Source organism: Gopherus flavomarginatus, chromosome 22 (assembly GCF_025201925.1).
Source record: "Gopherus flavomarginatus isolate rGopFla2 chromosome 22, rGopFla2.mat.asm, whole genome shotgun sequence".
Classification (NCBI taxonomy): Eukaryota; Metazoa; Chordata; order Testudines; family Testudinidae; genus Gopherus; species Gopherus flavomarginatus.
Window position 1 is genome coordinate 14259995 of NC_066638.1, and position 71914 is coordinate 14331908.

A 71914-nucleotide genomic window follows, 5' to 3' on the forward strand; every position below is an offset into this window, starting at 1 on the left:
CTGGGATGCAGTGGAGTAGAGTGGGCCCACGTCCCCCTACCACCCTGCCCCGGGTGGCGGACCCCATACCTAGTGCAAGGAGGCTCTAGCCCAGAAGAGGAGCTCCTTCAGCATGCACCTGAAAGACTGTGTGTTTGCTGGCTGCCTGAGCTCCACTCCCACTAAAGCCAGCCCCTGAAAGACTATTTGCTCGGCCCAGCCAGCCCTGACAGACTGTAGGTGAGGGCTGACTACCTGAGGTGACCCGGTCCAGGTTAAAGCCCGGTATTAACTATTTGACTGTCTTACAGACTCTGGTCCTGACCCCATCAGACTAGCCTGAGCAGCCTCCCTCCAACTGGGAGTGGGAGGAAGCCTCACAGTAAGAGTTTGCAGGGCCGGCAATTAGTCTTTTTACTTGCAAATGATGCTGATCTGATCCGGAGTCAGTGAGTGAAAATAAACCTAAAACCCCACAATGGCATTTTCAACAGAGTCGCTTTTAAGAGGAAAGCTGCTCATTTGCTATATTCCTCCGCCTGCAAGGACAGCGCTCTACCGAAGCCACAGAGCCAGGGATTGACACCATTAGCTTTTTATTGAAACTCATTTTTTCAAATCACACACGAAAAGCAAAACCACAAAGACGAGGAGGTGCAAAACAGCAGGGCAATATTGTAAGGATCCCAGCACTTCCGACAGCCAGATCACACGCTCCTACTCACTAGCATAGACAGGTAGGCTGAGCGCCGCACTGCTGTTCACGTGGAATCATCTGCTTTTTGCTGGTCTTTCCCCCTTAGGACTTCATTAAAAGCTGCTGGGTAACCGAGCATATTTCAGAGTTGGGCTCGCTCAGCAAAAAGCTTTTTTGGGTTATATTTCCTACTCTGCGGGTCCTATTCTTCTCTCAGTGAGAGAGGTGTAAATCGGCAGTAGCTCCTTGGAAGCAAACAGAGTTGTGCTGGGATGAAACCAGCATGAGAGAAGAATCAGACCTGACACTTCTATTTTCACAGCAGAAACTGAAATCATTATGAACTCCAAGTCCAATGAACCAGAGCACGCTCTCCCCGGAACAGAGGCATTATTTAGGGAGGCTGAGCATCGGCCAGTTGAGGCACCAAAGCTAAGAGGCATTCACAGCAGCAGAGACGTTGTCCCATCTCAGTGGCTGGGGCTTAAACTCCTGAGTAGGGTGGTGGTGACTCCTTTGGGGGCAGTTCTACGGCTTCCTCATATGACGGCAGCATGACCTGGAAGGAAGAAATCATTAGAGCCCCGGCCTTGCTCTGGAAACAGGAAAATGTGTCAATTGGATTTTCCCTCATATGTGTTTCTTTCCCCAGGGCAAAGGAGTGGGAAGGGAGCGACATGGCTTATGAAGGAGGGAGGACTGGCAAATGAAAGCCTGTGGTAAAGCTTGAACACAGAACCTCTGAATCAAAAGACAGAAAATGCTACAGCCTAAGCCAGATGACCCAGCTTGCTAGTGCAACAACAGTAGCAAATTCATAAGCCTCTATATAGTCCAGCCACAAGAGTCAGACCCACAGTGTTTTGGCTCCACACTCTCCCGGCTGGACAGTTATTAGAATTGGTTGAAATTTCCGATTTGAGATACAAAAACAACAAAAAATGTTTCAATTCAATTTTTCACATCTGTTTTTTTGAGGGGTGTTTTTATTTGGGAGGGGGGGAGTTACTGCTTTTCAACCATCTTGATTATCAATCTATTTTTATGGGGTGTCCTTATGTTTTTTGGAATGGCCTTTCAGCAGCTACACGCACAATCGCAGAGCAGTTTCTGCTAAAATGGTCAGCAGTGAAATAGCTGAAAATATTCCAGCTGGGCTTCAGCATTAACACCCCATTGAAATGAATGAGGATGTATCGCAGCTCGCTTAGATGCCAGTCCAGCAAAGAACTAACCTTTGAATTTAAGCATAGTCCTATTGACTTCAGCGACCTGCTTAGATTCTCAAAGTTCAGCACTTGCTTAAGTGTTTTTCTAGGGCAAAGCCTTAGAACACCTGATTCAGGCTACCCGTATATTCAGCAAGACAGCTCTGCATTGGTTCACATTCAAGCATCCAAGGCCTGGCTTACACTGGGGGGGTGTCAATCTAAGTTACGCAACTTCAGCTACATAAATAATGTAGCTGAAGTCGACGTACTTAGACATCCTCAGCACAGTATCTTCACTGTGGTGAGTCGACTGCTGTCACTCCCTCGTCGACTCCGCCTGTGCCTCTCACGGTGGTGGAGTACAGGAGTTGATGGGAGAGTGCTCAGGGGTTGATTTATCACTTCTAGACTTGGTGCAATAAATCGACCCCTGCTGGATCGATCGCTGCTTGCCAGTTCAGCAGGTAATGTAGACAGACCCTAAGTATCATGCAAGAAATCTGATGTGGTTCAACAAGAACAAGTGCAGAGTCTGGCACTTAGGAAAGGAGAATCCCAGGCACTGCTACAGACTAGGGACCGAGTGGCTAGGCAGCAGTTCTGCAGAAAAGGACCCAGGGATTACAGTGGACGAGAAGCTAGATATGAGTCAGCAGTGTGCTCTTCTTGCCAAGAAGGCCAATGACATTTTGGGCTGCATTAGGAAAAGCATTGCCAACAGATCGAGAGCAGTGATTATTTCCCTCTATTCGGCACTGGTGAGGCCACACCTGGAGTATTGTGTCCAGCTTTGGTCCCCCAACTAAAGAAGGGATGTGGACAAATTGGAGAGAGTCCAGTGGACGGCAGGAAAATGATCAGGGGAGGGGGCTGGGGATCATGATTTACGAGGAGAGGCTGAGGGAACTGGGGTTATTTAGTCTGCAGAAAAGAAGAATGAGGGAGGATTTGATAGCTGCTTTCAACTACCTGAAAGGAGGTTCCAAAGAGGATGGAGCTAGACTGTTCTCAGTGGTGGCAAATGACAGAACAAGGAGTAATGGTCTCAAGTTGCAGTGGGGGAGGTCTAGGTTGGATATTAGGAAACACTATTTCACTGGGAGGGTGGTGAAGCACTGGAAGGGTTACGTAGGGAGGTGGTGGAATCTCCATCCTTAGAAGTTTCTAAGGCCCGGCTTGACAAAGCCCTGGCTGGGATGATTTAGTTGGGAATTGGTCCTGCTTTGAGCAGGGGGTTGGACTAGATGACCTCCTGAGGTCTCTTCCAACCCTGATATTCTATGATTCTATCTCCTGCAATAGAGAAGCCTTGATTCAGCACTACACTACTCCAGTTTTTCACGTATCCCAGTGTAACTCCACTAGTTTAAATCGTTTTACACCACATTAAAATTGGAGTAATGTGGGGGTGCATCAGACCTCTAATAGAGGTTAATGGAAGCTTCAATTCTGCATGAAGTAATCTGGGCCGGTGTGCCCCATTACCATCCACACCCTGCCCTTTTTGTGAGGGACACCAGGAGCTGGCGTTCAGGACTTCTCACCTTCTCAGCAAATTCTGGCAGGACTTTCACCTCCTCACTCTTGCTGGCTTTAATGTACTTGTAGCATCTCAAGACGCATTTGAACATGTAGGCCTGAAAATCAAAAGGGAAAAGGAGTCTGTCATTGTGTTACTGTTTTTGAGTCACTGCTACACTGTCCTAGATCTGCCATTGTACTGCTGCCATTCCTGTGAATTGGAGGCCCTTAAGTACTGTCCACCACACTCCCTGGGGCCCTGATGCAACTGTCTCACCATGGGTCCTTCACCTGGGACATAGAAGATCTGCCCTGTTGAATGCCCACCTCTGAGTGGCCCAAAGAGTGCCAGAAGTGCCCTAAAAGTGTTGGGGGGGCACTGGTGCCTGAACCATGGTCACGCCCCCTGCACTGCCCTTTCCCCTGAGGCCCCACCCCCACACCGCCCCTTCTCCCTGATCCCCGAGCCCCCACCATCACACCGTCCATACCCCTAAGGTCTCGCCCTCGCACCGCTCCTTGTCCCGGAGCCGTGCCCTTGCACTGCTCTATCCCTTCGGGCCCCGCCTCCACCCTACCTCTTCCTCCAAGGAGCCCATCCTCCATTCACTCCTCTCTGCCCCGTCCTCTGTCACTGGCCCTTACAGCCGGTGAAAAGTGATGGGACCATGGCCCCCTGGAACCACCTATTCTGGTGCCCCTGCCACAGAGGTCTTGATTTTGCAAGGTGATGTGGTTAAAGTTTAGCAAGTGCTTTCAGGCTTTGATGGATCAAGGACAAGATTGGCCAGCAGAACTGAGCCCAAAATTGGGTGGAAGGTGAATGTATTTTGCTTTGATTTTTTTTTTTTTCTGAGTGAGGCAATCGCCCAGAAAAAGCACCGTGGGCCATAACCTTTGCCTCTCAGCCCTCCAGGAGAAACACGAAGGATACTTTCCAACAGGAATGGACCTGAAAGTTTTGCCTATTCAATTTGTTATACTTTCATTAGTTCCACTTTTCTGGTAAAATAGCCTCTGGCCTTGGAGAGTTTTACAAGATGAAATAAATAGTTTTTCTAGGAAAATGGATCAATTGACAGACTGCGGCCCAAGACAACCTAACATATTACATAAACATTTGCTTTACTATGGGCAGCGAGGCGAAGTCATGCATCTCTTATTTTTATTGGCGTGTGCTTTAAAATGCACTTTGGAATGTGCTTTGAAATAAACCCCAAACAGAGTGTCAGCAAAAGACTAAGGATGGGATTTTCAAATGAGCCTAAGGGAGTTAGATGCCCAAATCATAAAAGACTGAGATAAATGCTCTTTTCTGGGACAACGCAGAACACAAAGCTGAGGCCAGGAGCGGCGACAGAATTTTTGGCGCCCTAGGCGGGGGTCCTTCAGTGCTCCCGGTCGTTGGCGGCAATTCTGCGGCGGGGGGTCCTTCCGTGGCTCCCAGTCCTTGGGGCACTTTGGCGGCGGGTCCCAGAGCAAGTGAAGGACCCGCCGCAGAATTGCCGCCGAAGACCCGGAGCGCAGAAGGATCCCCCACCGCCGAATTGCCACCAACGGTGGCAAAATGCCACCCCCCCAAATCCTAGCACCTTAGGCAACTGCCTAGGTCGCCTAAATGGAAGCACCGGCCCTGGCTGAGGCCAAAGCACATGGGAGCTGCGACCAAACATTCTCAGTCAAGGGGATCCAACTGCGGTACAAACTTCCAAAGGAGATCAGGTGAATCCAGAGCCTCAACTTATTTTGGAAACGCTGCAAAACCCTGTTCTTGGAAAGGCCTTTGTGCTATAACAATGACACTTCACAACCCTGTCCCTCCTCCTGCTCATAAACCCCAACACTGATACCCTTTCAACCCAATACGCCCGCCCAACCAACCAACCAAAACAATTACCCTGAAACAAATCAATCAACCACACACACACACACACAGATCCCACCCCAAGCAGAATTTTCACCCCAAAAAGAGAAATGTGCCAGACAGAAGCATAGAATCTCAGGGTTGGAAGGGACCTCAGGAGGTCATCTAGTCCAACCCCCTGCTCAAAGCAGGACCACAAATTCCATTAAGAACTTTGCTATTGATTTTACATAGAATGTGCCATGGTAGTGGGTGGAAATACAATACTCTGAAATAGAGAGGATGAGAGAGAGACTCCATTGAAATTCGGAGGGACTTGGGTGTCTAAATCTCTTAGATTCCGTTGCAAATCTCAGCCTATTGGACAGAGCCTGCCATCCATGATATTAGCCCCAGCTGGGATATCTGCACTGAAGGTGATGATGGAATTTGCCTGAATTTCAGCCAGTTTCAGTGACAGCAGAATCTTCCCCTAAAAAAGCTGACTGTGTCTGAAAAATATCAAGTATGCCCAGGTTAGGCTCTGAATTTGGGATCATCTGTTCTTAGGATCACTCAGGGGAATATCGGTTTGCAAATAAAGAAGGAAGCAAAATTCGAGGCCTGCCACTATGTCCTTGGAAATGGAGTCCGAAAAGGGGATCAACCAATATGGAGCCCAAATGCCAAGTGTGATCCTTTAAATTCAGGCCTGCAGCCACCTACCTCTTGTAATTGCAGGGTGGGAAAAGGCAAGTTTATTGCTTGTTAGAAACTCAGTTAAAATCATTTTTCAGCCTAACAGCAGGATGACTGAATATAAGCCATTCAGGCCAGGCCAAAGGGAGTTAGGCTCAAATTCAGTGGTACTTGGGCACCTAATTCTCTTAGGTGACTTATGAAATCCCAGTCTAAAAGCTCCTTTGCATTGTGGGTGAAGGTCCAACTGCAGGGTGCTGGTGGCTGTTGGGCAGTTTGGCTGAGGGTTGGGAAGCTTGTCCTAGGAGCTGTGGGACTCACGAGGTTGTGAGCGCTGGATGGGAGGAGGATGAACTGGATGGTGTGATGGGGTGTGCCCCCCCCAGCCCTGACAGGGTTAACGAGGGCCTGAGAGGCCAATTAGGTTACCTGGTATCACCTGTGAAAGGGAGGGCCAGTGTTAACTGAGAGTGAAGGCCAGCAGGGGAAGGGCTGGGGTACAAGATAAAGCCAGGACACTGAAAGGCGCAAGAGGCCTGCAAAGACAGGAGCCTGTAGCTACTCCCCGGGAGGAGGGAGGTCACCCAGAGCAAGCCTAGGCAGGAGAGGAAGCTCCAGGATCCTGCTCTGGAGTAAAGGGTCTGACACTAGGCTAGGAGGGAGTGACGGCACCATGGGAGTAGGGTAGGCTGCCATGGCAAACCCAGAAGCAGGCAAGAAAACATAGAGAAGGCTGAAAAGTAGGAAGGAGCCCAGGAAAAGATGGGGACTGAGGACCTGGATTGCTGGTCATAGGGTCTCTGAGCTGGAGCCTCTGGCTTAGTGGCAAAAGGGTTTGAGCTGTGGCTGAACACCAGCTGGAGCTGGTCCTGCTGGTCACCCCAAAGAAGCAGGGAAGGAGCCCATCAGATAGGTCAGAATTGCTTGAGAATCCTTCCAGAAGTGCTCTCGGAGAGTGCAGATCCCACTGATTTCAGCAGGAGCTGTGTGCGGGTGTCTCAGCGCAAGATTCCACTCTCGCTGTATGTATGGCCCAGTATTAGAGGCCTTACTCTTCCTTCAGGCAACTGAGTTCATCTGCAGTAGGACAAACAGTAACACCCTGTTGGGGTGCTGACGGTGCCTAGCACTGATAAGAGCAGGCCCTGAACCTGTGAAATCTCTACAGTCTAGGCCTCTAGAGCTTCAGAATCAAAGCAAATGTCCTCTCTCACCCAGACACACCAGAGGTTTTTCAGGTGGATTCCACAGGAGATGTGACACAAGCTCTCTGGTATCTCTCCCCTGGCTGTATCAAACACTGCTCATGACCTTACCGGGACGTTTAGAAGGCCCGAACACAGTCACTTCAGCACTTCATTCAGCTCTGACTCTTGCTAAAGTTGCAGGGAGTTACCTGCATTTAATCTTAAAACCCAGGCTGCATTCTAGGCATAGCTGTCTGCATCGTGTTTATAGACCCCTGCTCTGATTCGCAGACCCCCTGGGTGCCCAGAGCATGGATGCCAAAGAGAAATGGCTCTGCGACTCATTTCCTTCACTGCCACTTGTAGCTCTGCTAGGCAGTGAAATTAGCACCAAGCTGACAGTCCCGGTTGGTTACTCAGTCTCTTCGACCCATCCAGCTGCACGGCACTAGCCGCAGGGAGAAATAATACAGAGCAAGCACCGGGGTGGTTTGGGGCTGCCAAGGTGCCATTAGATGTAATGGGACATGGCCCTAGGCCACCATGCTCAGATCGCATTGGACTGAATTGAGGGGAAGACGTGCCAGGCACATGGCAATTGGAGTGAATGCCTGTCATGTCATTCTCATTGCTAGCAATCTGGCAATAGGCTCGTGGGGTGCTGAAGTGCCCAGGCCTGGTCTCATGCTAATAAAGAACTAATCGTCATAAGAAAATGACACTGACAATTGATTGCTAAAGTACGTTAAAAATCCTCACTTGCCTCCCATTCCCCACCATGCCTGCAGATTAGTTTCTGATAGCTCCTCTGCACTTTTTCCTGTGAGTGGTGGAGGGGAAGTTAGTTACCTTTACGATACAGCATATTTAAGTCTTCATCAGACCCGGGTACCTATTAGTGTACGTGGCTGGGGAGGAAACATACAGCTCTGGAAGGGTATGCTCTGCAATTCTGGCCCTCTGTTTTCCTCCTCTCCCGTACATCTGTAATCTCCAGAAAAGCTTGTATAGCATCACTTGAACAATAGGTAATAATTGCAATAATACTGATAACACTTTATATCTCTAAAGCTTTCTTCATCTGAGGATCTCAAAGCGCTTGATAACAATCGCCTCTCCCTGCCCCAAGGGATAGATGAGTATAACACCTAGCACTTTTCATCTGTAGATTGCAAAGCACTGCCCATCTTTAATATATTTAGCCTCCCATGCTCCATTTCACAGATGGGTAACTGAGGCACAGAGAGGCTATCTGACTGGCTCAACGTCACACAGGAAATCTACGACAGAGCAGGGAATTGCACCCACGTTGTTTACATTGTAGGCTAGTGCCCTCACCACTGGGCCGTCTAGCTCACTTTGCACATGGGAAACCCAAGGCACAGAGTGGTTAAGCAACTTGCTACAGGTCACCCAGGAAGTTAGTGACATACAGGGGACTAAAACCTATGTGTCATGACTAGGGCCCTACTAATTTCATGCCTGTGAAAAACGTGTCACAGACCATGAAATAAGCCCTTCCCCATCAAATCTGATCTCCTCCTTGCTGCTGGCGGCGCCCCATCCAGGGGGCTCCTAGCTGCAAGTCCCTGCCAGACTCAGGAGGGATAGGACTTGTCCTTCCCTTATATGGCAGTTGTGGGGGGAAAAGCGGGAGACCAGACCCACTTCTGGGTACCTTTGGGGTTGGGACCCCCGTCTTTACAACACTGTGAAATTTTAGATGTAAACAGTAGAAAATGTGCAATTGACCAATTTTAAAACCCTCTGGCCATGAAATTGATCAAATGGACTGTGAATTTGGCAGGGCCCCAGTCATGACCCCCTCTTCTCTCACCAATAGCTTGCCCTCCTGCACGCTGTGCTCTCTGTTTTGGAGTGGAGTGTAGAGGACAGCTATGGGGCAGTAATGTCAAGTTAGAAGGCGAACAGATGGCACCAGATATACAGGAACGATGATGTTGGAATGGAGAGACAATAAATGTTTGCAATGGGCCATTAGGCAAGGCAATTGAAGTAAAAAGATACCGGGTTGGCCCAGTGGGCCTTGAGATGCTCTCCTGGGAGGGGGCCGGGGGGAGGGACAGTGAACTGAAACTGATGAGCCTAAATGGACCAAATGGCCTTATAGATCTGTTTCCATTTGGAACCATGGTCCTCATCAAAACTCTATCGCTTGGAACTTGTCCCTTATTCGAATAGCCACAGCTGCCTCTGCATCCAGCCCTCAGTGTCATTATGCACCAGAGGAAAGTGAAGGGAATATCACAGCATCTGGCTCGTGGAGCTCTAGGTGATGTGTCTTTGTCAATTTCAGGGAGCAGAGTTGCATTCTGCTGTCAGTCAGGAGTAGCCGAGATTCACCTGTCATTGCTATGGCGACCAAGAGCCCCGTCAAAGGTGAATTTAATCTGAGAAGCAGGAGTTACTTCCTAACAGCGAGATCAGTCAGGCGGTGAGAGAACTTCACAGGGATGAGATAAAAGCCCCATCTCTTAGGTCCTTGTCGTCCCCCCTCTGTGCCCATCTGTCTTTTGTCTACGATTGTAAACTTTTGGGGCCAGGAACTATCTTTTGGTTCTTTATACAGCACCTAGCACAATGTACCCCTACATGCCACATGGTGGTGATGATGCCAGTCTTTCTCAACCTCTTACATGCAGTGACCCCATATTACAACAGACAAAAGTTTCAGGATTCCCCCTCATATGGCCATAAACAAAAGGCATTCCGGCACACATCGCTGAAACGTATTTGTGACCCTACCCCCCTTGTAGGCCCACGTCTCCTCTCACTAGCACCAGGGTAACTCTACAGACTCCACTGAAGTTAATCTTGATTTGCACCAGCTGAGGTTCAACCCCAGGGCGTTTCGACTCCTCTTGTGCACAATGCCTCGTGGAGCAAGTCACCATATTGAAGTCAGTTGCTACTATCACATCCCCCAGCAAAGAAATCAGCTACTCACTGGGCACCAGCCTGTTGTATCAAGCAGGCAAGGTATTAATAAGCTTCAACAGGACTTTATTTACAGTGGAAACCTCTTTACCAAGCTGCTGCTGCACCCTCTGTAACTCTCACTCAGCCTCCTTAACTCCTCCTCCCGCCTTCCTGTTTCCTCTCCTTTCAGACTCCCAACAATCAGTGCTCCCAGTTCTAATAATTACAAGCAACATCTGACGAAGTGGGTATTCACCCATGAAAGCTCATGCTCCAAAACGTCTGTTAGTCTATAAGGTGCCACAGGATTCTTTGCTGCTTAAGCAACATCTAAACACCACACAGCCCTAGCCTTGCACAACGTAAGAGTTATTCATGCCAATATGGGCCAGATCCTCACCTGGTGCAGACTGGCATAGCTCCATTGACGTCTGGATTTTACTGGTGTAACACACACACACACACTGGCATTATACTGCCCCGGCACATTTTCCATCTCAGAGGAGTTGAGTTACATTCACACACCCTTCTATCTATTGTCTCCAGCATATGAGGAGGAAAGCTTTGTGGTGAAAATCCATGATATGTTACATACCTATCTAGCTAAACATGTAGTAAATTCAAGCTGGGTTCTATTTGCCAGGGGTACTAAGCCCTCTCCTGGAATGCACCTAGTACTATGCCAGTCCTACCAGTCCGATTCTACGCTGCCCCCAGGCTCCACTCCCTGCTCTGCTAATATTGAAAGATATGATGAAGTCATGTCAGGAGTGCAATCAGATAAGACATTGTCCTTCATATTGGCTAGTCTGGCTGCCTGGGAAGAATCTTAATTTAAAAATAAATCTCCACTTGACAAATAGCATTTTCATTCAGGCAGCATCTGCTGAACTAGCTGGAGATGTCTGGGGTTTTCTGAAGTGGTCTGAAACTAGTCAATGAAAAACCTGTTATCTGAGCCATTAAGAGATGAATAGAAAACTCCATCACAAAAGGATTTTCTAAAAGATAAGGGGGAGTTAGGAGCTGGTGGGCTTTTAATTACATTTTAGGGGTAGCACCAGCCCCGCAGCGCAGCCGGTGTGAACTTAGGGTGACTAGACAGCAAATGTGAAAAATAGGGACGGGGTGGGAGGTAATAGGAGCCTATATAAGAAAAAGACCCCAAAATCAGGACTGTCTCTATAAAATCGGGACATCTGGTCACCCTACTGTGAACTGGAGTAAATTCCACTGGCGTCAGTGCAACTACACCGATTTTAACCAGCCAAGAATCTGACCCACTGTGTCCTGACCTGATTTATTTTGGCACACACCAACCGAACAGCCCCTTATCTTTTGTTCCCAACTCATGATGTTGATGCACCAGTGTCATCTATAAAGAGTGGGGAGAGAGGGAGCCTTGGAGAGATTTTGTTCCATGTTTGCAGTTTGCAGAGGTAGGGAACAGAATCATTTGAATCTCAGACCTCTCTCCTACACTTGTCTCCAGTATCTAAGCTCTGCTTTACATGCACAGCTCCTGTTGAGCTTAGTAAGTGCCTTTAACAGCAGGACCGGAGAGGAGGAGCAAATTCCTCATGTCTCAAGGGGCAGCAAACTTTTGCTCAATCTTCCTGGGACACTAGGCGATATGGCAGGTTACCTTTAGCAGGAGGACAGCGATGAATGTGATGGTGAAGGTGATCATCACTTTGGCATACTCCTCGGAAGACAATTTCTCCTGGCTGGGCAGGAAGCTCTGAAAGGAAAGGGAAGTGCCCATGATAGTCATATGTCTTTATTCCAACAACAAGGGCCAGATGAAATCAGTTGACAGTTTTGGTTTGATTCCTTGGAGACACATTCCTTGCTTTCCCTGTTACCAGGGAAAGCTTTCATGGCTTAAAGGACCAAGCATTCTGGTTCCGCTGAAGTGGGAGAGTAGTAATCCATAGGGAACAGTTTTTCATTTCCTGTTGATAACCAGGTGTCTGCCGATGCTTTGAGGCTTGTATCGGGGCTTTCATTAACCCTGGCTAGATCTAGCCCCCACCTTTAATTGCACCCACTCTGATAGGGGTATGTGTAATGGCAGGTCTATGGGCAAAATGCCTTGCTCTGATCAGCAAAGGCAGATCTCGAGCTGGTCAGAATGTCCCTCCCACCCCAAACAGAAAATATCAACAAAAATGAAAGAAAGAAACAAACAAAATCTACATTTTAAATGGAAAAATTCAAGTTTTTTTTGTGGGAGAGGGGATCAACCCTCAACATATTTAGGCAAAAAAATAAAATATTTTGGCCAAAAACAAATAGTTTGATTCTGAAATCCTGCTGCAGTGCCTCCTGGGAGCTATAGTTCAGGTGCCTCATGCTCCCATTCTCTTCAATAGGCCAGGCTCCCTGGTCAGACTACATCTCCCATGATGCACCATGCTGTCCTCTTTGTGCATCAGAAGTATTTCTGTTTTTGGCTGAAGTATTTCTCTTTTTGACAAAATGTCAGTTTTCAGATGTTCTATTTTTGAACAAAAACATTTCTGCAGAAAGCAGACACTTTTCATGAAAGTTCTAGTTTCACCAAGACCTCAATTTTCCACAGAAAAACAGTTCTGATGGAACTGGCCCAAATATTTACACTTAATATTAACTCATTGATTTGTTACCTAAAAGCCTGATCCCAACCCATTGAAGTTAATGGCACTTAAGCTTGTGGCTAAAGTTAAGCATGTTGAATTGGTTTGCTGAGCAGGCCTGGACTTGGTACATGCTTAGGTTAGGGCTGTCAGGTGTCTGGTTTTTGACTGAAACATCCAGTTGAAAAGGGACCCTGGTGGCTCTGGTCAGTATCGCTGACCAGACCATTAAAAGTTTGGTTGGCAGTGCAGCGGGGCTAAGGCAGGCTTCCTGCCTACCATGACTCCCTGCGGCTCCCGGAAGCAGTGGTCTGTCCCCGCTCTGGCTCCTACATGTAGGTTTAGCCAGGGGTCTAAGCACGCTGTCGCCACCTCAAGCACTGGCTCCGCAGCTCCCATTGGCTGGGAACCTCAGCCAATGGGAGCTGTGGGGGGAGCACCTGCAAATAGGGAAGCACGCAGAGCCACCTGGCCGCACCCCAAAGCCCTCATCTCCAGCCCCATCTCAGAGCCCACACCCCCATCTGGATCCCTCATCCCCCCTGAGCCTCAGGCTCCTGCCGCAGCCCTGATCCCCCTCCTGCCCTCTGAACCCCTTGGTTCCACCTGGATCCCCATCCTGTATCCCAAATCCCTTATCCCTGGTCCCACTCCAGATCGTGCACCCGCAGCTGGAGCCCAAACACCCCAAATACCTGAATTCCCTGCTCCAGTCCAGAGTCCCTTCATGCACCCTAAAACCCTCATTTCTGGACCCACCCTGGAATTCACACCCCCAGCCCAGAGTGCTTACCACTTCCCACTCCAACCCCCTGCCTCATCCCGGATCCCACTCCCATACTCCAAACTCCTTTGCCCCACCCCCAGCCCCCTCCCACACCCCAACCCCCTTTCCCAGCCCAGAACCCCCTCCCACACCCTGAACTCCTCATTTCTGGTCCCACCCTGGAGCCTGTCCCCTCAATCAGAGCCTTCACCCCCTCCCGCACCCCAACCCTCTGAGCCAGCCTAGTGACAATGAGCAAGTGAGTCAGGGTGGGGAAAGCAAGAGACAGGGGAGGGGGGAGTGGAGTGAGCAGGGACCATGGCCTCAGAGAATGGGCGGGGCAGGGGTGGAGCCTCAGAGAAGGGGCGGGGCAAGGGTGTTAGCTTTTGTGCAAGTAGAAAGTTGACAACCGTAGCTTTGGTGCTTTGCTGCATGAGAGCTATAGTCAAGCTATGTCCTCAGGGAGGCTGATTCCCAGCTTCCCAGTTTTGCCAATCTAATTTGCACCCACAACGTTTGCCGCAGCAAAATGAGTTGTGCTTTTAAGAAATGATGACTGCACAAGCAAACTGCCAGGGAAGGGCACAGTTATGTTGATTAGAAAGTCCTACAGACAGAGGTGAAAGTAAGCCGGTACGGCCCGGTATGGTATACCGGAAACAGACGGTACACAGCCAACCGTACCGGCAGGGGACAGCTTCCCCAGGGCCCGGCAATTTAAAAGGGCCCAGGGCTCGGGGCCACCACTAGCCCGGGCCCTTTAAATTGCTGACAGAGCCCCAGGGTAGTGGCAGCAGCCGGGAGCCCCAGGACTCTGGCAGCTATTTAATGGGCCCTGGGCTGCGGTCCTTTAAATCGCTGCTGGAGCCCCAGGGTAGCGCTGGCGGCAGTGGCTGGGAGCCCCAGGCCCTTTAAATCGCCACCGGGCTGCACAGAATGACTGACTGGAGGAGTCTGCTCCCAGCCCCGCCCCTCCCACCAGAGGCCCTGCCCTTCTGGTTGAGCCCCCCAGCTCAGGACCCTGGCTGTCCTGTGTACCGGTAAGTCCCTTAAGTTACTTTCACCCCTGCCTAGAGATGACCTTTGGCACTGAGTGGAGCAGAGCTGAGGGTGCTGCTCTAACAGCAAGTATTAAAGAAACGTTTTTCATAACAGGAAAAAAACAGGATGACGATTTTGCTGGTTTCCCTGACAGGCTAACGCACAACAGGACACTCCTTGTCCAGGCTCATGGTTGTCGTTCATTTATGACCTACCTCTTGGTTCGCCGAGTGGAAGTTGATGTAGGCTGGGGCCTCCATATAGGAACTACAAAGAGTTAAGATGCTCAGACAGAAATCCAGTAACTGCACGGCCAGGAAGGGAACCTTCGTGTGTGCTTTCTACAGAGACAAAAATGTCAGCGTGATCAAGGCTTTATTTTCTGGTTAAATGAAAGAACCAGATTTGTGGGTATTTCCTTAGCTACAAAGGGCCTGATTTTCCTTTGTCCTGCACTTGGGTCTTACTCTCTTTTATGCCATAGCCCCTTTAGGCCACTCTGACAGTGTAAATAGACCTTCAAATGGACTCCCATGCTAGATTTCATCTAGATATCTTGGGTAACAGCAGTGAAGCCACGGCAGCATGTGTGCAGGGCCATCCCTAGAGATTGTGGTGCCCTACTCAGCCCCCCCTGAGGGGGAGGTGCCCCTGGCCTCCGTGGGGGTGGGCTGCACCCATGGGCTTTGGGTGGCAGGAGTAGCCAATGCAGGAATGCAGCAGGGGTCGGGCCCACCCCCACACTCACACTCTGTTCCCCTGGCTCCCAGGCTTGGGGGAAGGGTGGGAACTGGGGTAGTGTAGCAGGCCAGGGCCAGGTTGCTCCACTTTCCACCTCCCGGTGAGTGCAGAGCGGGCCCAACCCTGACCCCTGCTGCAGTCCCCCAGGACGCATAGCTCAGGGGACAGGGTTTGGGGGGGAAGGGGCAGAGGGGAAGGAGTGGGGCAGGGGCAGAGGCAGCTTTCCTGGGCCCTACTGTGCGCAGCCCACGAGGGGCCGGCTCAGCCATCCGGGGGATCGAGCTGGCTGCTGGAGCTGGATGCAGCATGCAGCTGTGTAGGGCACCAGGAAATTTGGGGCAATTTGGCGCCCTAAATTTCCTGGTGCCCTACGCAGCTGCATAGTTTGCGTATGAGTAGGGACGGCCCTGCATGTGTGTCAGCATGGGCTGTACAACATCCTCCATCCCTGGGACCCTGGATAGCGAGCCCATGCTGCCGCAGCTTCCACAATATTTTTAGTGGAACTAGCTAGAACAAAGCTAGCTCAGGTATGTCTGCACATGTGTCTGTCACACCTCTGACTGCTGGTAAAACAGACTCTGACTGCCAATGAAAAGCAGGTCCCCTGCATGATTGTTAACCTCTGTGCAAAGTGGATGTAAAAGGTGAAGTTTTACCCTCATTTTGCACTAGGGCACCTGACGGCACGAGGGGAAAGGCAATGGTGAATCAGGCCTGTCATCCATAAAAGTTTTCCAAAAAACAGTCTAGAAAGTGTAGTATATACGCAGGCCAAAATGTTTCGGACTCAAGGAGTTGGGGATGGGAGTGGGAGGGGCTAATGTTAGGGCACCCAATAAACTGGCTGAGTTTCATGCAAAAACCCAATTTTCAGAGTTTCTGGGCTCCTGCTGATGGGAGCTGCTGGTTTTCAACGCCAGTTTCTGAAAATTGCTGCTGATTTTGATGCCTAAATATCATGTTTGATGCTTATTGTTTAGGAGAATTCATCACTATGGTTTCCCTTTAAAGTACTGGCTAGTTCCACCGTCAGACCTCTCAACGGTCCATCATCTTAGACACAAATGTTCCCCTGGCCAACCCTCAACCTGCTGTCACTTTGGTTTTATCACTGTAAATAAATTACATCAAGTATGATGAATCAGGCAAGTGAGGTTATAGGAAATGTGATGAATATTAAATGAATGATTCCTGCAGTGGGGCAGAGAGTCTAGTTACAGAGGGTTGTAAGACTAGCAGTGGACTTTGGGGGTGAAATCCTGGCCCCATTTAAATCAATAGCAAATCACCCATGGAGTTCAGTGGGGCCAGACATTCACCCCTCATTCATATAGCGCACCACGTATCTTGCTTGGGGTCCTATGTCAGCATAGATCACTGGCCTATCTGCCTTAGGTATTTATATAGCCCTATCACAGTATCATCGGAGCACTTCATCATGTAGTTATCCTGTGAGGGAAGGAAGTACGAGCAGCCCCATGGTACAGGTGGGGAGCTGAGGCGCAGAGAAACTAATTGACTTGCCCAAGGTGACAAAGGAAGTCTGTGGCAGAGCAGAGACTTGTACCTAAGTCTCCAAAGACCCTGGTGACAATCCTAACTACTGGATTAGCCTTCCAGCTTCTCTGGGGCCTTTGTCTAGTCCATCAAGTTCAGTATCCTGCCTTCAGGTATGGCCCATTGTGCGATGTCCAAGGAGGGCAAAACCACTCCATAAATGAAGCTAACCTTGTAGGATGCTTATGTCCAGAGTCTCCATCACGTATTGTGCTATATTTCTGCGCCCTGGGAGCCTGAAAAGTGGGCTCATGCTTCTTACTTACCACATGGCTAATGGATGCAAAAGACAGCATTTCAGGGACCTGAATGTAGGAACTGAAGACCGTGAAGAGGGTGAGGAGAAAATCCATGATTTGCAAAGCCAGGAATGGAATCAAGTGGCGTTCCCTGTTCTGTGTGTGTATGTGTGAGAGAGAGAGAGAGAGCAGGCAACTGATTATTTCTATTCAAGTGTGATTGATTACAAAGAGCTATTATGGTGCTATTGTGCTGTTATAACTAGAAAAATTTACACATACACACACCCCGGCAAGAAATTCCACACCTAACTCTAGATATTAGTGAGACAGGTGTGTTAGAAATCTACCTATAAGCATAAGAGCTGATCAAAAAATGGGTTTTGTTTTTTGTTTTTTTTGCCATGAAAAATTTAGATTTTTTTTATGGCAATTTGAAAACTGAAATATTTCAATTTTGAAATTCTGCCACTTTGCCTCATGGGAATTGTAGTTAGAGGGCCTCAAGCTGCTGTTCTCCTCTATAGGCTAAGCACCCTGATCAGACTATATCTCCCATGAACCCCCATGGTTTCTCTTATTGGAGAGGTGGGACAGTTGCATCATGGGAGTTGCTGACTATGGTGCATTATGGGAGACGTAGTCTGACCAGCCTATATAGGCAAACAACTGCCATTACACACCAGGAAAGCATTTCCAAATCAGGATAGTTTTGGTTTTGGCTAAAATATTTCAAAAAAATCTTAATTGTCAGACTCTCGGCATGAAAAAATCATTAATTGAAAACCCAATTTCCCTCAAAAATAATTTTGATGGAAAATTTCCCCCTAGCACTAGTAGGCACATCTAGACTTCGAGCAAGTTTGTGAGTGACCAGTTCAATGGGTTTGAAATTGTAAATAACCTTCCCCCCCCATCCCTACAAAAACAAGACTGAAAGTTATTTTAAAAGGGCATACCTTCATCACTCCATAGAGAAGGTAGAAGCTGATGATAAACAGCATGAAGATCAACAGGAAGCTGGTGGTGATGTCTGCTAATAAATAATAATAATATTAAGATCCCAGTGCAACACAGAAGCATTTCAAACCATGGGCCAAATCTACTTAGTCAATCGCTGCACAATGGAAAATTGAATTGAGTTAAGGAGTGGAGGATTTGGTCCCATAAGTCAAAGCTTTTACTTCAACATAATGACTTATCCTCTTGTGGAATTGAATGTAGAACCTTCACTGCTAAATCCAGTTGCCTGCATCCCATAAACTAAAAAAGCACTTCTGCTAGATGCAACCAGTAGTAGGCTCTTACCCTCTATAGGGAGCAGCTGCTAGCCAGGGACATGACACAGTTAACCAGGGAATTATACAAAGATATGTTGTCAGTGGAAGATAAATATTTTGCAAGGGCTATTAAGCTGGGCAAATTGTTTCCCAAAGGAAGTAGAAGAATTCCCATCATGTGGGACATTTACTTCTGGGGTGGATGAAGCACTGGAGAATAGACTATAAGGGAAAATCTTAATACAATCTTTCCATGTCCAACTTCTGTGATTCTATCGACTGAGACTCATTCTTGGGCATTGCTCTATCTGTTCTTCCCTAGACTCGCTCAGCACCCTGCACCTGTGGTTTGTATTGCAGGGGGCTTGAATGGATGGAGTCATGTCTCTTTTGCTCCCAAACACCCTCACATGAAGGATCAAATCTGGATCCACAGTGCCAGACCTGAATTCCAGACCTGAGTTGCTATCTGCAGAATTCTGCCTTCCACTCCCCAGGGCAGGGAGCACCACTGCAGGTGCTACAACAGCCCATGGTGTGCAACAGTAACAATAATGCCTCCCACCCCTTTTCCTTTATAGGGGTTTCGGCTTTTAGATCCTGCCTCCCACTCACATGGGGGAATTTGGCTGGTGTGTAGTCACAGAAGCAGTAGACATGCTTCCCACTAGACATGCTGCCCAATCCCAGCCCCAAACCCATGCTCTAAGCTGCCATAGAAGACCTCTGTGCTTATCTGAAGATGATATCCACCCCCCCCCACCCCAGCCTGTCCACTTCGCTTGGGGATTTCGCTGCTGCTGGAGAAAGCTTCCCCAAATTTGGGTGTGTATCTCATGAGATTTTCCCAGTCCGTGATTTATACAAACACACGTGCCAGCGAATGAATAAAAATGCTGTATGGGTCTCGCTCTCTCTGTTTCTATGTATCACTGCTTGCTCGAGTCTTCCAGAGATACCCAGGAATTTCATGAGCAGGGAGAAGTATGTTATGAAATAAAAGTCCTCTCTCATTGCAAATATGGTATAAACAGTGTACGCCATGGTGGTCCGATTAAGCCTACACTGGGCCTTTGCAACCATAGCGAGGGGACTAATAAAAAAACAGGTTTTATTTGCCAAATGTGTATTTTGATTAACTTCTGGCCACATCAGAGTTAGTGTGCTGAATGCAGCTAGAAGGGACTTTGAATGACTCCTAATGTTCCCCTTGAATGCAAAGAGGCCTGTTTCTGTTTTATGGCCCAATAAACTAGCCAGGGGAATGCAGGAAGGACTCATAAACTGTGGTTTTAATAGTCACATTTGCTGATTGCTCGGGATGGATATTTAGGTTGTTGGGCTGCTGATACACTGCAGAGTGCTGCTTCTGAATAGCTGGGTTCAAAGGCAGGGCAGGCTTGGCAAGAGAAATCAACCTAATGGTCCTTCAGGGGGGTTCTGCCTCCAGTGCAGGTGGTTTTGGTCCATATGACAAAAGCTGCATGCACACTGGTTTCCTGTATAGCTCTGCTACTTCCCCTGGATGATTCCATCAAGATTGTGATGACAACTCCCTGTCATTATTACCACAGTGATAAATGTTGATATATTAATTAAAACAAAAACAAAGGAAATTAACCACCACAAATTGAATTAAGATGTGTTAGAGATCTGGCCTTTCCAAGAGGCACAGAGGCCAAATAAGGATGCAACTCCCACTGAAAGTCAATGAGATTTGGACACCTAACGCCTTCGAAAATCTTCCCTGTACGGGTAAAGCTCTTCTCTTCCACTATTGTTTGTTTTACATTTCTGTAGTGCATGATTTCACACATTAGAAATGTACAAATTGTTGCTGCAGAGCTTTTGAGAACGATAATGAAATTAAAAATTTAAATACAGATGTGTGCACTTTTTGGGGTTAGCTCGTTAGTTAATTTGCATGAGAAAGCAAAAGTTGAAAAGGTGTGAAATTGACTCCCAGGAAATGGTAGAGTTTCACAACATTCTAGGGTATTGTTAACACACTCCACTCTGGTGCAATGTACGCACAGAACAGCAGGAGTTGAGGACAAGTGACAGAACTATTTTTGTGGGGGGAGGGACTGAATCTCCCAAATCTTCTTCCATTTCTGTATTTGAATTCGGGCTGAGCATTGTGCAGTGTTTAGACACATTGTTTTCACATATAGTTTCTGGAAATATAAAGATTGTTCTTTGTAGTATTTCCAGTCTGACCAGAAAAAGAAATGCCAGAAATTTCATGAGTAGAGCTCTGTGAAATATTTGTGATGCACCTTGAAATGCAAGTGTTTGAGATTTCATTGCAAATTACTGCAACTTTGGGAGAGGAGTGAGTGGAGGGAATATATGCCAAATGTGACCTTTTTTATTTCGTTTGGTTAAAAAATAGCAGTTTTCACACAAAATCATTCTGTTTTAAAGCAGAAATCTCAAGGTTTGTGAAACTCAATGTCTAGCTTGGATAACAATTTCTTTCTGTATGGAAGCTTCATGAAAATTTGATATCTCAGTCTCCCCTGCTAAAACTGGCCATTTAATTCAGGGTTTGTAAACTGTGAAATGTATTGTTACTGAATGAATTAAAACAAAAAAAATTTTGGAAACAAACTATCATTTTTATACATCACTATTTGTGGGAACATTTTATATTCCATTTGACAGTGGTTCAAACAATTTTGTTCAGCAGAATATACATTTATGTGTACAACAATGCCTATAGACATGACAGGTAGCACTAGTTGAAAAAAAATAAAAACAAAATTGTAGGAGTTTTCTATTAGTTTTTCAAATTTCATTCCCCTCCCCGAAATGTTAACATTACAAATTTTGAAAAAAAAACATTTTGATAATTGAAAAATTTCAATCAGCTCTGTAGCTAATAAAAAACTCATAAAAAATCAGCAAAAATTGGTCTTGTTTTGGTCAAAAATTGCATTTTTACAGAAAAAACATCATTGAAAACTTGAAATTCAGAAAAATTTCAACCACCTTAGGGCTGTTATGAGATTTAATCAATTAATATTAGCCAGGGGCTTTGAGATTTGTGGTTGGAAAGCTTTCTCCCAATACACAAACAAAAGTATGGGATTATTACAAGAACAGAACAAGGAGTTATGTTTTCAAGTTGCGGTGGGAGAGGTCTAGGTTGGCTATTAGGAAACACTGTTTCACTGGGAGGGTGGTGAAGCACTGAAATGGGTTCCCTAGGGAGGTGGTGGAATCTCCTTCCTTAGAGGTTTTTAAGGTCAAGCTTGATTACTATTTACTCCCTAATTTATGTATCTGTATTAGGTCGGATCTGGGTCTGAAGTTTTCAGCTCATGATCCTCAGTTCTAAGCTCCACCATCTGACAACTGGTTTGAAGAAGATTTGGAGAAGAAACAACTTCGGATTGAATGCACTCTCTCAAATGCAGCCCTCTCAGCTTCTCCTCTGGCTTCTCTTCCAGCTACTGAACCTACCAATAATGTAGTAATCCTTGTCCAGGACTTTGCAGTAGCCTTTCCCAGTAGCCACCTCCATCGAGTACTCAATCAAGAGCAGTACGCTCATGACCTACAAGGGCAAAAACAGAGGAGATGGTTATGCAGGCTGCCTGCCAATTTCTTATCAACCAGTTTCCAGAGATCACTACTGCTTGGAATGCCTACTGCACAACCCACCTCAGAGTCTCCAAGTGCCATGCAAACATGAATGGTTTGAAACTGCTCTGTGAGAGACTGAGGGGAAACCAAGGCACTGAGTGAATTTGTGATCACAGATAGAATTTGCGGGAGAGGGAAGGAAAAAACTCAGTCAGCTCCAGTCCTGGGCTTTCACCATAACACTCTGCTTTTTCCTCAATTCCTTTGTAGGCTCTGTGGTGAGGAATTTATTTCAAACATCAAAGGTTGTTGATGTTCAAAAGAGCTTGGGGCTCATGTAGGCCTAAAGAGAAGTGGGTGGATTTTCCAAAGAGCTCAGCTCAATTTAGGGTTACCACCTTTGAAATGCAAAAAACCCAACACATCCCCATCCCACACCCCCAGGCAACTCTTCAACCCCCACCCCTTCTACAGCCACTTACAGTATCTAGAGAGATAACACATATACCTAAGACTGACAACATCGCACGTCTCCACATTGTCCTGTGACTCACACACGGGTGCATGGTGCTGGACAGACAGCTGCTGTATTTTCAACAGTTTTGATCTGTTATCGCTTAAACTGCGTTAGTGGGAACACTGGACACGGACACTTTTAACATTAGATAACAACACTGTGATAACAATGCAAATCTTTAGACCCACGTAAAAAAATTTTTCCAGCGACTGGCAAATCTATACAAAAAAAAACCCAGCCAGGCTGGTCAAATACTGACCAGGTAGTAACCCTAATCACTATGGGAGTGGCTGGAGGTGGAGAACTTTTGATAGTACGCATCGTGCTGGCCAGAGAACAACAAGTCTGTTTGGTTAAAAAATTGGAGGCTTTGGAATTTGTTTTTGTTCCAATGTGGAGCAAATATCAAGCCTTTGGGATTCTGGCATGAAAAAACATAGGTGAGACAACCCCTAGAATAACCTGATGGGTGAGGCACTCAGCTGGGATGTGGGAGCGGCAGGTCTGAGTTCTGGCTTCAAATCACTCAGTGCAGGGAGCTGGACTGGGGTCCTCCCCATCCCAAGGGATGCTCAGCCTGAAAGCAGCCATTGCAAACTGCAAGAGGAAACTACATGGGAATAAATGTAGCTGTGGTGCTAGTCCCTTCCTACTCCTGGTGTAGCAGAGAGTTAATGTCCCGCAAGTCAGTTCAGAGCTACATCCCACCACAGGTGTGCTGTGCTCGTATACTGGATGTCCTGGGCTGTGCCTGTGCATTATGTACAACAAGGGTCTGGGATATCAAACTCCCTCTGGGAAGGGAGTATTTTTACTTTTGGGCTGGCAGTATCATAAAATGAGGACCACGGCAGAGCTCCAGCCAATAAAGCATAAATAAAGCACCGTTAATTCTTACTTGTTTGGTGCTTTATTGTAACTTTCAACATCACTGGGTGGGAAAATAGGCTCCCCTTTCAGCCCACTGCTCTTCCTGCCTTTTGTTTCTCTTCCTTCCTTTGTTTCTCTCCCCCAGTCCTGTCATTGTATCTCTCCTTCTTTCTTCCCTCTGCATTTCCTTCTCTGCAACAACACCTGGCCCATGCAGCTTTCACTGCCCTGCCCTTTCCCCACCCCGTTGCCAAAAGGTCAGGCAGGACATAGCTTGGGTGACATTTAAAGTGCCATCATTAGCTTTCAGAGATAACACCCAATGGGGGAGCAGTCGGGTTGGCAGCTCGCAGAGCCATGGTTTCAGGCTGTCTGCAGACTCAGGAAGGAAGTGCCGCATTGCTTACCCTTGGAAGGTTTTCTTCACGTTCGTCAGGGTGAGTAAATGGGTGAGGGGACTGGGCGTTCTTAAAATAGACATTTAGATTCGGCAGAATTTGAATACGCAGCATGAGCTCCATAAGTAGGATTCAGCCTGTGGCCCATACATGTACAAACCCTGGTGCATGTCGTATGTGGACATTGTGGGCCACGTATGTACATTGCGTTATAAGCCATGAGCATACATTGCATACTAAGCCTGTATATTATGGATTCTGGTTAATAAATTACCTCCTGTTTCTCTGTAGCCATCTTGCTATTACCCTCCCAGCTCCTTTGTTACTGGCCCTCCCTGCAGCTGCTCTGCTCATCTGAAAAAACTACTTGAGATTTCGAAGACTTCCCCATTCTTCACCGGGACAAAACAGAGACCTTTCCAAAAACGGCAGGGAAACAGAGAGAGCAAGAGATCCTCCCCAGAAAGGCTTTGTGGGTGGGGCAGTCACTTGGAATGTGGGAGGCCAAAGTCAAGTCCAGCATTCGGAGTGAGAAACTTGCACCTTGCTCTTTCATAGACCCAGTGAGCACCTTAACCACTGAGCTAGAGAATCTCTCTCTGACCCACTGCACATTGTGGAACAGCTCCAACAGGAGATCTTGAGAAAGCAAGACAGAGACTGAGGCCATGTCTACATCTAAAATTTTGCAGCGCTGGTTGTTACAGCTGTATTAGTACAGCTGTATAGGGCCAGCGCTGCAGAGTGGCCACACTTACAGCAACCAGCGCTGCAAGTGGTGTTAGATGTGGCCACACTGCAGCGCTGTTGGGCGGCTTCAAGGGGGGTTCGGGGAACGCGAGAGCAAACCGGGAAAGGAGACCAGCTTCGCCGCGGTTTGCTCTCGCGTTCCCCGAACCACCCTGCAAACCGCAGGGAAGGAGACCTGCTTGCTCGGGGGTTCGGGGAACGAGAGAGCAAACCGGGAAAGGAGACCAGCTTCGCCGCGGTTTGCTCTCGCGTTCCCCGAACCACCCTGCAAACCGCAGGGAAGGAGTCCTGCTTGTTCGGGGAACGCGAGAGCAAACCGCGGCGAAGCTGGTCTCCTTTCCCGGTTTGCTCTCGCGTTCCCCGAACCACCCTGCAAACCGCAGGGAAGGAGACCTGCTTGCTCGGGGTTTGGGGAACGCGAGAGCAAACCGGGGAAGGAGACCAGCTTGATTACCAGAGGCTTCCTCAGGTATGCTGGGATACCTGCTTATTCCACGGAGGTCAAGAAAAGCGCTGGTAAGTGTCTATACTTGATTACCAGCGCTGGATCACCAGCGCTGGATCCTCTACACCCGAGACAAAACGGGAGTACGGCCAGCGCTGCAAACAGGGAGTTGCAGCGCTGGTGGTGCCCTGCAGATGTGTACACCTCCTAAGTTGCAGCGCTGTAACTCCCTCACCAGCGCTGCAACTTTCTGATGTAGACAAGCCCTGACTCTCTCTCTCAAGCACTCACAGGAGGTGTGGTACACCTGAATTCAAGTCCCTGCCCCAAATCAGGCAGTGCAGAAAACTCAATCCAGGTCATCTCTATGCTGTGTCAGACCCATAGGCTGCCAGACAATTAGCAATTTGTGGGGGCACTCTCTGGTTTTGACCAGAAAATTCCATCCCTCATTGGAGAAAGTTTTGTTCAAATTGACCCATTCCCACAAAATGTTTCGGTTTTGATGAATCAGATGGAAAAAACATTTTGTCAAAAAATTCCTGACCATTCCTACCCATAGCAGGACGCGGCAGTGTTCCCCAGAAGCGCCAACGTTCTGGCATACTCCTGGTGCCGGAGGCAGCTCTGGAGGGACATCCTGCTTAAACCACTAGCTTCACAAGGCGTCAGCAAGTGCTGAAGTGTTGTCAAGAAGAAGCAGATGAGACAGGCCATGAGCGTAGCCAGACTTCACAGATTTCTCTGCAGAGTTGACTATGAGATAACAGACCCTCTGACAGGCACAGGAAGCATGATCATATCCCCCACCAAGATAAATAATTGCATACGTTCTATCTGGCTCAAACAGCTTCTCAGAGTATTTTGAGACAGTAGCCTGAAAAATGATGTAGAAGATGACAGACAGGAAGAGCTGTGGTTTTACTTGTGTTTGTAATGGGTGCATACAGGAAACAACACTGAAAGTAGCAGAGAGAGAAGTGATCAAGCCTAGAGCTGTGCGTTTAACTGAACAGAAGAAAACTTACTCTGATCCGTAGTGTGATAGCGCCTGGAGACTCCAGACAAGCCCAGGACCCTGTTTTGCGCTGTGCTGTGTACAGTAAGAGACGACTCCTGCCCTGAAGAGCTCACAATCGAAATACACCAGGCAAAGAGTGGGAGAAAAGGAGGATAACTGTCTCCACTTTAGAAATGGGGAACGGAGGCTCAAAGAGACCCCAAGATCACACAAGAAGCCTGTGACAGAGACGGGAATTGATCTCATGTTCCCTGAGTCTCAACTGGTGTGAATGCAAGAAAAGCAGGATATATAATTATACATGGAAGAAAGAATCCTGTGTAGAGGAATCTATCACATAGATATATCCACTTGTACTGTGCAATACCCCTGAAGTGCTAACGTTACGTGCTACTTTTTCTGTGCGGGAATGAGCTTTGCAACTTTGTTGGGAGGTGTTTGAGGCCCGAAGAGTGCTCAGAGCTTTCTCTTCCCTTGTTGCTGCTGCGAGGTCAATGCGTCAAGGGTTATTGTGGGGAACAGAAGAGGAAATGACTCTTTTAGATTTCCGTGCAAGAGGAACTCAAGTGAAACAGGTTTCAGAGTAGCAGCCGTGTTAGTCTGTATCCACAAAAAGAACAGGAGTACTTGTGGCACCTTAGAGACTAACAAATTTATTTGAGCATAAGCTTTGGTGGACTATAGCCCACTTCTTCGGATGCATCCAAAGAAGTGGACTGTAGCCCACAAAAGCTTATGCTCAAATAAATTTGTTAGTGTCTAAGGTGCCACAAGTACTCATGTTCTTCAAGTGAAACAGTGGATCTGAGCTTGCTGAACAGTAGGGGAATTCACTTTTGGATGCAGAACTGAATTTTGCAAATAGGCTGAAACTGCCATCAAATCCAAACGGCTGTGAACTCTAGGGTAGTTCCCAGTTGGATTCCAAATGGAATCACGGTCTGGATCTGAACTTCACAATGCAGGCTCATCACTCATTCCTATAAAAAGGGGGAATTCTGCAGTAAGAGGTCCAGGTTGTCCTCTCATTCTCAATGGTAAGAATCAGGAGTAACTGCTGATGTAGCTGAAGGTATATTGGTGTAAGGCCAAGTGCATGTCAGAGGAGAATCCTGCCTTGCTAAACTGAAAGATTAAGGGCTTGTTTCTCATTACTTTAAAGCCTATTTATGCTGTCAGAGCAGCGCAAAGCGGGCTGAATACAGTTTCATGGATTCCAAGCCCAGAAGGGATCCATTGCGGCCATCTAGTCTGGAGCTATCCTAGATGATCACAATGGTCCCTTCTGGCTTTGCAGTTTATACTCAGGCCCCTTTACCCTGCTCTGGAAGTCTGAAGTGGCCTTAATGCAGCGGTTCTCAAACATCACTGCACCGTGACCCCCTTCTAACAACAAAAATTGCTACATGACCCCTGGAGGGAGGAACAAAGCCTGGACCAAAGCCCGAACCCCACTGCACTGAATGGAGGAGCCAAAACCTGAGCCCCACCGCCCCAGGCAGGGAGTCCAAAGCCGAATCCCTTGGGCTTCAGCTCCAGAAGAGAGCCTGTAACCTGAGCCCTGTTGCCCTGGTGGTGGGGCCTGGGCTTCAGTTTTGGCACTGGGTGGTGGGGCTCAGGCTTTGGCTCTGGCCTTTGGCCCCAGCAAGTCTAAGCCAGCCAATGGGGTCACGACCCACTTTGCGGTCCCGATCCACAGTTTGAGAACTGCTACATTAATGTCATGAGAATCAAGCCCCTAATCCTTCCATTTAGTGAGGCATGAGTCTCCTATAGCCCAAGCACTGTGATACGTAGCGTACCCCTGATGTTGAAACCACCTGCTTTATTCCCTTCTTATTTCCTCCTTGTGAGTTGGTTGGACAGAGACGTCACTGCTGGGGGAGATGGGCAAGTTTTCTCCAAGAGGTGGGTCCTGCATTTGGATCTGCACATAGATACGGTCACGCTTGCTCTAATATCTAATGAGCCCATGCCTATGAGAACCATAGCCATAGGCAGGGACTGAATCTGGGAAACGTAGGCACCGAAAAACGATGCCACTGATCCTTGAGCTAAAGAACTCTCTCAAGGAGCAGATAGGTAGAGTCATTGGAGGTAGACCCAGCATATTGCTCTGCAGCACATGGTCCAGAACCCACAGCTTAGGTGCACCAAACACCACAGTGAAGGGTGTTATTGGAGAATCTAGATAGATAGCGGACCTGCCTCCCAGGCCTGTACTCAGCTGTGTCCTCTATGAGCTCCACTCTGCTCATGTTTCCAGCATCCGTCAGCGTTTCTACATCAGCAATTTCGAGAAGCAGCACTCATGACAAAGCGGGTGGTGAGATTTCACATGGAAAAGCCGTAGGGAATAAGGAAGCATCTGTAAGAGAGGCAGCTGAAACCACTGTATTGGTGGGGTGTCACACTGCCTAGTCTCACCGTATTGCAACAGTATGTGCATGGGAGGGTCGGGGGCGGGGGGACACCTCAGACAAGCTGCGGAAACATTGAGAAAATTGTTACAAAAATTAAAGAAGAGGAGAAAGAGCCACATGAAGCCTGTGCTGGGGAGGAATCAGCAAAGACCCCGAAGAATAAATAAATGTCCTATTATTATGGTTTCCCTGATAGGCCCCCCATGTGTTACTTGCTGTGCGAACACATTGTAGGAAACAGTTCTGACCTTAAAGAGTTCTCTATTTTAGCCACTGGGATTAGGGACACAGAGAAATTAAGGGTTTTAGCTAAGACGTCAGTACCAAAGCTAGGCACTAAATCAAGATCACCTCCAGTGGAGATCAGCACGTTAACCACAAGCCCAACCTTCTGCTCTAGGCTTTGCTTCTCCTTCATTAATTACTCTTGGAGTAAATAAGCCATGAAGGCAGCTTGAGACCTTCCATTTCATATGGACCGGCTTTAGCTTTCAGGGAATGCAGCAGCTTCCGCCATGGAGGGCAACTAGAAGCTGGAAGGTTGAATGGATGGAAGCTGGAGATGAGGGCCATGAATGGTTTCCAGCAGCCAGAGGGACCTTTATCTGGAACAACGACCCATCCCTGCTACAGCAGTGGGAGCTACCAGCAAATCTAGATCGAGTGCCTGCCTGCACGGAGTGCCCACCCAGTTTGTGCTGGACGGGTCAGTTTCTGGCAGTGGGGACGCAGGTCCTGCAGATAGAAGGGGCGCCAGCAGCAGGAATTATTCTGGCTGGGGATGGGGGTTGGAAGACAGTTTGGAGAGGAAAGGGGAATCAGCAGCTGATGAGAGGGTTGGAGCGTTTTAAATGGAGGGAGGTTGCTGAAGTGATTTGGTTTTAACTTCCAGTTCCTCAGCGCAGTTTTAAGGGTGAAGGCTCCCTTGATACTATCGAGCTAAGGTGCTTCCATGGCCCCCATCCCTGTCGCATCTTGAGTGTCTCACAAACCACCCCCCGCCCCAGGAGGCAGAGCAGTACTGTTATCTCCACTGTACAGAGGGGGAATTGGGGCAGAGAGAGCGAGTGACTTGCCCACAGGAAATCTGTGCCAGAGTCTTGAACACCCACATCTCCAGAGTCCCAGTCTCGCTCCTTAATCCAAGGCTGCCCAGAGGGAGGGGCAAGTGGGGCAATTTGCCCCAGGTCCTGGGCCCCACAGGGGCCCCTATGAGAATGTAGTATTCTATAGTATTGCAACTTTTTTTTATGGAAGAGGCCCCCAAAGTTGCTTTGCCCCTGGCCCCCTGAATCCTCTGGGCGGCCCTGCCTTAATCATGGGTCCATCCTTCCCTCCTTGACAGAACCTGGGCAACGTTTCTTCCCACTAGCCCAACTTCCCCATCACCCTCACCCCCCGTCCACACACACACACACCCTGTTCAAGTAGGGAACGAAAAACCTCCCTCCACAGACTGACATGCAGGGAGCCAGGTGCCCATTTAGTGCCCTCCTTCAGCTCCAGCCGAGGGCTAATGGGACATGAATTCCAGCTGCTCTGCTCAGGCAGTGCGTAGGGACCTGGATCCCAGCTGCTCTGCTCGGGCAGTGCGTAGAAAGCACTGGTATGCCTGACTCACGAGCTCTTCCCAGGGAATTAACACATCCCTGCTTCTTTTTAAAACAACCCGTGAATTTCTGTGCTAAACACCACGGCCCCTGTTCAGCAGATGTTAATCCTGGCCTGGGCTGTGTCTCACATTCCCTCCATCTTCCCATTCATTGGAGAACATCCATGATTTATTCCCACAGTCTGTGGAGAGCTCAGCAATGAGACAAATCTAATTTATGGGAGTACAAGACACTGCCACAAAGCCTCAGCGCTGCTGTTTGATGGTGCCAAGCATCACTGGGATTCATCACGGGGATCCACAGCAATAATTTTTACTGATACAAATGAAGAGTATTGATGCAGCAAATCATCCAAGTACCTGCCAGGCTATAAATCTGCTTTCCCTTGTTCCTGTGCCCGGCTGCAGACAAACGATGAAAAACACGGGAAAGAAAAGAAAATCTGCGCTCATATTTTACATTTTAAAGTGCTGATGCCAGACACCCTTCTCTGCAGTGAGACAGCGTTCAGTGTGAAAGAGACACACCGTGCCAGCACTGCCACTGCAGACAGAGCAGGGATGGGATGGGATCACTGTGCTGTGTACTCTTATGCTATGGACTGATTGGCACCCTGTAAGCAACCCCAGATAGAGAAATAGATGGATGAGCATGGCTAGACAGACAAGGTGGGAGTGGAACTATGTTTCATTGGAAAAGCTTTGTTGGTGAAAGGAAAAAGCTTTCAAATTTCACAGAGCTATTGCTCAGGTGTGAAGAAGGAAAAAGATAGATAGATAGATAGATAGATAGATAGATAGATAGATAGATAGATAGATAGATAGATGTTTATGGCGATGGAGAAAGAGAGAGAGAGAGAGAGAGAAGAAAAAGCCACAGAGTTTGTGAAAAAAGAAGTATGCAGGGAGAAGCACTGTTAGAAAAACAAGCATGTTTTCCATACTCTGTATTGGGCAGTTTTTTGTGTCAATGCAGCTTTGCAGGGGGCTGTTCTGTCCCTCACACAAGAGCCAAACTTCCCACTAGCTATGAAAATATGTTTGTTGGTTTGTTAAAGTCACCCTTGAAAAGGACCCATTAATTTAATCTGCAAGAGAGAAAATGACAGGAGAGGCTTGCAAGCCGAAGCAGCCTAGGTCCAGAGGCTTGACCATTGCCTCACCTCTGCAGTGCACAGGGGCACCCTGGTGACTGTTTAATTGGCATGCATAAAGCAAGGCCTGTGGCTTCAGAACTGCAGGCCCCTACACGCCAGTGCGACAGTCTCACAATCACAATTCAGTCCCTGCTTCCTGGCACCAAGCGGGAAGTAAACTGCACTAGCTGTTCCCCAGCACAGCTGACTTCCTCCTCCACAACAGCTAGCACAAGGAAGGTAGGGAGTGCCACGGCCCACCCAGCCCACTCCTCATCCACCTGTATGGGAGAGAGAGCAGCAGCCTACCCCATCATGGAGGGTTTGATGATGCGGGTGGCTTATGCATGGCAGAGGAGGGTGATTTATTCCCCCTGACTCCCCTGTATGCAGGCAGGCCAAATCCCACCCGGAACCCCACCTCCACCCAGAGGCCTGGGTAGGCTGCAGCATTGTCAGCGCCCTTGGTCCTTTTATTGGTATTCGGTGAGACGCTCAATTGCTTTACCTCAAACTTGACACTCAGAGCATCAACTATGGAACTATTCTCTAAAAATGGCTTTTTTTCATCATCAAATAACAATATCTGAGATTGACTGATGAAGAGCCAACAAGCTTTACAAAGGAGGTCAGTGTCATTATCTCTATTTTACAGATGGAGAAACTGAGGCACGGGATGGCAAAGTGACTTGCTTAAAGTCACCCAGCAGCAGATCCAGGACCAGAAACCAGGTTTCCTGAGTGCCAGGCCAGTACTCCAGCCGCTAGGCCACGCTGCCTCCCCTAGTAATACATTTTTCCAGGTGACCACAGCAGGGTGGATCAGTGCCTTGCACTGTGCCACAATTACTGTTTTGTGCCCACTATCAGGACCACCGATCACAGCTTTACAAACAAGCAAATAAATATGGACTTCATTGTAATCTTAAAAAGTTCCCCTGAAATGACTTTGAAATCGCAATGGAATCTTCCCACTGGCTTCAGTTGCCTTAGGGTAAGACCCTATGTTCACTGACCTCTTGGGAAAGGGGGAAATGGTCACACAAATTTTGATACCTCCTGGATTCATTAATTGTATCGCTCTCAGCTGTTCCTTTTCTTTTTTTTTTTAAGCACCTTCATAATAGGGAGAAAAGCGTGATGGGCACGTACTCTAAAGGCCCAACAACTTGAAGATAAAGAAACCAATCAGTGTGGAAGCCTGAATTGCCCCGGTCACTAAGATTCCATTAAACAAACTTGATTATGTTTTAAAATCCCAGGATTTTTAAACCAATCTCAGGGTCTTTTGGGGCCTGACGCATCGTCTGTGAACCTTTGGCTTTGGCAATGGTGCTGCAGAATCCGACAGTTTGCTAGGTTGCTTATAACCACCAACGTCACCTTCTACTGGTGAGCTTATAACCATCAGTAACACACACTACTCCTCTTTGTAGCATGCTTGGAAAATCTATTGCTCACGTATTAACCCTTTATAATCCAGCTATAAATGGAATCCTAGTGACCGCGGCAATTCAGGCTTCCGCATTGATTTCCCATTAAACGTGGGTCAGATCTCAGCTGGTGCAGTTCAGCGCAGTTCCACTGAAATGAATGGAGCGACACCGATTTACACCAGCTGAGCATCTAGCCTAATACTGGGATGACTCCGTAGATACACTGTGGACCTGTGTGTTGATTTTAAGCCATGGCTTTGTGGTGGGAGGGGTGACACAGCTGCAGCTCACTGGGGAGTCTGGCAAGCCAGCCAACACATGCAGTGCTCACGGGCAGCCCAGAGGGGAGTGCATGCTGCACTCTTCCAATGGATGGTGACACCACCTCTCCAGAGGAGGAACCAGGACACTCACTGCAGCGCAACCACCCCACCCCTTCCCAGGGCAACAAGTGGCCTAAAAACCACAGTGTCTCACCGCCTACAGGGCGATGTCTTGAGGCCCCACTCCTTGGTTGTGATCAAAAAGTGCGCAGGGCAACTGGGGAGGTGATTTGAAGCCATTCTCATACTCCTCCAATCCTGGGCTGACTGTGCAACATGTCATAGCCTTAGCGTGTATTACATCCACCCAAAAGATACTCAAACTATGCCCCCAAGCAGCACTTACAATAGCTGGGGTTCACTGAGGTGCAGAGGCCACCCCATCCACACTCTGTTTCTTCTACTCCCTACCCCCTACAGCGATAATCCTCCTAGGACAGCCATAGCAACTTTACAGAGACATACTATTCACAGAGAAACCAACTGGGTGTTGGGTACAATGTCTAAAAGCTGTTAGAGAAATTAGAGGAGCCGTGTTAGTCTGTATCCGCAAAAACAACAAGGAGTCCGGTGGCACCTTAAAGACTAACAGATTTATTTGGGCATAAGATTTCATGGGTAAAAAACCTCACCTCTTCAGATGCCAATGTTTTTTACCCACGAAAGCTTATGCCCAAATAAATCTGTTAGTCTTTAAGGTGCCACAGGACTCCTTGTTGTTTTTTCAGAGAAATTAAAGACATTCACAATTTTACCTAGATACTGTTTATAGCTCTGTTCCTTACACACATGCACACCCACACCTCACTACAGATTCCTAACCTGAACTTTTACACAACCCTTTGCGTTGTCATCCCACTGCACAATCTGTAACAAATGGATCCGCCTGTCTACGCTGAAAGTTTGTATGATTCACAACACCGACTGCATTTGCAAAGGCTCACACTTGAGCGGCAGAGTTAAAACAGGAAGTATAGTGAATTTCCATCAGCTCTGGCAGAAGAATCTAGTTCAGAAAACTATCAGCACAGTAGGTTTCTTTTCCCCCTCTCTTGTCCACTGCTCTTAAATCATCGGCCTTCTTCCCCCCACCCCTCACCCCTTCACCTCTCAGGAACACAGAAAAATCAACACTTTGGGAGCTGTTTGATTTCCCAGTTTACAGCCACCTGTACATTTCTTTTGTAACTTACCATGTGGTAGATGCCAAGAGTGACTGTTCCAGTCTTGACGTTGAAGCAGCAACATTTCGGGGGCGTCTGGGGAGACATTTTTGATCCCTTTTGACTGTTATGGAGCTACAGCTGCTGAATTGGAGGCAGCTGCACTAAAGCGACCAAGCAACGCAATGTAACATCTTGTTGCTCAACTTCCTTCCTGGACTAGAAATGTGTCAAGTCATCGCCAACATCACATGGGGTCTTTGAGATTTCCAAACCCAAGAGAAAACAAAATCAGGCTGAAAGCGACTGATCCCTAAACATTGCCCTGTCCCAGGTTGCAAGTATATCAGCGAATGCTACTGCTTGAAGCCAGAGTCCTTTGCCTGCACAGCATGGAGTGTTTATGTCGTGTTAAGCATGAAGCCAAAATCGTCCTGTAAAATTACCAAAAATGAAAGCAGGAGCTAAGATTTTCAACCAAAAGTTACTCACCTAAGCTCACAGTTAGGCACCAGAATTAATAGCCTAATTTTCAGATATGCTGAGCATTGCATGAATTCCTCTGAAGCCGCTGGGTGCCCAGCACATTTGTAAAATACCAGCCTTTAAGTGATTAACTATGGTTTTAGGAGGCTAATTTGAGGCCCCCACATTTGCAAACCTTGGCCCTTAAAACAAAATCTGTTATTGCAGGATTCAGAGTAAAGACAACAGCAATAACAAAACATCCATTCCACCCACCCTGCAGGTGCCCGGACATTTTTACACAGAAATTGGAGGAGCAAACACACACACACACATGCTCTCACACACAATTAGCCATCTTGCACATGATTTGTGCATTGTGATCATCCTTGAAAATGAGATTCTCTGAGCCTCACCATGGTAGTTTTGTAATTGACCTAACCCACGTACAGCACAGTGCACCCAGGTAGCCACTGCTGGGTATATTATAAGCCATCATCCTACACAAACCCTACCCTCAGTATGCATGTGCCATAATGTCATGAGGGCTTTAGGGCAATCTTGTGGCTTTGGGCCACGGCTGGGAGAGAGGGTGAGAAGGGGGTTTTCTATCATCAGCGCAAGAAAAATGGGCCCAATTCATGGCTGCCCTAGATTACCCTTGTGTTGTCAATTTGATAATATTTAAAAACCAGACACTCCAGCAGGAGTGCTGGAACCTCCCATTCCCTGCCTTTTCTCCCCAAAGCCCTGCCCCGCCTCCTCCCCTCAGGCCCCACCCCCGTGTACTCCTCTTCCCACCTCCCCCGTGTCACTCACTGCTTTTCCCCTTCCACTCCACCCCCATCCCCTTGGGTCAGGAGGGACTCACCAGCAGAGCCGGGGCTGGGAACTGCAGCTGCCCAATGCAGATAGGAGGCAGCCCTGGGGGAGTAGGGGCTGGTGTGAATGATGACTTGTGACCTCCTCTGACTGCAGTAACCGCACTTGTGTGTCTGGTCAATAGATCTGACCAGACACTGTCAGGCAGGGCCAATCGGGGGGCACAGGAGGGCCATTTGACCTGGGCCTCAAGCTCAAAGGGGGCCTCAAATTTAGACACGTTAATTTTCTGGCATTTAATAAGTTTTGCAACTTGTGTTTTTGCGCATCCCTATGGGACCAAAATGTGACCCACTCAGCTTAGAGCTGCAAATTTCAGCAAATAACAGGTGGACACAAGAACAAATGGATATAAACTGGACACTAGGAAGTTTAGACTTGAAATTAGACGAAGGTTTCTAACCATTAGAGGAGTGAAGTTCTGGGACAGCCTTCCAAGGGGAGTAGTGGGGGCAACAGACATATCTGGCTTCAAGACTAAGCTTGATAAATTTATGAAGGGGATGGAATGATGGGGTAGCCTAATTTTGACAATTAATTGATCTTTGATTATTAGCAGGTAAATATGCCCAGTGGTCTGTGATGGGATGTTAGATGGGATGGGATCTGAGTTACTACAGAGAATTCTTTCCTGGGTGCTGGCTGGTGAGTCTTACCCACATGCTCAGGGATTAACTGATCACCATACTTGGGATCAGGAAGGAATTTTCCTACAGGGCAGATTGGCAGAGACTCTGGAGGTTTTTTGCCTTCCTCTGCAGCGTGGGGCATGGGTCACTTGCTGGAGGATTCTCTGCAGCTTGAGGTCTTCAAACCACAATTTGAGGACTTCAATAACTCAGACATAGGTCAGGGGTTTGTTACAGGAATGGATGGGTGAGATTCTGTGGCCTGCATTGTGCAGGAGGTCAGACTAGATGATCATAATGGTCCCTTCTGACCTTAAAGTCTATGAGTCTATGAGTCTATGTGATTTGGTAAAAGATGTAATTTTTTTGTTAACTGATACAGATTTTGTCATATTAAAGAGTTGAAAAGGTTCATAAATATTAATACAAATATATCGTTTCTGATGGCCCAAGAGTAGACCCTGATGAACGTGTCCTCTCAGATCAGCTGATTATATAAACAAACCATGGCTAGTGGCTGGTGCTGGATTAAGTGCGTGTGGAAAGGTAGAGAATTGTACATTTTAGTGTCTTTATAGTTTTTATGTTTAGTTGACTAACGTCAAAGTCAGCTTCAGGACTCACAATTTATCAGACCACTCTGTTTATTAGCAAAGCGCTCTGCTAATACACTCAGATAATGTGAGTACCATGCAAGACTCAAACTCTCTTATTTATACTGATAAAAGGGCTCGAACTTAACAAGATAACAGAATCTGATACGTTTACCTGGGCTAGACATGCATATCTAATTTCCTAACTATTACGATCTCCTGTTAATGTCCCACCCTTTGCTTAAGTGTATCCATTGTTTCATGCCTTAATGTTTCTCTTCCTGACAACTATATTTCAACATTCCTTATTTCTGCTTAAAGGAACATACAGCATTTCTTTAATCCATTCTATTTGTATAATATAATTCATTCTACTTCCACACTAAGGAATTATTTATGTGTGTGAATTCAAACTTCTTGGACTTTCTGGGGTGTTTCCTAATATCACAATTGCTTTGCGTATTTTTGTCAGTTTCCCTGCATCAGGGGCTTCAGGTGAACGCACCTTCAACATGTTGAAGCAGATAAAGATCTAGCACCATTCAACTATGGGACAAGAGTGTTTGAATGGGCTCACCATGCTTAATATCAAATGTGACATTGCACAAAAGCTAGATTTTTCCCCAATAATTAGTTCATTTGCACAGAAAAATGCTAGAAAAGCATTTGTTAAATAAAAAAAATATTCAAATTATGTCTCACTCTTTTTTTTGGTGCTTTATTTTGTTTTCATGTGGCATCATTTTTTATTTTTATCATGGTTAGGGATCTCAAAAGCTGGAAGTGGCCCGGGCTTCTCTGGACCTCTGAGAGGACCTGCTGCCAGGTCCCCTTTTTGATCAGACTTTCCAGTTGAAAACTTGGTTCCTGGCCACCCTACCTGTGCCAGAATAACCTGGGTGTAAATCAGCCATATGCTCAATGCCAACAGAAAACACCTCCAGTGTGGGGATCTCTGCAGCAGCCAAGGCCTTTCCAGGGCATGTCAAGGGTGCTGGGGGCTGGGAGGGGACATGGCCAGTATAGCCCTGCAGAGTGGCCAACTCTCCTGGCTATCTTATTGTGAGTCTTGCAATATTTGGTGTTTTTCTCAAAGCTCCAGCTCTTGGAGTCTTGTGATTTTCGTAGAATCGCTGCTTTGTTTTAAAAAACAAAGAAAGATTCCAGGCCTCTTGGTTGCAGAGCAAAGCTGGAAAAGACCTGAGGGGGAGCAGGAGACAAATAACCCAACATTTATCATTATTTTTAAGCTGATCTCATTTTGGGAGACCTTACTTATGAATTTTGAATAGCTGAGGTTGGCAGTACTGGTCACATGTCCCTGCATTTCCCTGGCTTCCACAGGACACACAGGGGCTTTGGGCAGACGGGCACAAATTAAGACAGCGTGCAGGGTCAGGATTGGGGGTGCACTGGTGATCTCACCTGCTGTTACATCCATTAACAATACCCATTCCTGCTCTGGCCTCGCTCTGCTGGCTGGTTGGGTGGGAGGAGGGCAGGGCCTTGCAGCATGGGTAGTGCTAATCTCCTTCTCTCCTCACACAGTGGGAGCACCAGAAGCCGAGCGGTGCCCAGCCTTCTGTGCAGATGCACAAACGCTGGGGGCAGCTGCTTGCACCCACCCCATGCAGAGCTGGGAGCCCTTGGGAGTCCAAAGGTTGATTTACCCAGGCTTCATTCACGCACACTTTCCCAAAACACAGCGCAAACTCTGATTGTACCAGGAAGGAAGTGCAGTAAATGGCAGGAACCACAACTGTGCTGGGCCATGTTCAGACGAGACACATGAGGAGAGGAGGTGTGGCTTAGCTCCCTTTAGAGCCAGCCTATTGGTCTTGGGATGGTTTTGGCTTCTGGTTCAAATCCTGGGGCAAAAGTGGAGAAGGAAGTGCATGTTAGCCTGTGTGTAGGTCAGATGACATGGCCCCTTCTGGCCTTCAGATCTAAGGATTCTCACTTAGACGCCCTTAGCGCTAGAGACACTCATTTACTGAGGATAGAATCATAGAATATACAGGTTGGAAGAGACCTCAGGAGGTATCTAGTCCAACCCTCTGCTCAAAGCAGGACCAATCTCCAGATAGATTTTTACCCCAGTTCCCTAAATGGCTCCCTCAAAGATTGAACTCACAACTGGTATATAAGCGTGTCTCAGTTCAGCTACACGTTTCCCCTTAGGTGTCAGTTTAGTACTCAGGAGACCTATGGTCCAGTCTCTGTGGTGCTACAGACTCTTTGGGTGTCCTTAGGGCAGCTCACTTAATCTCAGGGTGTGTCTATACTGCAGCATAACACCCGCAATTGCCTGGGGCTGAGGTTGTGGGGCTACAATATTTCAATGTAGACATTTGGGCTCAGGCTGGAACCTGGGCTCTGGGACCCTCCACCTTCATGGGGTCCCAGAGCCCAGGCTCCAGTCCGAATGTCCATACAGCAATTTTATAGCCCTGTGAGCCAGCTGACCCAGGCCAGCCGCGGGTGTTTTATTGCAGTGTAGACACGCCCTCTCTGACCCACACCCTGAAAGGTGTTGCGGTGCCTAACTCCCGTTGGTTACAGTGAGGATCTGGCCTCAGTTCCCAATCTGTAAAATGAGGGCGATCGAACTTCCCTGCCTCACAGGGCATGGTGAGGACAGGTGCATTACAGGTTGTGAAGTGCTCAGGTACTGTGGTAAAAGGGGAGAAGATGTAAATTAAATTAATCTGGGGGCTACATTAATTTTTGCCTCGATTTCATGTGTAACATACCCCAACTTATAATGCAGGGGGGCCAAACTCTGCAGTGACCTGTGAGATGATCTTTCCTTGCAGCTATGCCACACCACCATCAGGTGTCTCTGTGCTGTATTGAAAGTTCCATGAGTGGGAGCCGTGTCTGGCCAGAGAGGAAAATATAGAAGTCATTGGTTTATAGCTGGGCTCTGTTCTCCCTTGTAAATGCCTGTTGCTTAAAACGTACTGGGGTTCCATATGTATTAGGACAATCTGCACGAGCCCTGGAAGATATGTGTTGGTGGGTGGAGAGGAATCTAAATAAGGGTGTCAGAGTAAGTGTAAAGAGATTCTTGATGCCTGAGAGCCCTGGAAGAAGGTGGAAATTGCACTAACATACACTTTCCTGCTGAATTTAGTTAACTGTAGGGTGACTCCAGCTCAATAGAAGCCAGACCTTGCTGATGTCCCTGGTGGGGAGCTGCAGTCACCTCTGCTAGGGTTGCCACCTGTCTGGATTTTTCCCTGGATCATCCTTTTTTTAGGCACCATCTTGGTAAATCTGTCAGGGTGCTCAGTGCACACAGCTAACAGGCCCGTTTTAGGGGCTCAGGATCATCCCGGATGTGCTAAGTTTTTGTATCTCAGAGGTGGGAACCCTAGTCTCTGCTCTCCAATCAGGCAGTCTCTCCTTGCTTTGCCTCCTGCCTACGTCTGCCTTTTCTTGCTCTCTCTGGTTTGGTATGTTTCATGTAGGTCCATGGCATTCAATTCCACTTGGAAGTTTCATTAAAAAAACTCAAATGAGACCCCAACTCAGCATGCAGGAATGTGTGCCCATCCAGATATAAAAAAAACAGCTTCATTTCATTCTTTTCCAAGGCTTTTCATCCACAGAGCGTCACAAAGGAAAGGGAGTATCCCCATTTTACAAATGGGAAAACTGAGGCACAGAAAGGTGAACTGACTTGCCCAAGGTCACACCATTGGTCACAAGCTGACTATGGCTGAGCAAATAATGGATTTTTTTTTTTATTCGGGGCCAAATTGGGGTGGGGGGGAACAGAAAAAAAATCTGGTGACATTCTAGACAAAGCCAGTTCGACTCTCATTTTTTTTTCCAACTATTTTCAGGTATTTTCACCCCCTTCTTTGGGTCGGGAAAGGGATACGAGTTTTAAAACAGCCTGGCCATATTTGAAAACAAAATGCTGTTTTGAAATGAAAAAGTCAAAATGAAATGTTTCAAAATGGATAAAATCCAACATTTTGATTTTTCAATTTTGGGGGGTGTTTTTTTGGCTGCAATTATTCATCAAATTCCATCCAAATTTCAGAATAGTTTCGAAGCTCTTAACACTGAATTTGTTGGTGAAATGTCTGTTCACCAAAAATAAATACATCACACTCCAAGTCCAGTGCTCCACCCATCACCGCACACTCATTTCAAGGCTCAACACAAAGTAAATGGACCCTGCGGTTACAGTTTTGGTGTCTTTCTGTTCCTAGATTCAAATACAAAACTGCCCGAGGTTTGAATAGCTTCCAGTTTCAAGAGGCAGCTGTTGCATACCACTAGATTAAAGATGTCTTTTGATCTCTCCCTTATTGCAAATCTTTAAGGATCCTACCTAGTTTGCCTCCACGCTGCGAGGGTAGATAAATTCTACATTCAGCGGTTTTTTCGTATTGTGTTACAGTGAACCTAATGCTGCTTGTTTTTACCAAAGCCAATGCCAGAACTCTGACTAGAGAATGCATATTAAGCATTTCCTCGCTCATTAAAAACAAAACAGAGGTGAAATCCTGGCTCCACTGAAATCAACTAGGTTTTGTCCAAGTTCCATTGGAAGCTTGGGTCCATTCTTATTTGGTAGGAACCAGTTCCTAAGTGACTAATATTCCACAGTAACTAGTAATTTCAGATGCCTCAGTTTGGGGGTGTATGCTCTGTGCTGCCTGAGAATCAGGCCCCTTTAATATGTTTCAAGTTGGACCGCTAGAAATTGAGGTCCCTAAAACCACTAGTAACTTTGGAACATTCATAGAAAACACTTTTCATCCATTGATTTTAGGTGGGTCGGCACCATCATTCCCATTTGAGACAGGGAAACTGAGGCACAAAATGATGAAATGGCTTGTTCAAGGTCACCCATCAAGCCAGGAGCCAAGTAGGAAATAGAACCTTGATTGTCTGAGGCTCAATGTACTATGGGAAAACCCCGCAGCTACAAAGACTTAGCAATAGATCCATACTAGAACACAGAATCCAAACTCCTTTAGACTGCAGGAAAGTTCTGATCCAAATCCTAACTTTGAGGGTAGGGCCCGATTCTACTAACTTTTAAGATAACAAGGCCTGGTAGATTTAAGCCAAGCCACAGTAATGGCTGAAGTGTCTCTGTGGATATATTCTGTGCTTGTTTGTCTTTTTTTTAAAAAGTGTTGATCTTATTAAACTTCTTCCATTTAAAATTTAGTTGCAAATGGAGATTTTATGTTTCTTCCCCCATTTGAGGCCTTCTATTTTTTGTCGAGATTCCTTCCCCATGCCTTCCTACAGACCAGTTTCTTAGCCCATATGAATGCAGGTTCAAGAAGATCAAGTAGTTGCTGATCAAATAAAAAGCTTATTCATTATGTGAACCTGGCGTCCCTGGGAAAGTATGTTTTCCTTTTGAAAACCCCCTTGGACTTTTAGAGGCAGACAGAGGCCTGCTTGTGTGCTGCACCATGCTCGGACATACTGTAACCAAACTTAGTTCACAACGTGTAAAAACAAATAGAAAGTGTGGCCCAGACTGAGCCATTGGCTTCAAATAGTCCAGCGCTGACAGAAAGCCACTGAGTATTTGGACTATGGATCCCGGGAATGGTATTATCCCGAGGGGCCCCTTTCAGCGGTCTGCATTCCGAGGCCTTCAGACATCTGGAGGGACAAATAGGGACATTTTGCTGGAAGATCAGTGCGGTAGGAAGTCGGCGTGCACAGAGGAAACACAGCGCTGGTTTTGTAGCACTAAGGATATACATTTTGTACTCTCTTTGGGGGCCCTGTTACCGGCTTCTCCCTGGAAGAAATTCAACTCAAGATGGCCTCTCTCAAGCAAAGGATGCTGTTGGACAGAGTTTGAATTAGCAAAGCCTCAGCCCTGAGACAGCCCCTCACCAAAATCTAAACAGATCCAACTCACCCTTGAAGTCAACGGGAGTCTTTCCCATCAGGCTAGGATGACCAGATAGCAAGTGTGAAAAATCGGGACAGGAGGTGAGGAGTAATGGGTGCCTATATAAGAAAAAGCCCCCAAAATCAGAACTGTCTCTATAAAATCGGGACATCTGGTCACCCTACATCAGACCCTTGGTGAGAACCCAATGGCAGAATTCTTAGGTGAAAGCCGTGGCAAAAGGGAAAATTAATCACTGATTTCAGCAGAGCTCTTCTGGATTCACACCAGCGAAGCTGAGCGTGGAACCGGGGCCAAACCCTGGGAGGAGGCTAGAACTGCCACAGTGCCTTGAGCTTATTTTTTTTCCCTGCTTACATTTATATGCGTCTTTCACAAATAGTCACATGGCTGCACCGCTCTCTGAGGTAAATCACTGAAGAATGCAGGAGATCTTCTGGCAAGCGTTTAAAGTGTCGCGAGACAAAAGCGAGGATTACGATCCTGACTTTTCAGAGGAGGAAATAAAGCACAGAGGAATTAAACCACATGCCCAAGGTCACTTGAACCCAAGCCTCTTGAGTCTTAGCACAGTGACTTAATTATGCGGCCTCTAGACACCTTTCTTGTAAGGGTCACTTAATTTCCACTTGACCCTGATCATGTTCAGTTCCAGTGCGTGATCCCAGCCAATCAGAAAAGTGTCTTCCATAGCTCCTGACTGGCTTGTTCCACAGCAGTGACTGATGTAGGTGCATTTTGAGGCAGCCAAATAACAATGTGACAGCAGGAGCCAAAGAAGCACCTTGCCATGCCAGGAGAGCAATAACTCTCAGTCAGATGCTAGCACTCGGCTCTGCCATTCTAAATTCCATTTGAAGTGAGTCAGGCTTAAGCCTCATCTATTGCTGGGAATGGATGAGGGTTTGGTTAACCGAAAACCAGCAAATGACTCCTGCCCATACATTCTTTGAATTAGAAAGATAAATGCATTTTCCATTCACATACAGTGAGCAAGGGCAGCTCGGGAAGATGCAACTATCCAAGGATTGAGCAGAAATGAGAGACGCCTGCAGCTATGAAGAGATCTCTTCATCCTTGCTGGACCAGATCACAGTTCACACTGGCCCAGTTCTATAGCAGTGGAAGCCATTTTAACATTCAGACTCTTCCCTGGCAAAGAAGGGCAATTTTTCACTTATAGCTGAGGTTATGATTATTATTTATATCATCACAGTGCCTAGGAATCCTAGTCATGACCATTGCGCTAGGGGCTGTACAAACACAGAACAAAAACATAGGAAGCCAACATAATGCAGGGCTGAGTTGAATCTGAGGAACTGACTGAGGTCTGAGGACTATTACTAAGTGCCTCAACCCAGGTCATGAGCACTGCACAAACCCATCGTGCGAGACCCTCCCTTCCCCAAAGAGCTAACAATTGAAACAGACAAAGGGTGGGAGAGAAAATGGAGGCAAAGTGACTTGACCAATGTCACACAACAAGTCAGTGGCAGAGCCACCACAAGAACCCAGATTTCATGAGTGCAAGCCCAGGGCTCCATTCACCAGGCCACACTAATAACCATCTGAGGTGCGGGGTACATATCCCAGCCTGCAACAATCATTACCGTAGGAAATGTACAGGAATATGTATATGGGGGAGCCCCACACTTTTTGTCATATTCCCAGACCAAGGTGACATTCAGATGGAGTTAAGGTAGAAAAATGGAGCTTTAATGACCAGGGAAATTCTTGAAAGGCCCCAGTCATGCTACCAGCAGCTCCCTCACTCTGATACAGAGGGAGCTCCATACAGAGAACCCTCTGCTGATATCAGCTATCAGGGCGTCCCATAGGTATAGGGATCATGTCCCACGTAGCCTGAGTGGTCTGGGATGTGCCTAACACCTTAAACTCCAGGCAGAAACCAATGAGCGTCCAGTGCAGCCAAATAGTATGTAAGAAAAATGGATGAGATAGCTCATTTGTTAATAATTGGAGATATACCAATCTCCTAGAACTGGAAGGGACCTTGAAAGGTCATTGAGTCCAGCCTCCTGCTTTCACTAGCAGGACCAAGTACTGATTTTTGCCCCACATCCCTAAGTGACCCCCTCAAGGATTGAACTCACAACCCTTGGTTTAGTAGGCCAATGCTCAAACCACCGAGCTATCCTTCCCCCACCCTGTTCCCCTACTTGTCCAGGTGTCCCAGCCTCCCCGTGCTGCCATTACTAACCCCACATGCCCTCGGACCATCCCCCACATCCTGTCTTCAGTGTAGGGCTGGCTCCAGGCACCAGCGAAGGAAGCAGGTGCCTGGGGCAGCCAATGGAAAGGGGCAACACATCCGGGTCTTTGGCAGCAGCTCAAGAGCTCCAGTTTAGCCTTCAGCAGCAATTCGGCAGCAGGTCTTTCACTCCCTCTCTTCCTCTTCGGCGGCAGCTCAATCAGGTTTTTCTTTTCTTTTTTTTTTTCCTTCACTGCTTGGGGTGGCAGAATAGCTGGAGCCGGCCCTGCTTCAGTGCTTTCCTACCCAGCTCCACACTGGCACTTTTGAATACCTCCTCTTGGTGCACATTCCCCACTAGACTGTAAACTCTGAGGCATGGATCATCTCTTTTTTCAGTGTCCGTACAAGACTGAGGCTTCTCAGTGGTACTTCAATATCCATAATAAATAATAACTAGCATTATTAATTCCTCCAGATTTCTTCTCCTGAAACCAAATCCCCTCAACCCGCCGCATTCTCTGAACCCATTCTTTCCTCTCTAGTGTTCACGCAGCTAAGGTCACTACGTCTGAGCTTCCCTATTAATCTTACGGCTTGTCTACACTTGTGGTGCTGCTGCTGTGCCACTGAAGTGCTTAGTGAAGATGCTACTTATGCTAATGGAGGCAGTTATCCCCTTGGTGTTGGTACTCCACCTCCCTGAGAGGCGGTAACGATGTCGATGGGAGAAGCCCTCCCTTCGACGGAGCGCTGTCTACACCAGGGTTAGTTCATAATGTAGACCAAGCCTTATATTCCCCATCTCTTCCTTTCTTGCTAAAATGCTAGCTGAGCTCACCAACAAGGGTTTTAAACCCAATAACTTTTAGTGAAAGATATTTGAAAGTGTCAGAATATTAGTTTCAGCGCAACAAAACCAGAAACCTCTCGCCTCAGCTTTGCATGCCAATGAGCCCACGAAAGGCGCAGAAGACAAAGATGATTGCCTCAGTTACTGTATGTGACAAGAGTGATCTATCTATTACTGTGAGTTTCATCCATCAGTTCATTATGCTTTATGTCTATGCTGATGTGTGTTTTGCCATTTGCTCCTTTTTTTTATCTCCATTATGTGACATGCTTTATTCATCTCACTAGGATTTATGTCCATCCTCTTACCTGCTTCATTCTTTTCATTATATTTTATATCAATTTCGCTATGCTTCACGTCCACATAGCTGCGCTTTCTATGTGCCTCACTATATTTTATACCTTGTTTTACATGCTTTATGCTTTAACTAGCTGCAGAAAAGTTCCCTGCATGTATATAAGTGCTCACAAAAGTGACTCTATTGTTTTAAGCCAGCCAGAGTGCAAGAAGGTGCCGTGTAAGCTTATGCTTCTAAAGCAATCCCAGAACCATCACATAATTTGCCTTTAGAGAAGGCAGCGTTTTCATCTTGCAAGTGCTTTATAAGGAGAAATGAATGAATCATGATTCCTGTTTATTTATTATTTGTCGTTCCATAGTGCTGGGTGGACCACTGAAAATGAGGCCAGCTCCCTTGTGCAAGGCACTGCACAAACACAAAATAGTGCATAGTCCCAGCCCCCAAGTGCTAACAATCCAACTACATGAAGCAGGCACATGTTGGGGAAAAGGGCGAGAACACACAAACAGAGGGATAGAGGGATGGTTTGCAAATGTCATGTTAATTCCATGACTTTGTTTTTTTAATTCTTAGCGTGGCGGTTAGTTAAGAGGGGATTAGCGAAATGGAAAGACAAAGGAGGGCAGTCATCCCCAGCCGCTCCCACAGTGAGGTAAATAAGTGATTTTTTATATTATAGTACCTGTTGTCAGACGCTACCGGTATGGTGCTCTGCTCTGTTCCATGTTGATAACAGTCGGCTGCGTGGGTGTGTTCCCTCTGTGTGCTGCCCCGGCTCTGCAGGTCACTAGCACAGCAGACCCCGAGAGAACCCCCAATGACCACAGACTCCGATAAGGTAAGAAGGCACCCGGCCAGATTGATTGTCGAAAAGAAACACAGTCTCTAGCTCGCCGGATTAGATATCGACGGGTCAGCTAGCACATATGTGCTCCCTGACAATGGACACAGCTCAGTCAGTGGCAGGACTTTCCACTGCCCCCTAGGCGGGACCAAGATGTCCATTCATTGATGCGTTCTTATACACAGGTACAAACAGGTCACGCGTCATTAAATGTACTGAGGTACAGCCCCTCTCCTTTCTCACAGATTCGTTGGTTGCTTTCTCACAGTTTGGTTTAAACAAATCTATCCATCATATTTTCTGGCCATCATGCTGTCTATCCATCGTATTGTCCTTTCATATTGTCTATTCATCATTGTCTATCCATTATATTGTCCTTTTCTACTGTCTTTAGGCTGGGTCTGCCTGTTCCTTGTTATCTGTGTGGGATGTGTTCACACCCAGCTGTTCTGGTGCTGCTCTGGCACATGTTCATCTTATTAGTTCTTATATGTTTCATACATGCTTCTAGCAGCCTTCTTCTTGCCAACTTCTGTGAGTGGGACCTGTCTCTGGCTCACAGCCCCGCTTGGCTTAACAATGTCTTGACTATTACTCTAGTTTAGGTCTCAGACCTCAAACTGGGCCTCTGATACAAGATTTTATGTTTCAGGGCCTCATGTTACTACAGTACCCAGGGAGGCTCTATCCAAGATCAGTGCTGTGCGCTGTATACACACACAGAGGAACATGAAGTACCTTTCCAGGAAGATTTGACAAACTAAACTCAGGGTAGGAGAAGAAACAGTGGCAAAGAACAGAACAGTGTCAGTGGTGGGAATACAACCCAGGCATCCTGATTCCCACACCGGCGCTCTCCTGCCCAGCCCTCAGAATTATTATTATAAGCCCATTTTTCAGATGGTTGAAGCATTAGAACACAGGAAAAGTATCTGGGATCTCTGGCTAGGAGAGCTGCTGTGGCCTTGAGCAAATCAGCCTGGGTGATCCTCACCCTGGTGCAGGGGGCCAAAAAAAGGCAACATTAAGGATCTGGTTTTTAGGGGAGAAGGGTTGTCTGAAAATTGAAAACATTTCATGGAAAATGTAAAAACAAAAAGATCATTTTTCAAAAAAATTCTCACAAAAAATTAAGTGGCATTTTTGACCAAGTATTAAACTTTCAAAAGCACCTAAGTGACTAAGGACCCCATGTCCCAGTTTCAGAAGTGACTTAGGTGCAGATCCTCAAAGGTATTTAAGCGCCGACCTCCATTGATTTCAATGGGAATTGACTGCCTAAGTACCGTGAGGAGCTCAGTCTAAGGAGCTGAAGTTTCACTGAAAGTCAATGAGACTGAGGCCTGGTCTACAGCTAAAACGTAGGTCAAGCTGGCGCAGGACTATGAGCAATTTGCACCCTTCAGAGACATAGCTAAGCCGATCTAAGCCCCACTGTAGACACCCTAGGTCAGCGGAAGACTTCTTCCATCAGCCTACTTCCCACCACTGCAGGAGATGTGTCACAGGGTCCTCTCACTGCTAGGCCACCTCCTCCTGGCCACTCTGGGGATTAGCTCTTGCCAGGTCAGCCATTCCCTTCTGCAGCTCATTTGCACACCCTGCCATCTCTCTCTCTGCGACTCAGGGTGTTCTCTTCATAGCTTGGCCCTGCAACCAGGGCACCGTGCATTTCCCCCTTCTATGGTATCAAAGTCTCTCTATACAGACTGTTTTAGGCAGTCTTTCCATTCAGTGCTCAGACAGTGCCATTTCCCCAGTGGCTGGTAGGGGAACTCAGGCCTGCCTTCTACTCCACGTTCTAGCCCAGGGATGTTAAGCTCCGCAACTATGGTCTGCCTACTTCCAGACCTGTTTGCTACTTCCCCAGGCTCTGTTCCTGCTTCTATCCTCTGGGTTTGCCACCCAGCTGAGCTGCCTCCACTCCCCCCGGCTACTTCCCCCTTTGGCTTCTTGTCAGACCCCATAATCTCCAAGGCATCTCCCTGCTGTCTGGGGGGTGACTGCAGACAACTTCCTCCGAAGCCCCCTGCTGTTCTGAGCCTTTTAGCTTTACAGCAGCCCCACCTGTTCCTGTCCAGGTGAGTGTCATCCCCCATTAAGCATTATTGATCTAGCCGGCCTTATCCCCTTCAGGACTGGTGTGGGGTCAACACTTCATCACAAGGTGGATTAACTACAGGAGTGGAAAAACCCCTTCCGTCACTGTAGCAAGTAATTATACTATGGCGCTAGACTGGCACAGTTGCAGCACCCTGTGGTTTCTAAATCACATACGCACTTTTGAAAATGTTCCCCAGGTCTATTCTGATCAACCGCTGGATTTTCCCAGCATACTGGGGTGGTTCAGCCCATTATAAAGGCAAGGTCCTTCTGGGAAGTACAAGTCTAAAACCAAAGTTCCCTTTATTTTGAGGGGTTTCTCTAGCCAGGATGGTGGCTTTAGGCCCAACCAGGGGCAGCTCCAGGCACCAGCACGCTAAGCGCATGCCTGGGGCAGAAAACCATGGGGGATGCTCTGCCGGTCGCCGCAAGGGGAGCAGACAGCTTGCCTTTAGCAGCATGCCTGCGGAGGGTCCGCTGGTCCCGCGGCTTCAGTGGACCTCCTGCAGGCTGCCGCCGAATTCGCGGGACCGGCAGACCTCCAGCAGGCAAGCCGCCGAAGGCAGCCTGCCTGCCGTGCTTGGGGCAGCAAAATACCTAGAGTCACCCCTGGGCCCAACTCATTACAACCCTTTAGAAAGTGGCCCAGTGCTGGCCATTAGCTGTGCGATACAAAGCAAAAAAAACCTGTCCTGCAGCATTCCTGCTTGCAGCAAAGGGGAAAATAATGAATTTGTGGAACTGTGTCACATTAAAGTCTTGCCTTCTCCAAATCTCCCACCCCCACATTTGTTCAGGGCCTGTTCTTGTTGCTCATTGCAAGTATCTGCCACCACCTTTCCTTGAGGTGGTTAACTAATTTTTCCCGTGCAGACCACATTCTATATTGTCCCACCCCAAACTGCTTACCCACAAGAAAACACTTTGCATAAGAAAGGAATCAACCTCAGCTGTGACATTTGCAAACCCCTCCTCCCTGCCCCGCCCCCCCCCAAAAGAAGATTTATTAGGAGACACTGAAAAGGTGAGTGCTTCCTGATCAGCACTTGGCAGAACATACTGTATGAATAACTGAATGACCTTTCAAATATTTACACATATGCAAAGTCCTGTTTGGAGGCCGTCTCTTGTGAGCTTCATTTGTCTGACAACTTCCTAAACAGAAATGATAAATTCATTTACAGCCACTAGACAGCTTGGTATTTTTTATTAGCAAGACACCGCCAAGAACAATAGGTGAGAAATGACAGAACACACCGCACATTTGCTCAGTGCCACGGAGCCCGTTTCGCACCATGAATGTCAGCCTTAGTCCTTGCTAACCTATGAACATAGAGAGCTTTCAGGTGTTAGCCACAACGACAAGGGCCTTGTGAAGGGGGGAGAAAAAGTATGGCCTATAAGGCTCCCATTGGCATGGGTGGAAAGTAACATTTGCTGTGCTAAACAGAAGCATCTCAGTTCAGTTTCCCTGCCAACAATTCCGTGGTTTAAGTGACGTTTGGATGGAGACAGAAGGCACCCAAGTGGTAGTAATGAGATGGCTATAGGGGAAAGCTACAGCAAGCAGCAAGAACAGGTGATTTATTATTATAAATGTAGATATTAGAAGAGGAAGAATGATCTTAGCTTGTGAGCTAGCTGTGACGGGGCTGTCTGTGTGTTATGTTTTTGTACAGTGCCTTGTACAATTATTAATTCTAGTGAATATGAAAAAAAGGGTTTGAAAAAGGTCAAGATCAAAATAAAACGTTCAAAAAATTATCAAATTTAAATATTTTGATGAACCCAAATAGGAATGCTTTCCAATGTTTGTGTTTGTGATCATTTTCAAGATTTTGGAAAAGAAAAGTCAAAATCTCAAAAATTCTCATGGGACAGGAAAACCATTTCCCAATCCAGCCCTGCCTAGCACCCAATCTTGCTTGGCCTGTAGGCATTTCCTGGCAGCATTGTAAGAAACCTGCCTTGCTGGCCTCACATTTTCTCCAGAGGAACAGGAGGAGGGGGTGGGATGGCATGAGCTGGGAGAAGGCTGGTTCCATCTTTCACAAGGAGACAGTGCAGCCACCCATCCCCTGGTAGTACATACCTCACCCATTCACGAACCTTCAGGATCCCGACCCAAAAAGGAGCCACAAGACTATTGTAGGAGGGTCATGAGAACGGCAGCTGCTGGCCAGGATTTGAACCTGCAGCAGTACCAGCTCTCACAATTTTTTTCACAAGGGATAGGATTTCATCCATGGCTGGACCCAGTGTCAAGGTGAGGCTAGAAACTCCAACTCGCTAGATAATGTGAGCCCTCTGATTGGCTGCCTGTCTCACTTGCACGTCCCCTGAGGCAGAACAGCCAATCCAAGCTGCTGCCAACAGATCACTCTCCCAAGGGCCAGTTTTAGGGGTGGACAAGCAGGGAAGTGACCATGGGTACTAACTTCAGGGGTGGGGGGCACACCTTGGCAGGTGGCTCTTTTAGTCTTTGGGGGATACTGTGCCAAAAATGTTTTCTGCCTTAAAAAGCAGGTAAGAGCAGCCCTGAGAGAGATACGGTTCCCACCTAGTGCCTGTCTTGGACTATGCCCACAGGGGTGTGCTATGCACAACTGGCTTCAACTTTTATACAGGTACTCGCTGCCCACACCCAGTGCTCAGGGCGTTCAGGGATCATAAGACTAGCTCTGCTTTCTAGCTGGAGCATTCCAGGAACTCTCTGTCCGCACAGCAGCAGCATTCCTGAGGCTCATGCAGCCTGAACCGAGCCCTTACCCTCAGGCAGAAGAATCTAAGGTGATATTTCCAAATTAAGGGCCAGAAGATCTCTAGCTGGTGGAAATCAGCATAGCACCATCAGAGTCAACAGAGCTGCATCAATTTACATCAGCTGCGGATCTCTTCTTAATGCCCAAACTCTGCTTCCTTACACCATGGCAAATGCAGGGTAATTCCACGGAAATTAGTGGTGTAAATCTGGAACCATTCCACTGAATTCAATAGTGTAAATCTAGAGCAACTTGATGGAATTATTCTAGATTTATATGAGTATAAACAAGTGCTAATGAATGATCACTTATATTCCTAAGCAACTTAAATTTGCAAACTTCTGTTTAAATTTTATAACTATAATGTTGTTGTATAGCTGTGCAAATCTCACTCAAAGCTAACAATATAACCTGGCTGGGAATTGCTTATATTTTAAACAGAAGAAATTAGCAACTGGCAAACCATTTAGAATAATATAAAGAAACAATTTGACCCTTCTCCACGAACCTGAATTAACCTTTTTTCAAAGTTGAAAAAAAGTCTGGTCAACTCACATCAGAATGAAAAAAAGAAGAAATGGCTTTATCGAGATCCACTCCCTCTGTTTTCAGATGGGAGCCTATAAGAAGACAGAAAAAGCCACAAGAAATAACAAACTTGTCATGCCAGAGCTTGTGGTCCCTGTTTAATAACCCGCTGGAGGGGTTCTCAGAAGACCTTGAACCTGGGACCTTCATCACCAAAGCAAAAGCCTTTGCTCCTAGAGTCTAAGGAATAACTCTGTTAGTTGGCAGCAACAGTAGGATGTTATCCTCTAGCTGACCAGCACCTAGAAAAGGATCTGATCACACACATTTAGGCCTGGTGTACCCCAGAAAATTGATACCATTACAGCTCTGCTGGTTAGAGATACAATGTTTACCAATATAGTTATACCAGTACACCCCCTAATGTAGCTGCAGTTATACCAGTGGAAAGATACCTTACACCAATAGGGCTGATTCCCTTCTTCTACAGAAATAATCTATTCTGGTATAAGCATTTTTATGCTGGTATAACTGAATCCGGACTTGGGAAGTGGTTGTACAGCTTTAACTATCCCTGTAGAGTTAAAGTAGTAGAACGGTTATGATTACACAAATCCTTAATTCTCTACTGGACCAGCCACTAGAGACAGACAAAAATCACACATATTTAGCACTTGTAAAAGTTTGCCTAACTTCTTTCTAGTTTCTTTTCATTTTTACACTGCTTCTGTAACATTTGCTTCCGACTGTGACCAGAAGCAGAAGTGATGAAATACCGAGATGAGATGCTCTTCTGAGATTTCCAATGCAGATTTGCAACTCCATGAGTCTTGGTTCAGATGCAGCTTCATTAAACAGCCAAATGTTTTGATGCTGAATCCAAACACTTTGTGGTTTGCCCATCTCTACCTGTTATTAGTGATATGTGACCCTGAAAAGATCCAGCAACTGAGATGAACCCCCAGCAGTTCTGATGTTTATCCAAACCGTTTGCACCTTTTGAGTGTGCAAAATGGAGTGGGAACTCTTATGAGAACAACCTTTCATGAACTATTTCCCCACTTCCATTTCCATTCCCAACTGGAACCATGCATTGAATCGTCACTCTGCAAAACGAAACAATAACAAAACCCATCAGCCAACTGGGTTGATCCTTAACTTGGGAATTATGTTTCTTGTTTTAACTGACCCATTTGGACTGCAGAGATGCACCTAAAGAAAAATCCATCATTCCAGCTCTGTGGTTGGATACTGTAGAGTATTCAACAGTTCTTGTGAGAATGGCATGATCCAGGCCAGAACTTCAGAAATCCTGTGTGTTGCCAGGAGGCAGTGCAAGCTGAGTTAATCTTTCTGTGCCAGGCTCTTTTCTGTGTCCTACAACTTCAATGAAGCTGAGACCTGTCTCCTCCCAAGGGACAGTCAGTCTAACTTCGATACCTGGGAGCTATTAGATCAATGTATAAAACATTCAATTTATGAATACCTGGAGGATGAAGGGGTAATCACGAACCGCCAGCATGGATTTGCCAAGAAAAAATTATGCCAAACCATGTTGATTTCCTTCTGTGACAGGGTAACTGATTAGGTGGATAGAGGGAATGCAGTAGACATACTATACCTGGACTTCAGCAAGGCTTTTGACACAGTTCCACATGACATTCTGTTAAAGAAAATTGGAAAAATGCAGGCTCAGCAGAACTACCATTAAGTGGATAGATAATTGGTTAAATAACCACACAGAAAAGAGTAACCATTAATGGAATGTCATCGGATTGGAGGGAGTTCTCAAGCGGGGTATCATAGGGATCTGTTCCGGATCCACTGTTTAACATCTTTATTAATTACCTGGACATCGGATTAGAGAGCATACTGATCCAGTTTGCAGAAGACACAAAGCTGGGAAGCGATTGCAAACACTTTGAAGGATAGAGCTAAAATTCAGAGGGATCTTGATGCCTTGGAGAACTGGGCTATAGACAACAAAATGAAATCCAACAAAGACAAATGTAAGATGCTACACTTAGGGAAGAAAAAAATTGCCTTTGCAGCAGCACTGTTGAGAAGGATCTGGGAGTTGTGGTGGATCACATCCTCACATAAATCAGCAATGCGATGCTGTTGCAAAAAAAAATGCAATTTTAGGCTGCATTATCAGAGGCATAGCATACAAGTCACAGAAGGTGATAGTACTGCTCTACTCTGCACTGGTTGGGCCTCAGTTTTGGTCACTAATATATAGAAAGGATGTAAAGAAAATGGAAAAGATCCAGAGGCGAGCGACAAAGGCGATCAAAGGTTTGAAATGCACACCCTATGAGCAAAGGCTGAAGGAACTGGGTATGTTTCATTTGGAAAAGAGATGAAGGGGGGACACAATACCAATATTCAAATACTTGAAAGGCTGCCACAGAGGGCAGGGTAAGAGGCAATGGGTTCAGACTACAGCCCAGCAGATTTAGATTAAAACTCAGGAAAAAACTTCCTAACTTTAAGAACAATAGGACAATGGAACAGACGCCTCGGGAGGTTGTTGCATCCCCTTCACTGGAGGTTTTCTAAAGGAGGCTGGAGCCCTCTGTCTTGGATGGCTTAGATACAACAAACTCTGCATCTTGGCAGGGGGTTAGACTAGATAACCCTTGCAGCTCCTTCTTACTCTATGATTCTGTGATGCTCTGGTCCAGTTCCTCAGTCTTTGCTGACGTACACAGGCTGATGATCTAGCCCCATAGATCCATCTAAACAGCTCAAACATATGGTACCCTCATAAATGGCTGCAGCTGAGCACTGTGAAGTTTGAGAAAAATTTGGATCCAGATTTCAAACGCCTAAGCTGGGAAGCATTTGGGACTAAGTTTTGGTTCTTCTCCCTTTTGAGAGAAGGGGATAGAGTCAGCTCTCACTGCCACTACTGAAAATGTGGAAGCTGTGAGGGGTTCCCCTGGGGCTGCCACCTGGAACTGGGGTACCTCTGACCCACCAGCCTGGCCTCCCTCTCATACCCATTGTTTCAAAAATTGGTTCCCAGATAGGTTTGTGGAAAAATACTGACATCCCAAGATGGAGTCCAGCATCATGTGGTCTGGTCACATGTCCTTGTAGGGTCACAGCAGCCATTACTTACAGGCTGTCTGGAGTGTTCTCAGGAAGGCTCACCCGGTGGGAGATAAGCTTCTCCTATGGTCTATTGTTTTCCCTAATGGCTCGTTGCCCTGAATAGGTCCTTCCCAACCAGCTAACTAGACTGAAAGCATCTTGACTAGTGGGCGGTACCCAGGTGTAACTACATTAGAAGTACAGATACATAGTCGGTATTTATAACTTTACATACAAAAATGATCCATGCATACAAACAGGATAATCATATTCAGCAAACCATAACTTTTCCAATGACACTAGCCATCTTGCATAAAATACATCAGAATTATGCTATATTCACATCATACTAGCAGTTTGGAGAATATGGGGCGCAGTGTTACCGAGGCCTCCCTCTGAGGTCAGTGCAATTATTACAGATTTACATCAGTGAGAGCAGAGTCTGGCCCACAATACCCAGCACTGGATACAGAATATAGATCCAGGGTTTGGGTTCAAAGGCACTTCTAGTTATGAAATTATCAACACCAGCTAGCAATGCAAGCTATGGGCCTTGACTGAGCATTTGCTCTTTCTCTGCTTCCCCAAGCCTGTCAATCCGTCTATCTCTCACCCTGTTTTACTCCGTCATGGGGCCCTCTCACCGCAGGTGGGCGCCTCCTCCTGGCCACGCTGGGAAAATAGCTCTTTCCAGTCCAAGGCCTCCTCCTGCTGCTCGTTACACAACCTACTGCTGTTCCCAATCTCAGCCTCTGGGGGCTGGTCTACACTAGGGGAGGGTATCGATCTAAGATACTCAACTTCAGCTACGTGAATAGCGTAGCTGAAGTCGAAGTATCTTAGATCGATTTACATCGGGTCCTCGCGGCGCGGGATCGATGTCCGCGGCTCCCCGTGTTGACACCGCTACCAGCGCTCACTCCGGTGGAGTTCCGGAGTCAACGGGAGTGTGTTCTGGGATCGATATATCGGGTCTAGATGAGACGTGATATATCATTCCCCGAAAAGATCGATTGCTACCAGCCGATACAGCGGGTAGTCTGGACATACCCTGGGACTCCGGGGGCTCCTTCCTCATGACTTGCCCGCCAGCCAGGCCACTCTGTGTTTCCCCCTTGTGGGGTATCAACGTCTTTCCTTACTAGCTGTCTCTGGCAGTCTCCTCTTTCACTGCCCTTATAGTGCCAATTCTTTAGTGGCTGGTGGGGAACCCGAGCCTGCCCTCTACTACGGGTTCCAGCTCAGGGATCCTCTATTCAGCAGCCAAAGTCTGCACCTTCCTGAACCTTGCAACCTTTCCTTGAGCCCTTTCCTTATTGTCTGACTCTCCCTCCCTCTCTGGGTTTGCCAGCCTCACCACCCCCTCCTTCCGGGGAGCAACCATAGCCTGCTTGCCTCTGTAGTCCCAAATACGCCTCTTTTCTCCCAGGGAGTGACTGAAGACTCCTTCCCTGCAGCCCTTTTCTGCTAGGAGCTCCCAGGCTTTATTGAAGCCCCACCTGTTCACACACAGGTGAGCTTCTCCTAATTCCTCTCAGCCTTAATGCCTCTAGCTTGTAGTCTAATTTGTTAATTGGCCCACTTGGGCTCCATTAACCCTTTCAGGGTGAGTGTGGGGTGAACATCCCATCACATCCTCCTTTCAGAGTTTCCAACACGCAAACAGTAGGAATCTCTGTTATCTCTGTATGCAGCCTCACGGTGCCAATTCTGAACTCAGAACTTGGAAGAGTCGATAATTTGGACATGGCGCCATTCATAACCGGACATGCAGAACATGCTGAACCTGAGAACGTTGGCCAAAATAAACAATTCCTTTAAAATGGACAGGTGAAATAACATTCTGCACCATCTAACAGAACGGAAAATACGCAGGCGTCCAATGAGGTTTTACTTAGTGGCCAGTAATTAGCATTCTTGTAAATTTGTAACATTTCTGCGTGGTTTAAAGAGTGATACATTAGGTAAGAGAGCCCTTGTGCCACCTCTGTCCAGGTTGGCTTTTGTGTCATGTTAGAACGTTGCCTTTCAGGCAGATACCACACCATTCGAAGGGTCCAGTTTCATAAACGTTTCTGAGCTAATTGCAGCAGATTGAAGCCCTAAGTGAAATTAGTTAACACTGCTAGCTTCACAACTTCTAGCAAACGTTAATTAATGCCCCCTAAACAGTAAGTGTTATCTAAAACTTTACCTACGACAGCTGGTCAAATTATTCGCTGGAAATAAACAATGCAATTAATTGTTTGTTTATACTGCTGCCTCTCGCTTGGAATCTTTAAATCAAGACTGCAGGTCTCTTTTTAAAAACTCGACTCTAGCTCAGCTGGAAATTATGGGCTGGCTGCAGGAATCCCTGGGTGAGGTTCTCTGGTCTGTGTTAGGTAGGAGGCCAGGCTGGGTAATCATAATGGTTCCTCCTGGCGCTAAAGTCTGTATGTCTGTAAGGCCTGATTCTGCAAGATGCTGAGTATCAGCTGGGAAGTGCCGAATACCCTTAGCTCCCATGTATCAGAGGGGTAGCCATGTTAGTCTGGATCTGTAAAAGCAGCAAAGAATCCTGTGACACCTTATAGACTAACACACATTTTGGAGCATGAGCTTTCGTGGGTGCATACCCGGACGTGCATCTGATGAAGTGGGTATTCACCCATGAAAGCTCATGCTCCAAAACATGTGTTAGTCTATAAGGTGCCACAGGATTCTTTGCTGCTTTTAGTTCCCATAAGGCCTGACTTTCATTTTTACATTAAGGCCTCATTACATTGGCACTTCATATTGAAGACTTGTGTAAAAGAGTTTTATTGTATAATGGGAATCAGCCCCATTGACTTCAGCGGGGACCACTTACACTAAAGGCACTTTACACCACACCAGCAGTGTAAAGCGTTGTCTACTTTAAGTTAGGGTTGCCAGGCATCCAATTTTCAACCAGAACGCCTGTTAAAAGTTTGGTTGGTCGTGCAGAAGGGCTAAGGCAGGCTCCCTGCCTGCCCTGGCTCTGCACAGCTCCCGGATGTGGCCAGCATTTCCCTCCTAGGTGGAGGCGTGGCCGTTGGGGCTCCATGCGCTACCATCACCACGAGCACCGGCTCCGCATCTCTCATTGGCTGTGAACCACGGCCAATGAGAGCTGTGAATGAGAGCTGTGAAGGCGGCGACTGTGGACAGGGGCAATGCACAGAACTCTTTGGCTGCACCTCTGCCTAGGAGCCAGAGGGAAATATCATCCACTTCTGAGATCAACCTGAGATAAGTGCTACCCGGAGCCCAGACCCCGAACCCTATCCCTCTTGATCATTACCTGTTAGATTCACTCCCTCTGGGGCACCTGGCACCTGTCAGAAGACAGGATACTGCGCTAGATGGACCTTTGGTCAGACCCAGTATGGCCATTCTTATGTTCCCAAACCCCTGACACAGCCCTAAGCCCCTCCCACACCAAAACTTCCTCCCAGAGCCCACACTCCCTCCCGCACTCAGAACCCCTCAGCCCCAACCCCACACCAGAGCCCATGCCCCCATCCAGAACCCTCACACACCACCACATCCCAACCTCCTACCCCAGCCCGGAGCCCCCCAGACACCCTGAAACCCTCATTCTGGCCCCACCCAGAGCCTGCACTCCCAGCCCAGAGCCCGTACCCCCCTTCTACACCCTATCCCCTGTCCCACCCTGGAGCTCTGACCCCCTCCCACACCCCAACCCCCAGCCCAGCTGGGTGATAATGAGCGAGGGTGGGGAAGAGCAAGCGAGGGAGGGAGAGGGATGGAGTGAGCGAGGGCAGGGGCTCAGGAAGGAGCGAGACGGGAGTGTGGGGGCTCACAGCAGGGCCTGGGAGCTGAGGGCACTGAGCACCTCACAGGATTGAAAACTGGCTGCTTCTTTGTACTTGTCTTTAACAACCTGGGAAATAAAGGGGTTGTCTTCACTGCAGAGTAAACCCAGGCTCTTATTTGTGTGTTGCCCCTAATGCCCCTCCCATCCACAAAAAAACCCCTCTCACGTCACCCCAGCCCAGCTGGGGGTTATGAGAGACACAGTGCTGCTTTCACTTGAGCTGGTAACGTGCCCATTTTGCAGTGAGAACGCAGGCTAAACCTTGGGAGTGCTGATAGTCCTCCAATGCCTCCTCACAATTCCCCCCGGGTGTCCAAAAAGACATACAAGTTCTCCCACAAGTTCTCCCACAATTGACTGGGAAAGAATAATACGGTGGCTCAGTTTACAGCAGCACAAAGACACATGGGACATGTCCCCACAAACCCTAGCAACCACACAGGGGAGTGCAGCACCAGTGGGGACCCAGCAACGCAGGCCTGGTTTTGTAGTGTGGCTGCTCACACCCAGGTGTTGACAACGGGGTACTGGTCACTCAAGTTAACGCTGCAGTGAGGATGTACTCTACATGTGAAAAGCTCTGTTACTACTTTTGCTGATTTAAGGATTTTTTTAGCCATTTAAAAACCTACAGCATCACATGAAAAAAAAGTTATGTGAAAACAGTTCTGCCTATGCACGGCCAGGTCTTCAATTGCTCTGCATCCACCACTGAGGTCAGATTTTCAAAAATGTTCAGCACCCACCAGGATACCTCTTGCCAACTTTTGCAGTGCTCTTTGGAAAATCTTGCCCCAACTATCGGTGCCAAGCATAGCTGACTAGAAAATGATTTTGCCCTCAAGAAAAAATTGAGACAAAACTGGACATTTTTCATTTGTGTGCAAATTTCTCATGGTTTCGTAAAACAATAAAAATGGAAGTTTTCCACAAAAATGGATGCTACGGTAGAACCTCAGGAGTTACAGACACCAGAGTTACAAACCGACCAGTCAAACACTCACCTAATTTGGAATTGGAAGTGCTTAATCAGACAGTAGAGACCAAAAAAACCAAACACTGTACAGTATAGTACTGTGTTAAATGTAAGCTGCTATAAAAGTAAAGGGGAATGAAACAGTTTGATAAGCTAAGGAAACTGTTTCTGTAGTTGTTTTGTTTTAATTAAAATACTTAAAAGAAGCATTTTTCATTTGCATAGTAAAGTTTCAAAGCTGTATTAAGTCAATATTCAGTTGTAAACTTCTGCAAGAACAACCAGAACGTTTTGTGCAGTTACGAACATTTCAGAGTTACAGACAACCTCTATTCCCGAGGTGTTTGTACCTCTGAGGTTCTGCTGTATTTGTTAAATGTTCCTGTTTTAGCAACCCAAAAATATTTTTTTAGGAACTTTCAATTTGCCTCGAGTGTAGAGCACCTGAAAAATCTGCTCCTTAAAGTCACCAGAAGCAAAGCTGTTCAGAAAATGATTCCCTCCAACCTCCCCACACACACACACCTCTGTGGAAAAATTCAGTGAAAAAAAAAATCCACAGACAATGTTGATTATTTGATGAAAATCCAAATATCAAAATATTTTAGCAGAAAATCAAAATATTTTCATTTAGAAATGCTGCCACAGTGTCTCATGGGAGTTGTAGTTTGGATGCCTTATGCTCTCACTCTTCTCCATGGGGTGAGGGGTCCCTAATCAAATTCTATCTCCCATAATGCATCACATTCTCCCTCCTGGGAGAAGAGAGACACTGCTGTCCTTGGACAAGGTGCATCAGCCAGGGAACCTAGGTATTTGACTTCAGGTTGAAAAATTTTTGGTGGAAGGCAAACACTTTTTGTGAATAATATCATTTAATCAAAAACCCCGTTTCCCACCAAAAAACAGTTTTGACAGAACATTTTTGACCAGTCCCAACCAGCCGCCAAAGTGATACAAAAGTTAACATTTCTTGAACTTTTCTTGGCATCCTCCATCCTGCTACATTTAGAATGCTTTCATCTTTCTGCCCTAGACTACTTCAATTGAATGATTCCTGTTGTTTCCAATATCGTGTCATCCTGCAAAATATGGGGGTATCTTGGCATAGCTGATTTAATATGGTGTATTTTGTGTCACCATCTGACCCACCAGTTGATGGGATAAAGTAGAGACTCTCTCTGAGCACTGATTAACTGGTTTTCAGTGTTTGATTGGCCTCTTTGATTATCATTTTGTTCTGGAAATCTAAGAATCTTAAAACACTCTTACAGAACTTAATATCTCTCTCCTCTGTCTGTAGTGTTCCAATTATACTGCAACCCTATGAAAAACAAGACCTACTTCATAGCAGGATGAATGGTAAGGCACACATACACAGAATGCCATAAATCGAGAATGCGTGCTTTCTTTAAAACATAATGATTTTCTTCAGACATGTCTTACAGAAGTTCCCTTGGGCCCGGTAACATAGACCCTGGTGTTCTAATATATGGTGTTCTGAGAATTCACTGCAGACTCCCTTGTGAGTTCCTCCTCCTCGAAATACTATTCCTTTTCCCAGTCCCTTTTCAGATAAAGGCACCCTTATGAGACGTGTTTGTGTAGTGGCTTTCAAGGCTTTTCATTCATTCTTTTTTTTTTCCCCCTGCCTACAACAGGAATGACTGTATTTCTCTTCTTCAAAGATGCCAGCAGAGGTTTAGGATATGGGAGCACGAGCAGAGATTAAAGCAGATTATGACTCTGACCCTGGCATGAAGGGCACAACAGCTTTTGTGCTGAAATATACAACGGTTTTTCATATTGGACCAAATCCTGATTGTTTATGTAGCTAACAAGGATCAAGGGATGTGATCATTCTCCTCTATTCGACATTGGTGAGGCCTCATCTGGAGTACTGTGTCCATTCCAGTTTTGGGCCCCACACTACAAGAAGGATGTGGAAAAATTGGAAAGAGTCCAGCGGAGGGCAACAGAAATGATTAGGGAGCTGGAGCACATGACTTTTGAGGAGAGGCTGAGGGAACTGGGCATGTTTAGTCTGCAGAAGAGAATGAGGGGGGATTTGATAGCTGTTTTCAACTCCCTGAAACGGAGTTCCAAAGAGGATGGATCTACACTGTTCTCAGTGTTACCAGATGACAGAACAAGGCGTAATGGTCTCAAGTTGCAGTGGGGGAGGTTTAGGTTGGATATTAGGAAAAACTTTTTCACTAGGAGGGTGGTGAAGCACTGGAATGGGTTACCTAGGGAGGTGGTGGAATCTCCTTCCTTAGAGGTTTTTAAGGTCAGGCTTGACAAAGCTGTGGCTGGGATGATTTAGTTGAGGATTGGTCCTGCTTTGAGCAGGGCGTTGGACTAGATGACCTCCTGAGGTCCCTTCCAACCCTGGTATTCTATGATTCTATGTTGTCAAGGAGCCGATGTCCAGCTAAGCACCAGCAAGTCTTCCTGCAGGAGGCAGGGGGTAACAAAGTGACTCAGTCCTAGGCACCCAGGGAGGTCCAAAAAGGGGAGATAGAGACTCAGAGGTGGATAAGGCAGCTCCGTCCTCAAGGCTCTGCCAGCCCATACTTTGCTTTGCAAGTTAACAATAGGTGCACCCCAATCTCAGAGCCCCTTTGAAGTGTTCCCCTGCAGCGTCCAGCCCTTAAGCACTGGACACTCTCAGAAATTACCAAGCAAGTTGTTCCCAAAGAAATAGTGAACGCACTAGCTTGTTTGAGTCAACTGAGGGTCAGCTCCAATGTAACATCACAGCACTGAGATATAGCTATAGTGAAAACAATCATAATTTTATTGTCAAACGCTAAGTTTAAGAAATAGTGAGTAAGGATAACAATGGAAACAGGAACGGTTACATATAAAATAAAAGATATAACATGCTACCTAGAGTCTAAACTTAATTTTAACACCCTAACCCCTTGTCAGAAGTAGTTTATCTCACCTCAAGCAATCTCCCAGTGTCTCCATGGCCGAGATCCTGCTTTTGCTTTGACAGTTCAGGATAAAGAGGCACCCTTTTGCCTTCTCCTCTTACCCCATAAGTACACTGTTTTTTCCTCAGAGACTGAATGAGCCCCCATGTTTCAGTTCAGTCCCCCGTGTCTTTCCTCCTTGTTGGTTTCCCATCCCCTGTTGATTTCAAATGTAAACAGAGCTTCCATTGTGTTGGCTTACAATGTTTCATCAACAGAACAACAGGATCAACAAAGGATGTTGTTTGTGTGACCCAAAGTCTGTTTCTCAGCTCTGCCTTAGAGACAAACTTTTTAAAACTTATTTTCAGTACATAGATGCCAGGCCTTAAATATCAACAGTCCGAACATCTCGCGGTGATTATGAGGCTCAGTCTGACACAAGCTGTTGTTAGATATGTCACTTGACCCTTTTTGGATAAATACTGTGAAAGCAGTGTGTTGAGTGTAGTGAGTTTGTCAGGCCTGTCACAGAACAGTGAACCCTTCATTAGTTGGCACTGAGGGGTTCTTAGAGTCACACATGCCCAGAGCCTGATTCCCTCCCTCCTGCAGCTATCTATGCATGGATGGGGTGACCTCAGCCACCTCTGAGCCACCACTTCTCTTTTCTGTCCACCCCTAGAGGCCTGTGATGTCCTGGCAAGAGCTGGGTGGGGCCTAGGGTTGCCAAGTGTCTGGTCTTGAACCGAAACGCCCAGTTGAAAAGGGACCCTGATGGCTCTGCTGATCAGGCAGGTCAGCAAGGGCCTGCGGCTAAGGCAGGTTCCATGCCTGCGCTAGCTCTGCATGGCTCTAGAAAATGGAGGCCAGATCCTTGCAGTCCCTAGGCACATAGGTGGCCAGGGAGGCTCCGCATGCTGTCCTCACCCCGAGTGCTGGCTCCACAGCTCCCATTGGCCAGGAACCACGACTAATGGGAGTTGTGGGGGCGGTGCCTACAGGCACGAGGGCAGCGCATGGAGCATCCCTGGCTGCCCATGGGCCTAGAGGCAGCAGGGACCTGATGGCTGCTTGCTGGGATCCATGGTAAGCACCACTAGGACCCCGCACCCCCTCCTGCATCCCAACCCCCTGCCTCAGCCCTGGGTCCCCTCCTTCACCCAAAACCCCTCAGCTCTGGCCCCACCCCAGGACCAGCACCCTGGCCAGAGTCCTCATGCCCTCATGAACCTCCAGCCCCCTGCCCCAGCCCAGCGCCCTCTCCCACACCTGAGCCCCTCATTTCTGGCCCCACCCAGAGCCTTCATCCCCAGCCCAGAGCCCGTACCCCTCTGCACCCCAATCCCCTGCCCTAGACTGGAGCCGTGTCCTACACCCCAAACCCTTCATCCCTGAGCCCAACCCAGAGCCCACACTCCCAGTCAGAACCCTCCCCGCCACACCTCAATCTCCTGCCCCAGCCTGATGAAAGTGCATGAGGGCGGGAGAGAGTGAGCAATGGAGGAAGGGAGGATGAAGTGAGCAGGGAAGGGGCAGGGCCTCAGGGAAGGGGCAGAGAAGGGGTGTTCGGTTTGGTGCCATTAGAAAGTTGGCAACCCTAGGGGCCAGATGGGTGGGTCCAAGCTACTAATTAGGCTGCAAAGCCAGGGTGTGAATTGAGAATAAATGGGCTCAGCTGGGCTGGAACAGGCGGGGCCTGTAAAAAGCAAGGTAGCTGGCTACAGGATAGTGGGCGGGCAGCTGCTCGGGAAGGGCAGTCATGCCCTGGAAAGAGGGAACAGTGTTTGAGGCTGTAGGAAGGTGGGTTGCACAGAAGCCAATGAACTGGGGGTAGGAGAGCCAGTTAGGTAGGAAATGGACCAAGGAAACAGGAACAAGGTAGTACGGGACTAGGTTGCATGTTATAGGATCCCTGGACTGGAACCCAGTGTAGAAGGTGGGCCTGGGTTCCCCTAACAACCACTGGGAAGTGGCTCAGGGTTGAAGATGCCAGCCAGGCAGCTGGTCAAGAAAGACTATGATTCCCCTGGATGGGGAGGGACTGAGTGACCTGGCAGGAGGGCCAAGCCATGGACAGGAAGTGACAGCACTGAAAGCGAGAGAGGCTGCATAGAGCGAGAAGATGGGTGGGGAGACCGCTGAGGAGGGCGTAGCACGTGACGAAGCTAATCCCCAAACTGACCAGCAAAGGGCACCATGAGCTAAGAGGGAAAGTGTCACAGGGCAGCTCTGCAGGGCATCCAGGATCTGCATATGGGGAAGGAGCAGACTCATCCACCACTCCGAATCTCCCACAGAACCTGGGCAGAAGCTAATGCAGCCCCAGGCTCTGTTAGCACTGGTGCAGATCACTACCACACTGGGAAAACAGCCTCCTTTCCACAGGTTCCTGTCTGTTAGGGATGCCCTGGCAGTGCAACACTAATGAGGCTAGCCTAGTGGTGGGTGGAGAGGGCAGGGGTCCCAGAGGGTGGCGCTTTGCCTCTGGCAGATCCCCAAGGAGTGGGTGCATCTTGGATGATCTGTGGGCTTGGGGGCTGAACCTCCTCTTCATTCCAAGGAAAAAGTGGGTTAAATAAAATCCCACTCCCCCTTCAAAGAACTCAGAGGAAATTCCTTGACATGATCCTCCCAGAGTTTTCAACCCACAGGAACCTTTCCATGGGGGTGATCCTCCCCATTGCCTTACCCAGTCTTTACTGCAGCAGAAATGCACAGGGAAATCCTTTGGCTCCACAGGAAGATCTGACAGATCAAGGACTGAATGAACTAGGAGCTCAGACTTCAGGACTCAGCCCATTAGCTTCAAGGGATGGAGGAATTTTACACAGAGAAAAGTGGCGACAGGCAGTGGAGAATTCCCTCTTCACAGGGCACTTTCTGCCAGTCCCCCACCTCCTGCACCCCCGTGGTGTCAGGGACAGGGTTAGGCAAAGAGGGAAAGGCATGGTAGGGCGGACTTCTGCGACACATGTCCCTCGGGGGGAGGGAAAGAGCGCCCTAGAAACTGGTGTCATTTATACCTGCTTCCCCACAACTGCTGCTATGCCAACACTGATCAGCTCCAGATAAGGAAGCCACAAGCATTAGAGCTGGACAGACAATGGTCTTCCCTCCCTGCAAAAATGTTCATGCTATCAAAAAATGCTCCTGTCCCAAATCAGGATGAAAAGTTGAAATCTCAGCAGACTTCACAAACTGAAAAATCTGATTCCATCCCCCCTCACCCCCTCCGCCCCACCCCAGTTTGGGTCAATCGAAAGGTTTCATCTAGATGATGTTGAAATTATTATTATTTCAACCATTTTTATTTTTTACTATCAGCTCACATTTTGAAACAAAAAAAAGTCATTTTGAGAGGTAAAACTGGAATTTCAATATTTGGGGTAAAATTTCATTTACACTAAGGCTCCTTTACGCTCCTATGAGAATCAGGCCTTAAGGGTCTGATTTCAACATCATTTATGCCGATGTAACTCCACTGATGCCATTCCCTACCCTGGTTTATGGCAGTATAAATGAGACCAGAGCTGAGTCTTAAAAATCCATGTACGTGTTTGACTGAAATAAATTGAAAAGAGCAAAGTTAAGAGTCAGCATTTTTAGAATTCAGTTCATATATATTCATGTAATTTACATTTTGAAAAGCCTGTATATAGAAAGATTCGATGACTATGCAGTAGGTCATAATCATTTAAACATTCACATCTCTTCAGGGGGAATTGGTTTCATTAAAAAAAAAATTAGCATTTTAAAAAAATATATCAAAGGAAGCGATCAGTCTCAGGATAGAGGGCTCTCTATTACAATGTTCTTGTGCCTTATAAATATTAACTACAAATCGTGAACTCTAGCTAGATATTTATACTGTCTTCATTGCTGTGATGAGTGATTGCACAGGACACAAAGACCATGTTTGACTTAGGGCGTTGTGAACTGAATCCAGAAATATAATCCATCTCCCAGTCCTGCCCCAAAAAGAAACCCCCTTACTCAGTGCTGGAGCCAAATCAAAAGGGACTCTTCTCAGGCTGGAAAAAAATCCTGAATGCCCTAACGTCTGAAGGCCAGATTCACAGCTAGTATCAATGGGTGAAGTTCCATTGACGTCGGTGAAGCAATACCAGTTTGGGATAGGCTCCTGAGAGCGTTATTGACATATGGTTCGGTTACAAAATTTGGATGGGGTTTCAAGATGACTAGCTTTGCCCACAGTTTGGGAGTATTCAGATCCGGCTCTGAAACAGTGGTTTGACTGGTACTCAGACAGCAGGGCAATGGATGAAGCAGTGAAATATAAAAACACAGACAGATTACTACTGGTGAGGCCTTCACTGGAGTCCTGCGTCCAGTTCTGGGCACCATATTTCAGGAAAGATGTGGACAAACTGGAGAGACTCCAGAGGAGAGCAATAAAATTGATAAAATATTTAGAAAACCCGACCGATGAAGAAAGGGTAAAAAACCTGGATGTATTTAGGCTTGAGAAATGAAGGCTGAGGGGGGACCAGATCACAGTCTTCAAATATGTTAAGGGCTGCTATAAAGAGCATGGGGATCAATTGTTCTCTATGTCCAGTGAAGGTAGGAAAAGAAGTAATGGGCTTAATCTGCAGCGAGGGAGATTTAGGTTAGCTATTAGGGAAAACTTCCTAACTAGAAGGACAGTGACGCCCTGGACCAGGCTTTCAAGGGAGGTTGTACGATCCCTGTCACTGCAGGTTTTTAAGAGCAGGTTAAACACATGCCTGTCAGGGATGGTCTAGGTTTATTTGGTCCTGCCTCAGCCAGAGCCTGGACTAGATGACCTCTTGAGGCCCCTTCCACTCCTACATTTACATGATTAGATTAGATTGTAATCCCTGCATAGCAAGGGCTGTTTCTTCCGGTTTTTCTGCAGAGCACCTGCCACAACACGTCCCTAGTCCTGATAGGGACCTTTGCAGGCTGACATAGTTTGTTTAACCTTCCTTGCTGTGCTCAAGTACTAGAATGGTCTCTGAACAATGGGTGACATTGACCATCAAGAGCAATCACGCATCATTCAAGGAAATAAAGGATATATTTACCTTGTACACTCTTTGGGGCAGGGACTGTTTCTTACTGTGTCTGTGCAGTGCCCAGCACAATGGGGTTCTGATCTCAGTTGGGCCTTCTAGATTCTACTGCAATAATAATTATTACAGCTGGTCAAAATTTGGTTTTTTTTTTTTGTTTTCTTAACAAAATGAACATTTTCAAGGAAAAATTGTATTTTGGTTGAGGTGATCTAGTTTCTTCTTTATGAAAACACAGACACTGAGATCTGAAGGCTTTTTCAGAAGGCATTTTTGGATTTGGGAAAAAATCTTTGGTGTTTAGTTTTAAAAAACTGAAAAAAATGTACTGAACACCCAATCTTTTATTATTATTATTCTACCAAACATTGTTTTTCAAAACTGAAAATTTTCCAGTTTTTGGCTTTTTTTTCCAAAACAAATAAAAACATGTACATGAGAAAAAAAAATTAAAAAGCACCATTAAAAAAATTATTGCAAAAATAATTGCCACTTTCCTTTTAATAATAAAATAATAAATGAAAACCACAGACAACACTTATTTTCATAGCTTCATAGATTTTATGGCCAGAAGGGACCATTAGATCATCATAGGATATAGAATTTCACCTCATCACCCCATATTTGAGGGCATACCATCACCATAACATCTTATTTGGAGTACAGAATAATACGTTGCATGATTAATGCTTGAAAACAGACTTCTGATCTGAGTAAATGCTGCTTAGTAGCTCCTTATTGGTTATGAGTTATAAAACAGAGAGGAAAGTTACAGTACGGAACAGGTGGCCACTCTGTTATTAAAAGCACTTCAATCATTAGGTATAAGGGACTCTGTTAAGCCTAGTTTATCTTTAATTTTTTTACTTATGTGTGTTGTGTCTCCACATAGGCTTAAGCTGCAGAATTCAAATCTGGACCTTCACGGCCCTGAAGTTCTGGGCTGTTCTGATGCTGAGTTTTGGTCAGGGGCCCATCTCCCAGCGTATCACAGCTCTGTGTTACTTAAACATCACTCTGCATGTGTTAATATTTCCTCAGTGCTGTTTTTCTGTGGTTGTTGGAGTGGGAGGGGGAGACACATTAAACCCAGTTAAAGGTTGAGAAGAATGTTTGATATGGCACAGGGCTAAGAAAGCTGCAATGCTGCTATGCAGGGCGAGGACAAGGGAGTAACCAGCCAAGAAGCTCCCCCTTGGAAGAAAGTGGTATGTGGGTCTCTGCATGGCAAACACTCTCAGAGGGGCAAATATAAGGTCAGATGCTCTACGGGTATGGCTTTTTGTGTCAATGGAGCTGCGCTAAATTACACTCGCTGAGAATTTTGCCCCTAATACTTTCCAGTTGCAGACGATAAAATGGGACTTACCAGGTATCCTGTACGGGGAAGGAAGGGTGAATGAAAGGGAAAGAATGGCTCAGTCAAGACATATGCCCATAAGATCTGAAGATGTGAGTAGTTCCTTACCATTGGCTGAATTCAGCCCTTGGGGCGGGGGGGTGTGGTTGTGTGGGTGTGTGTGTGAGAGAGAGAGAGAGAGAATATCATGTGACACTGGGAATCATGACTACACAGCTATGGGCAAAATGTGGTGCCCAAAAGGACTGCACCCAATTTGCCTCTGCTTTCAATCACATGGAGGACCTAACAGAGGAGAGAGGACATCTAAATGATGGTGACCACCAACCTGGCCTGCACTGAACTGGGACAATAAGGGACAACATGGAATTTCAGCACAGTGAGTTCAGAAGAAACGTATGGACGAAACAAAAAAGACCAAAGTGAAAGAAGGAAAAGGCATTAAAGTGGAGGTGAAAAATATTTAAAGCCGAACAGATAGGTGTACAGAGGTTCTGTATTGCAAGCAGTGATAAAAAACTCAGGGGAGCTGGGGGTTGTCAAGGTTCATTCCCCACTCTGAACTTTAGGGTACAAATGTGGGGACCTGCATGGACACTTCTGAGCTTAATTACTAGCTTAGATCAGGTACACTGCCACCATCCAGAAGTCTGTGTCTGGAGCACTTCCTGTCCCCCCAAAACTCTCTCCTCCCTGAGTGGCCTTGAGGGACTTCACCAATTCCCTGGTGAACACAGATCCAACCCCCGTGGATCTTAAAACAAGGAGAAATTAACCATCCCCCCTCCTTTCCCCCAGCAATCCTTGGTGAGTCCAGATCCAATCCCCTTGGATCTTAAAACAAGGAAAAATCAATCAGGTTCTTAAAAAGAAAGCTTTTAATTAAAGAAGAAAGGTAAAAATCATCTCTGTAAAATCAGGATGGAAAATACTTTACAGGGTAATCAAATTCATATAGCCCAGAGGAACCCCCTCTAGCCTTAGGTTCAAAGTTACAGCAAACAGAGGTAAAATCCTCTCAGCAAAAAAGGACTTTTACAAGTTGAGAAAACAAAAATAAAACTAATCCGCCTTGCCTGGCTGTTACTTACAATTTTGAAACATGAGAGACTGGTTTATAAAGATTTGGAGAGCCTGGATTGATGTCTGGTCCCTCTTAGTCCCAAGAGCGAACAACCCCAAAACAAAGAGCACAAACAAAGACTTCCCTCCACCAAGATTTGAAAGTATCTTGTCCCCCTATTGGTCCTCTGGTCAGGTGTCAGCCAGGTTTACTGAGCTTCTTAACCCTCTACAGGTAAAAGAGACATTAACCCTTAGCTATCTGTTTATGACAGGAGTTATAAAAAAGAAGATGCAAGTCTGGTGTTGGTGAATGAGAAGGTTCCAAGAGTGATCAGGGTAATTAATTAGAGGCAAGGTATGAAACACTAAGTGGGACAGCGGTGCTGGAAAGTCAGAATGAAACAAGGAGAGTGCAAATAAGCAATAACAGAAGCAAAGACAGTGAATGACAGGGAGAATTAATAGACAGGGACAATAAATCATTGACAAGCAAATCGGTGCAAGAGTTTCCTAAGGAAATTCATGGTGCCATTACAAACCCCAACCTCAGGTAAGGTGGATCAGAAATCCGGCGAATGTCACAACCCTCTCAATCAGCCTGGACCTGCATTCTGGATGGACGGAGGATGAGTCATGGTTTGAGTGGAATCCAAGGATGCACGTTTAATCGATCTGGGTCTTGCCATGTGCCCCTCATCATCTAGGAGCCAATAATAATCATTGACTCTTCTCTAGCACCTACCATCAGATGGTTTCAAAGCAGTGTAGAGCAGGGGTTCTCAAACTGTGTCTTTCTGAGGCCTCCCAACATGCTATAAAAACTCCATGGCCTGCCTGTGCCACAACTGTTTTTCCGCATATAAGAGCCAGGGCTGGCGTTAGGGATAGCAAGCAGGGCAGTTGCTCGGGGCCCACACCACAGGGGCCCATGAAGCTAAGCTGCTCAGGCTTCAGCTTCAGCCCCTTGTGGTAGGGCTTCGGCATAGGCATAGGCACTTTGGCATTCAGCCCTGTGCCCCAATGAGTCTAATGCCAACCCTACTTGGCAGGCCCCCTGAAACCTGCCTGAGGCCCCCCAGGAGGCCTCGGACCCCTGGTTGAAAACTGATGGCATAGAACATTAAGAAGTCTCACAAGTCTATTATGAAGACAGCAGGGTGACATTTTTCAGACAAAGTTTATTTGCCAAAAAATGGAAGTTTTGGGTCAACCCAAACTATTCAAGAACTCAAACATTTTTGTAATAGTTTCAGCCAAAAAAAATGGGGAGAGTGGGGGGCTAGAGTCATGTAGGCACCATTCACAAAACTGAGGTGGAGCTGCCTACTTCTCATATCCTACCCCACAGCCCAGTGGGTAGAACATTCACCCAGGATGTAGGTGTATGGGTTCAAGACCCTGCTCTGGGACTTGAGTCTCAAGGTGCAGGTGAGAGTCCTAACCACTGGGCTCTAGGTTATTCTGGGCTTAGGGTCTCCTATTAAAACTGTTCCACTGTGTATCAATAG

The 71914-nt window shown here is 46.9% G+C and overlaps 1 protein-coding gene across 2 annotated transcripts; it reads right to left on the minus strand.

Annotated features, from left to right (window-relative positions):
* Positions 1 to 579: 579 nt before the first annotated feature.
* LAPTM5 (lysosomal protein transmembrane 5) lies at positions 580 to 34207 on the minus strand. Of its 2 annotated transcripts, none has more exons than XM_050932372.1 (8): positions 34038 to 34207; positions 21791 to 21884; positions 18002 to 18078; positions 17070 to 17198; positions 14718 to 14843; positions 11723 to 11818; positions 3432 to 3524; positions 580 to 1235 (listed from the first exon to the last, which is right to left on the minus strand). In XM_050932372.1, the coding sequence occupies exons 1-8, from the start codon at positions 34113 to 34115 to the stop codon at positions 1161 to 1163; spliced, it is 768 nt and encodes a 255-aa protein (XP_050788329.1). In that variant the 5' UTR covers positions 34116 to 34207; the 3' UTR covers positions 580 to 1160. The 2 variants fall into 2 exon arrangements, with proteins under 2 accessions (XP_050788329.1, XP_050788330.1); XM_050932373.1 differs by lacking the exon at positions 34038 to 34207 and adding an exon at positions 25450 to 25695.
* Between the last annotated feature and the right edge of the window lie 37707 nt (positions 34208 to 71914).

Excerpts from the sequence above, each read along its gene's own strand:
- LAPTM5 (XM_050932372.1), bottom strand. The coding sequence starts at position 34,115 with ATGTCTCCCCAGACGCCCCCGAAATGTTGCTGCTTCAACGTCAAGACT. Across the intron at positions 11,819-14,717 it reads TCCACTCGGCGAACCAAGAG|AGCTTCCTGCCCAGCCAGGA; the intron begins GTAGGTCATAAA and ends CTTTCCTTTCAG. Across the intron at positions 3,525-11,722 it reads TCGCTGTCCTCCTGCTAAAG|GCCTACATGTTCAAATGCGT; the intron begins GTAACCTGCCAT and ends TTTGATTTTCAG.